General features: G+C 42.9%; 1 protein-coding gene across 2 annotated transcripts; it reads right to left on the bottom strand.

The window, feature by feature from the left end:
• Window positions 1-37,100: 37,100 nt before the first annotated feature.
• vps72a (vacuolar protein sorting 72 homolog a) lies at window positions 37,101-65,087 on the bottom strand. 2 transcript variants are annotated; one of them, XM_038966696.1, is made up of 6 exons: window positions 64,819-65,087; window positions 47,580-47,732; window positions 45,957-46,071; window positions 42,853-43,029; window positions 42,116-42,260; window positions 37,101-37,771 (listed from the first exon to the last, which is right to left on the bottom strand). In XM_038966696.1, the coding sequence occupies exons 1-6, from the start codon at window positions 64,933-64,935 to the stop codon at window positions 37,378-37,380; spliced, it is 1,101 nt and encodes a 366-aa protein (XP_038822624.1). In that variant the 5' UTR covers window positions 64,936-65,087; the 3' UTR covers window positions 37,101-37,377. The 2 variants fall into 2 exon arrangements, with proteins under 2 accessions (XP_038822624.1, XP_038822625.1); XM_038966697.1 differs by lacking the exon at window positions 64,819-65,087 and adding an exon at window positions 61,399-61,613.
• Window positions 65,088-71,763: the final 6,676 nt, after the last annotated feature.

Here is a 71,763-nt window from a genome sequence, read left to right as displayed (position 1 = left end):
ATTTCGGCCCAATGGTTTTGCCCAAATTTGAATCAGCACGTGAAACAGTTCATTTATTATTGCACAACATGTTTATTATATAACATAGACAAGGGAACTCCACTGCAACCAGGGAAGTTCCCCACTCCAAAAGGACGTTTTGTCCACCTTGTTATGGATTTCATAGACATGATAGAGCGAAAAGAAAGAAAGATATACTGCCTGGTGATAATTGACAGGTTCAACAGGTGGGTGGAAGCATTTCCCACCACCAACTGTGATGCACGAACAGTTGCAAAATTGCTAGTCAGGGAAATTATACCCATGTTCGGAGTGCCTGAGGTTTTGTCTGCAGACAATGGGACCCATCTCATAGGGGATGTGATTGCCCAAGTGGCCAAAATGATGGGTGTTGACCAGAAGTTTGTGTCCGTCTATCACCCGTGGAGTAACGGGATTACAGAGAGGGCTAATTAAATGATCAAAGGGAGGCTTGCAAAAGCCTGCCATTCCACAAAAATGAGCTGGGTGGAATGCGTTCCCCTTGTCCTCATGAAAATGCGCAGCAGCCTTAACAAAGATATTGGGTGTACACCTTATGAGATGTTAACAAGATGACCAATGAACACCCCAGGGGGGAGACCTATTACTGACCGACAGATAGAAATAACTGAGACACAGTGTGACCATCTTGAGTACATGAAGGAACTAAGCTCTGTTGTAAAGTTTTCTCCACTCTCACACTAGGAAAGCAAACGAGGTTCCCCCAGGTGAAGACTTTGACGAGCTTCCCATAAACGTTAGAGACTGGGTGAAACTACGAGTCCATAAAATAAAATGGAACCAGCCAAGATGGATGGGACCCTTCCAGGTGACCATGGCAACAAAAGAGGCTGAGATCCACCGATGAGGAGGGGCCAGAGGAGAAACTGGGAAGACCACAGCCAGAGGGCCGAGACCAAAGGCCAGAAGAACCAACAGAGGCTTCAGCCACAGAACCTGAAGAGTCATTAGATGTCACCATCATACACACACACACTATGGTTGTGAAACAAGAAAATCACAACCATGGAAACACACATGCAGGGTATTTATTGCTCTCCAAATCCTACTAGTTTCCTTTGTGGATGGGGATGTGGAGAATAATAAATGGGTGAAAGCAGTGACATACATAGGATTACAGGGGAAGGGGAACACATCTGGCACACGGGTAAAGATTTTCCAGAAACCCACCTCCACAACCTCTCTGTGGGGAACCCAAGCAGTACCAATTGGAAGTAATGATTTTGGATGTGGATTGTTCCACTTTATGCAAAGGAACAATACCAGGGTTCAACAAAGTAACAGTAATTATACTATTCTGACGTTGGTCACTAGGGGGAAGGAAGCAGCATGGGAAGGTGGATTATCCAATAAGACAACAGGTAATAGTTCAGATGCAGCTAAATAATTTAATGAGGGTGAGCCCATTGAGACTAAATGGCCAAGGTGGAAGAAGGTTCCTAGCGTACAACCAGGTAACATTTCCAAGCTGATTAAATGCATAGGACCTCCAAAAGTACAATGGAGGGAGTATCTGACAGGTAGTAGATGTTGTGTTGGCACGATTAAAACCCACAATAACTCCCCCTGCTTGTATCTGCAACTCAGGGAATGTGGATGTAGGAAACCCCACTAATTGCCTGTCTTACACAGGCCTAAAAACGGATTCCAGTAGTTTTGATGTGCTTTGTGGGCAACAATTGATAACCAGAGTGAACATGTCCAACATAGGAGAAGGCATGGGGACACCTCCGGATCATCTCTTGATCTGTGGGGTTAAGGGCTACATTTCCCTCCCCCTGGGATGGAAAGGGTGTTGATATCTGGGGAAAACTGAACTGACAACAGCAATATTACCTGCTTCTGTGCTGCTGAAGAGTTCTTTGCAAATTAGTTTCAGATCGAATGGCAGAGCTAAAAGAGCAGAGGCTCAAAATAATGAGGCTTATGGACATGGTAGGTAGAGATGTCTCAGGTAGAGATGGCAGCCCTAGTAATCTTTCCAGGTGCAGGAGTTGTAGTAATGGGTAAGTGGATTAACAATTTGACATACTCCATGCAGGCCCTTACTAATTTGACCGTACAGGGTTTTACTCAGTTGTCACTAGATGTGCAGAATTTGAAGGCATTAGTGACCAGACATGAAATGGCTCTTGATTACATATTGGCGGAAGAGGGTGGTGCCTGCAGGGCCCTTGGAATAGACAATGATGATTACTGTGTCATGCTGCGCCCTGACTCCTCTGATAATATGACAAACATAATTAGTAACCTGGTTAAATTAGGAGGTACTCTGTGTAAAGCTGACAACACCATATTTGACCAAATTGGAAACTGGTTCAATGGTGCATTTGCAAACGTGCTGGGTAAGGTAATGATGTTCCTGTCTGCCATGTTTGTTCCGCTTCTAGTAGGGTTATTGTGTTTTGCTGTTGCCTTCTGTATAATAATGTGCTTGGCTAAAAAGACATTTGAGGATCTTGGTACTGCAAACTCAGAATGTTGATTTGAGTCACTATGTCGTAAATGATTGGAATGACCCAGGTTTTGATATTGTACCTGCTTATCTGGAAGATGACTCTGAGGGTGAGGGATATACTTTTGTCTGAGACTCTGGGTGAGTCTCAAAGGGGGGGAATGAAGGGTTAAAGTTGATTTTCGGGGTCTTCTAAAGAAGACCTCTCTCTGTGTCTAGCTCTCTGCCAAAACCCGCAGCACGGTGTCTGAGAGAAAACGTGAGAAAAGGGACTGAGGGTGATAGCGAGACACAGAGAGACAGCTTCTGTTTTTCTCTGAAACAAGGGCAGATTTGCATACCGCTGAGACAGGTTCTCAGAAACCTTGTGTTTAGAATAACTTGTTCTTTTAGCTGCAGATGTAGGGTTTGAGGTGTGATCTCGGGTATATAAGATGCTGTCTTTCTTTTGTTCGGGGGCAGAACTCAGGAGAGACATAAGCTGTATGTTGATCTTTGACCTCTGTCTACTGCTGTATTCTAATTAAAACATCTTCATTTTATATATGCACATTAGGTATTCCTTATTTGTTAAGTAAATAACGGAGCCCAGAAAAGTGGAACCAACAAGTGCTTATCACCTTTGTATCATGTGAAAGGTCCTCGATTCTCAACAGAGAACTCCACTTTTCATGAACGTCTCATTATGAGAATTCAAATAGATGAAAGGAATATCAGTAAAATACAGTTGACTCAATGGAGATGCTTCAACCAGCGGTTCCTTTAAGTTAGTGGCTATCCAGTTTGCCTCACAAAGTCCCTGATTCGTCACAGAGAAGTCCACTTTTCATAAATGCCTCATTATGGAAATTCAAATGCATGCAAAGAATATCAGTGAAATAAAGTTGACTCCTTGTAGATGCTTCAACCAGCGGTTTCTGTAGTGCAGTGGCTATCACATTTGCCTAATAGGCGAAAGTTCCCCGGTTCGAAACAAGAGTTCTCTGAGTTTCATAAGTGCCTCGTTATGGGAATTCAAATAAATGAAAAGAATAGCAGTAAAATTCAGTTTACTCCTTGTACATTCTTCAACCAGCAGTTGCTGTAGGGTACTGGTTATCCAGTTCACCTCACATGTGAAAGGTTCCCTGTTCAAATGCTTACACATGGCCATTCCCTTGATCTGTAGATAGAGCTGTCACTCACCCACAACATCTTCCAGTTCAATGGCGACACCTAACAACCACAGGAGTTCCTCGTCCGGTCGCCTGGCTTGAAGGTGCCGCTCGAGGCAGGTCGGATCGCGGCGAGGACCAGTGTAACCTCGATGTTGGTGTAGAGGCTGTCCACATCCATGGTGAACAGCAGGTTGTCTGCTCCCAGCCTTGTGGCCCTTACCTTGGCCAGAAAGTCGCCTGTGTCCCTGATGTAGCTGTTGTGTCATGATGCCAGCAGCCGTAGGTGGGCATCGATACACTCTGAAAATCTGTAGGGTGCGGTGCCGCCTAAGTCGCCGGGTCCTTGTCGATCTTGGGCAGGAGGTAGAGTGGGGTGTGGTGGAAAATTACTAATTAGACATACTATGCTGTTTTTGACTTAGAGAATTGTTTGTAATATGCTAGTGTTTTTTTTACTGATACAAACTTGTCTTGTGTGAATAAGTCTGGGCATAAGTCTGGGCATACAGATAAGAGCCATTTCGGGGCGACCGCAGTATGTGACATCCCATTTTCACTATCTGCAGGAATTGAGCTGTGTGTAAACTTGCAGGAAACGACAATAGTGTGAGCTGTGGCAACATCAGCTGTCTTAATCTGCACAGACAAGCTAATCACCTTTTACGCACTATGTTCCCCGCCCCTGTTTCCACACATCTGCTAAATGCCACGTACACAGAGGTTGTTCTTCTCTATAAAAGCTGAGGCCCAACTCTGTTTGTTGGGTTTTTAACTCTGCAATATTGATTGATTGTTAAAACCTCTTTGGGATAGGGGGCAGCATGGTGAAGTTTGGATGAAAAGCGTGCCCAGAGTAAACTGCCTGTTACTCAGGCCCAGAAGCTAGAATATGCATATAATTAGTGGATTTGGATAGAAAACACTCTGAAGTTTCTAAAACTGTTACAATAATTTCTGTGAGAATAACAGAACTCATATGGCAGGCAAAAAAATGAGAAAAATCCAACCAGGAAGTGGGAATTCTGAGGTTTGTAGTTTTCAAGTGAATGCCTATCGAATATCCAGTGTCTGTGGGGTCAGATTGCACTTCATAAGGCTTCCAGTAGATGTCAACAGTCTTTAGAAGTTGTTTCAGGCTTCTATTGTGAAAGCGGAGAGAATAAGACCACTCAAAGCAGGTGGCTCAGCTGAAAGCCTTAAGTTTAGTCTCGTGCGTGGCCGTGAGCGCGAGTTCCGTTCCCTTTCCTTTCTAATGAAAACAGTATTGTCCGGTTGAAACATTATTGAATATTTATGATAAAAACACCCTAAGGATTGATTAGAAACATCGTTTGACATGTTTCTACGAACTCTAATGGAACTTTTTTTACTTTTCGTCTGGACTTTGTGCCCGCGCTTAGTGCATTTGGATTACTGGACTAAACGCGCGAACAAAAAGGAGGTATTTGGACATAAAGATGAACTTTATCGAACAAAACAAACATTTATTGTCTAACATGGAGACCTGGGAGTGCCATCAGATGAAGATCATCAAAGGTAAGTGATTAATTTTAACGCTATTTCTGACTTTTGTGACACCTCTCCTTGGCTGGAAAATGGCTGTATGGTTTTCTGTGGCTAGGCGCTGACCTAACATAATCGCATGGTGTGCTTTTGCCGTAAAGCCTTTTTGAAATCGGACACAGCGGCTGGATTAACAAGACGTTTATTTTTAATCCTATGTATAACACTTGTATCTTTCATCAATGTTTATGATGAGTATTTCTGTAATTTGATGTGGCTCCCTGGAATTTCACCGGATGTTTGTTTGAGACAATGCATTTCTGAACATAACGCGCCAATTTCGAATGAGGTTTTTGGACATAAAGATTCACTTTATCGAACAAAACAAATATTTATTGTATAACATGGAGTCCTGGGAGTGCCACCAGATGAAGATCATCAAAGGTTAGTGATTCATTTTAACGCTATTTCTGACTTTTGTGACACCTCTCCTTGGCTGGAAAATGTCTGTATGGTTTTTGTGGCTAGGCGCTGTCGTAACATAATCGCATGGTGTGCTTTCGCCGTAAAGTATTTTTGAAATCGGACACTGTGGTTGAATTAACAAGAAGTTTATCTTTAAAATGGTGTATAATACTTGTATGTTTGAGGAATTTTAATTATGAGATTTCTGTTGTTTGAATTTGGCGCCCTGCAATTTCACTGGCTGTTGGCCAGGTGTTCGGCTAGCGGAACTCCCTTCCCAGAAAGATTAACTGCTCCAGATTCGCAAATATTATAATAAAGTTGCTGTTTGATCCATAACAAATTACTATGGGAATAAATATCACTGATTTACAGAAATATTGGAACAAAGTTGTCTAACGAAGGCAAACAATTTAGAATCCTCCAATCCTGCGCAATATTTTCCATTCTATCCTAACGGAAACACTTTCGTTTCTCATGGAATAGAAAGACCATAATATTATTCTAATGAATTAAGCAAGTACCAGTCAAAAGTTTGGACACACCTACTCATTCCAGGATTTTTCTATGTTTTTACTGTTTTTAACATTGTAGAATAATAGTGAAGACATCACAACTATGAAAAAGTTAAGAACAAATTCTTATTTACAAGGACAGCCTACTACTTCCTCCCCATCGGGGGATTGAATCCCGGTCTCCCGTCTGCACAACACAGGGATTCTTTAGCTAAATAGCCCAGTACTGTACTGCCGACCATCACGTTGTACAGCACCATATTTTCTGTTCCATTCTAACATGAACCAAGAGGGTTTTTAGTTTTTCATGGAATAGAAACAGCATAATATTAATCAAATTAATTAAGCAAGTACCAGTCAAAAGTTTGGACACACCTACTCATTCCAGGATTTTTCTATATATTTACTATGTTCTACATTGTAGAAGAATAGTGAAAACATCACAACTATGAAATAACACCGGTCTCCCGCATGCCCTGCCTTCTGTAGCACAGACATGGCCTGCTCTCCCTTATGAAAGGAATTAGGAACTTTCCCATATTTACTACAGTATGTATTGTAAACTGCACAGTAGCCTAATAAAAAAATGAACACATTTCAAATTTTTTAACTCTGCAATATTGAGTGATTGTTAAAACCTCTTTGAGATAGGGGGCAGCATGGGGAAGTTTGGATGAAAAGCGTGCCCAGAGTAAACTGCCTGCTACTCAGGTCGAGAACCTAGGATATGCATATAATTGGTAGATTTGGATAGAAAACACTCTAAAGTTTCCAAAACTGTTAAAATAATGTCTGTGAGTATAACAGAACTGATATGCCAGGTGAAAACATGAGGAAAATCCATCCAGGAAGTGCTATTATTTTGAAATGCCTGTTTTTCCATTGAAAGCCTATCCACCATACAAAGACTTATGACCTAGTTCACGATCCCTATGGCTTCCACAACATGTGGCCAGTCTTTAGGCATTGTTTCAGGCTTTTACTCTGAAAAATGAGGGAGAAACCCCACTTTCAATGAGAGGACAGTGGAAATTTCCAGACATGAGTCCTGCGCATGCCCGGGAGCGTGCCTTTCTTGTTTTTCATTTTCTATTGACGAAGCTATTGTCCGGTTGAAATATGATCGATTATTTATGACAAAAACAACCTGAGGATTGATTATAAACATCGTTTGACATGTTTCTACGAACATTTATGGTACTTTTTGGATTTTTCGTCTGTCTGTTGTGACCTCGCTTTGTTCCAATGGATTACTGAACAAAACGCACCAACAAAATTAGATTTTTTAATGTAAAGAGGGACTTTATCGAACAAAACGAACATTTATTGTGTAACATGGAGTCGTGGGAGTGCAACCATATGAAGATCATCAAAGGTAAGTGATACATTTTATCGCTATTTCTGACTTTTGTTACTCCTCTTCTTGGCTGCTAACTGTTTGTAATGATTTGTCTGCTGGGCGCTGTTCTCAGATAATCGCATGGTTTGCTTTCGCCGTAAAGTATTTTTGAAATCTGACACCGTGGTTGGATTAACAAGAAGTTAATATTTAAACCGATGTATAACACTTGTATGTTTCATGAATTTTTATAATGAGTATTTCTGTTTTTGAATTTGGTGCTCTGCAATTTCACTGGATGTTGGCCAGGTGGGACGATCCCACACCCCCTAGAGAAGTTAAGTCTCCCCTTTTGTCCAGTCTTGTCTTGACTATCATTAAAGTGAAGACTGTTATATTATCAAATCAATTCTCTATGTGTAATTATTACGTGATTAAACTAATCATGTAAACATTAACTAGGAAGTCGGGGCACCACGGGAAAATTGTTTAAAGAGTTACTATTTCCCAAATTTAAATATTTAGATATTTTCATATCTTATCGATTACAGTCACTTAATGTATTATTACCTCATAAGTCATATTCTGAATGTCGCAAACTCTTGGTTATCTGCACGAAGCCTAGCACAAATGATGAATCAGCGATATACAAATTGTCTTAAATATTTATTTGCTAACTAACTAAATAATCACACAGAATTACTACATAAACACAAACAGAATAGTTGTTGTTTACTAACACCATGCAAAGAAAAGTCCCTAGTGGACTAAGCTCGATATAACGGCTTGGTAGACAATGGAAAGGGGTGGGGATAGATGAAGAGCAGGAAAGACAGAATGGACCCACTACACACAGTTGATAACTATGCTCATTGAAATACGAATACCTTGCACATGAACAGCCGCTCATTCGAAAGGAATTGCAATTTATATATTTACGCCTGTATGTCTTGTTGTCTCTCTGTTCAAAACGCCGGTCCGTCTGCTGGAGAGTCAATCGGCAGAAAGTCTCTGGTTTGTCCACCAGAGATCAAAGTCTTTTGTCTGTTATAATGGATACGTCAGATGTACCAATGGTCGTTCGATAGGGAAATGTTCTCCAGAATGGATTTTCAGAGTACCATTCGGTCGTTCGATAGGGAAGTGTTCTCCTCTTGTCTTTGGTGGAGTTTACTAGACTATTTTACATATACAGCTGAAGACTGTGAATGTATAGTCTTGTTGATTTCTTAACCATTTCATTACAGCTCCATGCTCTCTGGTCTATAGAGTAGTAGCCATTTCAACGTGGGGACTCCCGTCCCTGCGTTTTCTTGACTAAATGTCAATTTTGTCACGAGTGCCATTTAAGCACTCAGGGGAAAAAGGGACATTCCCTCCTTTTGCTGTAATGTCTGTGCTCACGTGGGCGTGGCCACTGACATATGAAAAACAATTCTCTCATTTAGAAGGCTAACATTACATTTTATCTTCTCACAAATAGTTTCATATTTAATCATATAATTTCCCCAACATTTGGATGTGAATCTGATCACTGAGAATTATACACATTCAGAGATACAGTTATGTTGTTCTACTGTCCTTCATGAGATCCCAAAACACAACTGATCTGACATAATTGTTCTTCGTGTACCCACAGACTACTCCAACCACTTGGATTTACAGAAATATTGTTTCATTCCCCACTTTTGGATGATGGAGTTTTGGCGGGAAGAATGTCTTTGTTCTCAATAGGTTCTCTTTCCCCTCAATTTTTCATGGCAGTGAAGAGTTTCTGCAAGGACTCCACTCAGTGGGCTCTCATTCTATTCACTTTTGTGTGTGTATTGTGACCAGCCCCCTTATCGATACGTTTTTAATAAAGTTAATATCCTGATTGGTGATTTAGCCTACGTTAGCTCAACCGTCCCGTGGTTAATAAATAGTGATAGAGAGGTAAAAGGTGTTGGAATACCAGGCGGTGGTGGCAGTGTTATACATCAGTGCACTGATGACACTACTGCGAGGTATGTAGGAAGAATTGGAAACATTTTGAAATTCATAGACATGTATGGTAAGGCCCCGGGTGCTAAAGTTAATATAGAGAAGACTGAAAAAAGGTAAAGTGATTGTAGCAAATTCTTTGGTATTATCTAACTGTGTGTATGTTTTGAGGGTGCTGGACGTGCCTGAGTGGGTTCTAAACTAATTGAATAATGTGGTGTCTGGGATGATAAAGGATATCTCAGAAAACTTTGATAGCAGACTGTTGATGGAGGTTTAAAACTTTTAGATTTAGATGTCAAAAGACAAGCTATTAGGATAAAAACAGTAAAGAAATATTTGTATGACAGTGAGGATTATGGCTGGAAACACTTCTTTAAGAGCTACTTAGTGGTGGATGTAAAGATAATGGTTTATTGATGGGTCTTAAAAGGACAATGTTTGAAAAGGTACCCGGTTTTACAAAGAGGTGTTAAATGCATGGGCAGAGTTGTTACCTAACGTATATTAAGAATGTGGTTATATTGATCAGATAATGAATCAACCTGTATTTCTGAATAAGAAAATGAAGAACAATGAACACATTTTGTAAAACAAGGTATTTATGGGTGCAGGTCTCAGACAGATTAAAGATTACACAAGGTAATTCCAGGGGTTTAACCTGAGCAAGCAATATTTGACAGTATACATGACTGGTATGAAGAGTTTTAAAAATTTAACTAGGCAAGTCTGAACCTTTTAGGGCTAGGCGTCCCTCTAGCGGGACAACTTCCGGTGAAACTGGAGGGCGCGCAATTCAAATAAATAATCATAAAAATGATGGATATTAAACATTTAGTACACAGTCAGTTAGGAAAGCTAAGGCTAGCTTTTTCAAAAAGAAATTTGCATCCTCTAGCACAAACTCCCAAAAGTTCTAGGACAGTGTAAAGTCCATGGAGAACAAGAGCACCTCCTCCCAGCTGCCCACTGCACTGAGGCTAGGAAACACTGTCACCACTGATAAATCTACGATAATCGATCTTTTCAGGAAGCATTTTTCTATAGCTGGCCATGCTTTCCACCTGGCTACCCCTACCCCGGCCAACAGCTCTGCACCCCCTGCAGCAACTTGCCCAAGCCCACCCCGCTTCTCCTTCACCCAAATCCAGACAGCTGATGTTCTGAAAGAGCTGCAAAATCTGGATCCCTACAAATCAGCTGGGCTAGACAATCTGGACCCTCTCTTTCTAAAATGATCCGCTGAAATTGTTGCAAGATCTATTACCTAGCCTGTTCAACCTCTCTTTCGTATTGTCTAAGATCCCTAAGATTGGAAAGCTGCCACGGTCATCCCCCTCTTCAAAGGGGGAGACACTCTAGACCTGTCACGATCGTCAAAGGGAGAGAGAGAGGACCAAGGCGCAGCGCGTGAAAAATACATCTTCTCTTTATTATAAGAAGAAAAAACGAAACAAAACAACAAACAGACGACCGTGAAGCTATAAATCCAGATAGTGCTGACACAAACACTACACATAGACAATTACCCACAAAACAGCTAAAGCCTATGGTTGCCTTAAATATGGCTCCCAATCAGAGACAACCATAACCAGCTGTCTCTAATTGAGACCCAATTCAGGCAACCATAGACTTTCCTAGACACCTACACTGAACACTAAACCATCTACTCTACTAAACCCCCTAAACATTACAACACCCTAGACAATACAAAAACACACAAACTTCCCCATGTCACACCCTGACCTAACTAAAATAATTATGAAAACAAAGATAACTAAGGCCAGGGTGTGACATAACCCCCCCCTTAAGGTGCGAACTCCGGGCGCACCAGCCTAAAGTCTAGGGGAGGGTCTGGGTGGGCGTCTGTCCACGGTGGCGGCTCTGGCACTGGTCGTGGTCCCCACCCCACCATAGTCACTACCCGCTTTCTTAACCCCACTGGAATAAGGGACAGCACCGGACTAAGTGGCAGCACCGGACTAAGGGGCAGCACCGTACTAAGGGGCAGTACCGGACTAAGGGGCAGCACCAGGATAAGGGGCAGCACCAGGATAAGGGGCAGTACCAGGATAAGGGGCAGCACCAGGATAAGGGGCAGCACCAGGATAAGGGGCAGCTCCGGACTGAGGGACGGCAGCTCCGGACTGAGGGACAGCACCGGACTGAAGGGCAGCACCGGACTGAATGGCGGATCCTGGCTGGCTGGCTCTGGCGGATCCTGGCTGGCTGGCTCTGGCGGATCCTGGCTGGACGGCTCTGGCGGATCCTGGCTGGACGGCTCTGGCGGATCCTGGCTGGACGGCTCTGGCGGATCCTGGCTGGACGGCTCTGGCGGATCCTGGCTGGACGGCTCATGGCTGGCTGACGGATCTGGCTGCTCATGGCTGGCTGACGGATCTGGCTGCTCATGGCTGGCTGACGGATCTGGCTGCTCATGGCTGGCTGACGGATCTGGCTGCTCATGGCTGGCTGACGGATCTGGCTGCTCATGGCTGGCTGACGGATCTGGCTGCTCATGGCTGGCTGACGGATCTGGCTGCTCATGGCTGGCTGACGGCTCTGGCAGATCCTGTCTGGTTGGCGGCTCTGGCGGATCCTGTCTGGTTGGCGGCTCTGGCGGATCCTGTCTGGTTGGCGGCTCTGGCGGATCCTGTCTGGTTGGCGGCTCTGGCAGATCCTGTCTGGTTGGCGGCTCTGGCAGATCCTGTCTGGTTGGCGGCTCTGGTAGATCCTGTCTGGTTGGCGGCTCTGGCAGATCCTGACTGACGAATGGCTCTAGCGGCTCCTGACTGACTAACGGCTCTGACGGCTCGGGACAGACGGGCGGCTCTAATGGCTCGGGACAGACGGATGGCTCAGACGGCACTGGGCAGACGGATGGCTCAGATGGCGCTGGGGAGACGGATGGCTCAGATGGCGCTGGGGAGACGGATGGCTCAGATGGCGCTGGGGAGACGGATGGCTCAGATGGCGCTGGGGAGACGGATGGCTCAGATGGCACTGGGCAGACGGATGGCTCAGATGGCACTGGGCAGACGGATGGCTCTGGCCGGATGAGGCGCACTGTAGGCCTGGTGCGTGGTGCCGGAACTGGAGTCACCGGGCTAAGGACACGCACCTTCAGGCTAGTGCGGGGAGAAGGAACAGGGCATACTGGACCCTGGGAGCGCACATTAGGCCTAGTGCGTGGTGCCGGAACTGGTTGTACCGGACTGGGGACACGCATCTCAGGGCTAGTGCGGGGAGCAGCAACAGGACGCACAGGACTCTGGGGACACACAGGAGGCTTGGTGCGTGGTTTAGGCACTGGTGGTAAAGGGCTGGAGACACGCACCATAGGGCTAGTGCGTGGAGGAGGCACTGGTGGTACTGGACTGGGGCGGGGAGGTGGCGCCGGAAATACCGGACCGTGCAGGCGTACTGGTTCCCTTGAACACCGAGCCTGCCCAACCTTACCTGGTTGAATGCTCCCCGTCGCCCGACCAGTGCGGGGAGGTGGAATAACCCGCACCGGGCTATGTAGGCGAACCGGGGACACCATGCGTAAGGCTGGTGCCCTGTATGCCGGCCCGAGGAGACGCACTGGAGACCAGACGCGTTGAGCCGGCATCATGGCACCTGGCTCAATGCCCAATCTAGCCCTACCAGTGCGGGGAGGTGGAATAACCCGCACCGGGCTATGAACACGTACAGGAGACACCGTGCGCTCTATTGCGTAACACGGTGTCCGCCCGTACTCCCGCTCTCCACGGTTAGCCTGGGAAGTGGGCGCAGGTCTCCTACCTGCCCTCGGCCCACTACCTCTTAGCCCCCCCCCAAGAAATTTTTGGGTAGTACTCGCGGGCTTCCAGCCTTGCCTCCGTGCTGCCTCCTCATATCGCCTCCTCTCGGTTTTCGCTGCCTCCAGCTCTTCACGAGGGAGGCGATATTCTCCTGGTTGTGCCCAAGGTCCCTTTCCATCTAATATCTCCTCCCATGTCCATGAATCCTTGATGCCTTGATCCTGTTGCCGCTTGTCACGCTGCTTGATCCGGGTTTGGTGGGTAATTCTGTCACGATCGTCAAAGGGAGAGAGAGAGGACCAAGGCGCAGCGCGTGAAAAATACATCTTCTCTTTATTATAAGAAGAAAAAACGAAACAAAACAACAAACAGACGACCGTGAAGCTATAAATCCAGATAGTGCTGACACAAACACTACACATAGACAATTACCCACAAAACAGCTAAAGCCTATGGTTGCCTTAAATATGGCTCCCAATCAGAGACAACCATAACCAGCTGTCTCTAATTGAGACCCAATTCAGGCAACCATAGACTTTCCTAGACACCTACACTGAACACTAAACCATCTACTCTACTAAACCCCCTAAACATTACAACACCCTAGACAATACAAAAACACACAAACTTCCCCATGTCACACCCTGACCTAACTAAAATAATTATGAAAACAAAGATAACTAAGGCCAGGGTGTGACAAGACCCAAACTGCTATAGACCTACTGTATATCCATCCATCCTTTCTAAAATCTTCGAAAGCCAAGTTAATTAAATAAAGGTGAAATAAATAAATATTCTACTACATTCCTTTCACATTTCCATAAACTTTAAAGTGTTTCCTTTCAAATGGTACCAAGAATATGCATATCGTTGCTTCAGGGCCTGAGCTGCAGGCAGTTATATTTGGGTGTCATTTTAGGCGAAAATTGAAAAAGAGGCTAATCCTTGAGGTTACAGTATACACATAGTATAAATCCTCTTTGGGCTAGGTGTTCCGCTAGCGTGATCACATCCGGTGAAATTGCAGGGTTAGAATAAATAAATATAAATATTCGTAATATTAAACATTCATGACCATACAAGTGTCTTATATCATTTAAAAGCTTAACTTCTTGTTAATCCAACTGCGTTGTCAGATTTCAAAAAGGCTTTACGGCGAAAGCATACCATGCGATTATCTGAGGACAGCGCCCCACATCAACATATTTTTCAACCAGCACAGGCTTCACAAAATCACAAATAGCGATGAAATAAATGACTTACCTTTGAAGATCTTTCTCTGTTTGCAATCCCAGGGTCCCAGCTACAACATAAATGGTCATTTTGTTCAATAAAATCCTTCTTTATATCCCCAAAAAGTCTGTTAAGTTGGAGCCATTGATTTCAGTAATCCACTCGTTCAACATGCAGACAAAGGAGTCCAAAAAGCTACCGGTACACTTCGTCCAAACAAGTCAAACAATGTTTCTATTTAATCCTCAGGTACCCTAAAATGTAATTAAACTATAATATGTCATACAGAAAGAAGTATGTTCAATAGAAAAGTGATATTAGCAGGTGCACCTCCTCTTCATCCCGCGTGCACAGACTGATTTCCAACTGTGGGTTCCTGTTTCCAAAGAAACAAGCCTGAAACCTTGAACAAAGACTGTTGACATCTAGTGGAAGCCATAGGAATTGCAATCTGGGAGCTGGATTTAACATTGTCCCTATACGTTCTAATGGAAAAGTATGGGATCTCAGAAAAAATTATTCCGGTTGGTTTTTCTTTTGATTTTCTACTACCATATCTATTGTGTTATAGTCTCATACATTATTTTAACATTTCTACAAACTTCAGTGTTTTCTATCCAATGATACCAATTATATGCATATCCTGGCTCCTGGGCAGTTTACTTTGGGTACGTCAGTCAGACAGGAAGTGGAGAAAATAGGAGCCTTATGAAGATAACCAGTATGTTGATATTGTCGTCATTCAGCCACAACTCCGTGAAGCATAAGATGTTACAGTTTTGAATGTCCCGTTGGTAGTTTAATCTTTCCCGTAACTCAATTTTGTTGTCCAAAGATTGCACGTTTGCTAGCAGAATTGAGGGAAGTGGGGGTTTATTCAATCGCCTTCGAATTCTCAGCAGGCAGCCCGCTCTCCAGCCTCTTTTTCTCTACCTTCTCTTCACGCAGATCACGGGGCTCAAGGCCTGTTCCTGAGGGAGCCATATATCCTCCGCCTTGGGCTCGCCAGAGTGGTGAAAGAAGAAAAAGGATTCTGCTAGTCTGTGGTGAGTAATCTCAGACCTAATGTCTAGAAGTTATTTTCGGTCATAAGAGACGGTAGGGGCAACATTATGTACAAAATGAGTAAAAAATTAATTGACAAACAATGCAGGTAAACAAAAAAAAAAACACAATCGGTTGTTGGAATGTAAAACGTCTGCCTTCTGCTCCGGCGCCATTTTATCATCCCCTGTACAGTATATGTGTGATGTATGCCTGTGGTGGGAGGAAATGAGCATGGCCTTCAGCTAGCAAATACAGTCCGCTAAGGGGCAGGAGGGAGCAGGCCTCCGAGGGCAGATGAGGCGGTAGCTGGAGAGGGCAGCCATTGATCCCGACTACACAGTGGATGAGGAGGAACTAAATGTGTTTGAACAGAGTGACTGTATTGGAGCGATTGTAAGAACCCGGGTCCAGTATGCCATGGAAGTTGAAAGGGATACTGCCTTTTTCTTGGGCCTGAAGATGGAGAGGCAGGCCCGATGCTACATCGAGGCTGTACAGGACGAGAGTGGTGTGCTTGTGTGGGACTATGTACAGGTCTTGCAGGTGGTGGAAGAGTTTGGATCCGGAGACGGTGGACCAGGTCCTGGAGGGAGTAGGTGCCAGGTTGTCGGTAGTGGACGTGGCTTTCTGCGACGATGACATTCCGGAGGAGGAGGTAGGAGCGGCCATCGCTGGCCTCGATGCCTAGAAGAGTTCTGGCGTGGACAGCGTGACGTGGGAGTTCAAGGAGTTTGTGGAGCTGCTGACGCCGTTGTTTCTTCATGTGTTCCAGTACATGGAGGAACATGCGGTGGTGCCAGACTCGACGGGGGAGGTGACGCTGCTGTACAAACAGCGTGGCTACCCGCAGAATCTTTTAAACACTGACTACAAGGTGCTGAAAAACGTGTTGGCGAACCGGGTGGTCGGCAGTGTGATGGGGATGGGGGGGGTGGTCCTTAGCCTTGACCTTAAAGTTTTTGACAGGGTGGAGCATGGGTTCCTCATGCAGGTGTTAAAGCGATTCGGCTTTGGGCCACGGATCATGGTGTGGGTGGACTTCCTGTACAGTTCGGCCAGGAGCAAGTGTGCGGACCAACTCTTCCCCATTGGGGCGGTCGGTGCTCCAGGGGTGTCCACTGTCTTCTTTGTTGTATTCACTGTTTGTCGAGCCACTGGCAGTGTTGCTGAAGGGTGATCCTGGAATAAAGGGTGTTGTCCTGCCGGGCGGGGGTGTCTGCACCATTCAGCAGTTTTCTGATGACACAACATGCACTGTGTGGGACGTAGACAGTGTTAAGCATGTGATGGAATATATGGAACTGTATGGAAGAGTTTCTGGGGCATGAGTGAATGTGGAGAAGTCTGAGGTCATGTATGTTGGGGAAGTGACCTCTGATGTGTGTGCCTTCCCTTTTAAGACCTCTGATGGAATCATTAAAATGTTGGGTTACACCTGGGAGTGAGAGCGTTGGAGGCAAGGGATGTCACGTGGACAGATATTTTAAATAGGATAAAAATAACAACTTTTGGAGGCTGAGGGGTCTGAAGTTGAGAGGGAAAGTGGTGGTGGTAAACAGCTTAATAATGTCTCATTTTGTGTTTGCCCTGGGTTCCTTGGACTTGCCAGACTGGGTCCTGACTGAGGTCACGCTGCCGTGGCCTCCTTCCTGTGGTGCGGATTACGACGCAGGGGAGAAGGTGAACCTCGGAGCCAAAAAAGATGTGATCCGAGTTGAGATAGTGAAGAGGTACGACTGGAAGGCCTTTTTCAAGATCTTCCTGGAGGCCATGAAGCCTGGTTTGATGGTTTGGCTACCGTCCTTCTATGGGGAGGTCTTCACCGCCTGGGCCAAGTTCCTGTTGCATGTGCGGTGGGACTGCGACAGGGCTGTGGATCCAGTCCGTGTTCTTGGATCCGAGAATCACGAACGGGGGGGACCGTCCTGTTCCACAAAACATTCATGTGGGCAGGACTGCACCTGGTAGACATAGATTTTAAGATGCGGCACAACCGGGTGTTCACTAATGTGGGATACACCAGATCAATCATGCGGTGAGCATGGACTGCGATGTGTGCAAACAGGCAGTGGAGGACTTCATCCACCTGTTCTCGCAGTGTGTCTGCCTGCGGGAGTTCTTTGCGCACTGGTAGTTAAGCAATGGGTGGCAGACACATTCGCAGGGTGGATATGGCAGAGTATCTTCCTGTTTGGGGAGGTGGGGAAGCTGCTGGGGGTATTTTTGGCCTGCCATTGGGTAAGTTGATTTTCCAACAAAAATGAACTGTGTTTGAACTGATATTCTAATGAAAATGAACTGTATTTAAAGTATTTGATAAAGCAATAAAAACATATATTCTGATGCAGACTCATGCAGACACAAGGAAGACGATCAAAGGCAATATGGACAATGGTTCTTGGACTAGACAGACGCGAAATTACGAAAATACTTTAAGTGGCTATGGAAATTTTGGGTGAGGAGAAAATTACTATGATGGAGTTTTTGAGAGGGATTAAGGAAGTGTGGACTGGTGTGCGGCAACCGGTTCAAAGCGGACAAACGATACGAAGTGACCTTGTCAAGTCCACAAGGAAAAGAAAAGCTGATGGATGGCTTTAACATTTGGGGGCCTGTTGCATCATGGCTAAGGACCTATTACTAGATGAGAGGGTTGTCTCTTTCTTAAACCTTCCGGTGTACATCACAGAGGAGGCCATCCTGGATCGGCTTAGAGCGTGGGGTGTGTCTGCAATGTCACCGGTGAAGCAGCACTTTTGGCCTGGGACAGATGTTGCAGATTGCACAGATGGCGCTCACTGCCGTATTCGACCACATTCAAGACGTTGGAAGGGACCGAGTATTTCCGTGTGATACATGACCGTCAGGTCAAGGTCTGCAGGTTGTGTATTCAGCCAGGACACATGCTGTGTGAGTGCCCTGATTTTTGTCTGCCATAAGTGTGGTGAGCAGGGGCATTTGCTGGACCACAGGAAGAGTATGGGGATCCTTAATAAATGGGGATTCTTAATAAATACAAATAAACACAAAGATTACGCAAGAGTGTACTGGGAGATGCGAACGTGGCTGTGCTGGCTGCGGGAGGAATGTTGTGCTCCTGGAGGGAAGAGATGGAGTATATCCACTCTGTACAGAGGGATAATAGAAGGAACCTGCTAGCCAAGAAGAAGAAAAAAGGATAACACAATGGACTGGATTTAGCTCTTCCTCTGTGTCCAATGTGGTGTGAGTTGTCTCTATCAACAACAATGGACTATGTAGCACAGGAAAGCTAGAGCTGGTGTTGGAAGCCTTCTCTGCGGATATATTATGTCTACAAGAGACTAACTGGACTGAGCCTTGTATGGACAATGTAAGTCAGCGCTGGAATGGACACATTTATCTGAGTAATGGTACTGTGCGTAAATGTGGAGTAGCTGTTTTGGTCAAAGACGTCTAAGTTTGTTATATACTGATAATGTGAGTTGACTGGTGGGAGTGGGTTTCACTTTTCAAGATGTGGAGTATTCATTGTACAATGTGTATTCTCCTAATACTGAAATTGAGCGAAGGGTTTTGTTTGTGTAAGGAACTGTCTGCTTGTTGGGGATTTTAATGTGTGGATGGATTTGCTCGGACTCCTCTCGTGGCATGCTGTTAAGGCTCTTGCGGGGTGAGTATTTGGTGGATATGTGGAGGGAGAGCAATCCTGATAAGCGGGTGTTCTCTCGCAGACAGGTGGTGATGGGTGAGCTCAGGCAGTCACACATATTTGTGTCTCGCTCATAGAGGGGTTGCGCACCTGGTTGGGTGAGCAGAGTATACCCTCATGATGCTCTGTTCTTCCAGCTGGGGCCATTCCCGGGTGAGGTGGGTTGTGGTGTTTTAATGCCAGTCTGCTGAAGGACGAGGGGTTTCGAGTAGCAGTGAAAGACTGTGTGATGCCATGTCAGATCCTCTGTTTGAGTCTGTGTGGTGGGAAGGTTTAAAAGGGGAGTTCAAGTGGCTGGCAATGTCTTTTGCTCGACCGGCTAGTGTGTTGAGGAGGGAGGAGAGGACCCTTAATGACCACCTGCTATTTGAGTTAGAAAAGGTAGAGAATATTCCAGGCTGATGCTGCTGCAGAATACCTGAGGGTGTGGGAGGAGTTGAGGGTCTTTGAGGCACAGGTGTATGGGGGCAGTGGTGAGGAGTAGATTGCAGTATGTAGTGGAGGGGGAGAGGAGCACTGGAAAATGAGTGGGGGGAGAGGGTGACAGATCTGGAGGGTATTTGGAATACAGTGCAGTCTTTTAGGGTTTATTTACTTCGGGCAGGGTGGATGAGGTGTGTATGGGGAGTGTGCTTGACGCAGTGGAAGATAGGGTGTTGACTGATGTGGTGATGTGCGACGCTGACATTACGTTGGCAGAGGTTAATAATATTTTGGACTAGGCATCCCACTAGCGGGACAACTTCCGGTGAAACTGGATTCAAATAAATAATCAAAAAATTATGGATAATAAACATTTAGGTACATACAAGTGTCTTATATTGGTTGAAAGCTTAAATTCTTGTTAATCTAACTGCACTGTCCGATTTAGAGTAGCCATTACAGCGAAAGCATGCCATGCGATTGTTTGAGGACGGCGCCCCACATCAAAATATTTTTCCACCGGCACAGGTTTCATAAATTCACAAATAGCGATTAAATATTAACTTTTTGAAAATCTTCCTCTGATTTATCATCCAAAGGTTCCCAGCTAAAACATGTAGTGTCGTTTTGTTAAATAAAATCCGTCTTTATATCCCAAAAAGTCAGTTTAGTTGGCGCCATCGATTTGAGTAATCCACTCGTTCAACCTGCAGAGAAAGGAATCCGAAAATCTACCCCTAAACTTTGTATAAAACAAGTCAAAATATGTTTCTATTGACTCCTCTGACACCCTAAAATGTAATCAAACTATAATATTTCATATTGAAAGAAGTATGTTCAATAGGAAACCGATTTTAGCAGGTGCGTTCTGTCTTCATCGCGCACGCATACACGAATTTCCAAGACCGTGTCGCTGTACTAAAACTGTTCTTTCTCATTCGTTTGGAAAGTTACAAGCCTGAAACCTTGAACATAGACTGCTGACACCCTGTGGAAGCCATATGAATTGCATCCTGGGAGCTAGAATTCATTATTTCCCTATACGTTCCATTGTAAGAGCATGGGCTCTCAAAAACAAATAATTTCCGGTTGGTTTTTCTTTGGATTTTCTCCTACCATACCTATTGTGTTTTAGTCTCCTACATTATTTTAACGTTTCTACAAACTTCAAAGTGTTTTCTTTCCAATGGTACCAATTATATGCATAGCCTGGCTTCAGGGCCTGAGCAACAGGCAGTTTACTTTGGGAACGTCAGTCAGGCGGAAATTGAGAAAAAAGGACCCTAGCCCTAATTAACCAAGGTTGTGCACGGTCTACTTTGCTGTACAGCATCTTAGTTGAGCATTTGGCTGCAAACGGTTCTTTGTCAAGCGTGATAAAGGTGTGCATGGAGTGGACCTGCCGAGGGGTGGCGTCAGTGTGCTGCACCATTACTCCGATGATACTACCTGTACTGTGCGGGATGTAGGGACTGTCTGATGTGTTTTGATGTGTGTGGGAGGGCTTTGAATGGGCTTTGAATTTCTGGAAACAAAGGAAATTAAAACCAAGGGGGAAAGTGGTGGGGGTGAATGCTCTGTTGATGTCAAAATATGTGTATACTTTAGGGGTTCTGGACATGACTGTATGGGCTCTGAAGGATATTAACAACATATTGTCTGGCTTCCTGTGGGGTGGAAAGGGAGTTAAGATTTCTCATGATGTGATGATAGTAGATTATGATAGGGGTGGGTTGAGATTAGTAGATCTGGAGGTCAAGTTGAGAGTGCAAAGATTTTTGTATGGGGTGGAGGGTCATGGGTGGAAGGAGTTTCAGGCACTGGTTGCATAGGAGTGGGGGTTGCGGAGACTACGGGTTGTTAATGTGTCCAAAGTCTAGCATGTATGCAATGGCCTATTTGACCTAGATAGTTTGTGTGTATGCAACGATATGTAGGCTATGTGTGCCTTTCATTTTTGTATGTAGTTCTGTCCTTGAGCTGTATTATGTCATTCTGTATTATGTTTTGTGTGGACCCCAGGAAGAGTAGCTGCTGCTTTTGCAACAGCTAATTGGGATCCTAATAAAATACTACCAAATGGCACCTGAGTTTTATCGGGGGCCTGGGGGGAGTTTTTACCACAGGTTACCTATGAGTGTGACTCTGTTGGGGTGATTTTGAATCTACCGTTTTTGTCTGAACTTAGTGCTGAAATCTGAGGCTAAGGTGCTTATGAGGGTGGGTATGATAAGAGTGAGGTTCCTGCCCGATCAGACGATCCTGGGTGCTTTCTGGGGTGTAGATGAGGATGTCAGGAGAGGGACGGTGTTTCGAATGTTTGAGAGGATAAGGGAGTGTTTTTCAGGGGAGTGGGTGAGGCTGCTGGACTATGCCACGAGTAATGGTGGTTTAGAGACCTTGCCTGAGCTGCAGGTGGTGCTTGGGGAGTCTGCGCAGGCCTTATCCACTACCCGGGCGAGGGCCATCTACTGGGTTCTTCTTACCAGGAAGGTCAAGGAGCCTGTGTCTGAGAAAGTGTGGAGACAAGTGTTTCCAGGCTTAGATGTGGAGCAGTTGTGGGAGATTATGGTAGTGTTCGGATTTTTATGCTTATCCACAATTGGGTTTTTACCAAGGTGGTGTTTCACCAGGTATTACAAGTCGGTATCCTGTGTGTGTGTGATTTATATGGAGTATTGGATAAGAATCTGATGCACATGATGTTTGACAGTGTGGCTGTAGCTGGGTTCTATGTGAGGAGGGACTTGTTAGAGAGGTACTGGGGAGTAGAAATGATAGGTAGGTTTATTGGAGGTGTAATATAATGGCCATTTTAACACGACAATAGCCATGGAATGGCTATTGTCGTGCCTCGACTATATCGGTTTACATGACCTTTAAATAGTCTATCCAACTCTAGCCTGAATACACTTGATCTCGGAAACTAAGCAGGGTCGGGCCTGGTTAGTACTTAGATGGGAGATTGCCTGGGAATACCAGGTGTTGTCAGCTTTTTGCCCAGTAGAATGTACTGTTTTAAACACTCTTTTAATTATAACATGAATAATATAAAGACTATTTTAAAATGGAATGGCTATTCAAGTCCCTCAACTTTTATGAGCTACACGAACTTTAAATAGTCTATCCAAGGTACCCCCAGCGGTACGCGCAATGCTATTGGGGGTACGCCAAATAAAAAATGGATATATTTGTAATTTTAGTTTTTTTTTAAATCACATTTTCAAACAGTCTATTTTCCAACGGGGCTATACATTTGGGTGAGATTTTCCTCCTCGCCTGAGTAGCCTCATTTCACTGCCAAAAATAAAACCATCTTGTGTTCAATCACATTAAATCCAATCATATTGACCGCTACTCTCTCGCAGGAATTCCACTAACGGTCCGTATGTAGCCAAATGTAGCTGCTGCTCATTATGTTTGCTCTAAAATTGTAAATGGTTAAAAAAGTAAGGCCAGCGCCCATAGAGACACATACCAGCTCTACTGGTAGTACTGCTACTACCAGCAGGTACTACACCTGCACCTGTCGACGACACACGTTGTTCTGCTTCCACGACCACATCCAATGCTAGCATCAGTAATTCTACGTTTGTTGACAGTTGAATCTGATGCAGCTGAAGAGCTACTACCCCCTTACCCGGGAAAGCACCGGACAGACAGGGACGTTGGACCATCGAAGAGGCGCAAATATGATGAGAAATAAATTGATTTGGGGTTCACTTATATTGGGAGTAGTGCCTTTCCTCAGCCAGTGTGTTATATGTGCAAAAGTACTATCTCACAACTGGATGAAACCTTCACTCTTACACAGACATTTAGAAACAAAACATGGCAATTTCAAAAATAAGCCACAGGAGTTTTTTGAGCAAGAATTAAGACGACTTTCGAGTAGTAAGACATGTATAAAAGCAAAAGATACCATTAATAAGAAGGGGCTAGAAGCGTCTTATATGGTGAGCCACCGAGTGGCTAGGGGCGTCAATTAAGGGAAGACATCCTCTTCTGCAAACCACTGGAAACCAGGGCAAAAGGAGAGGATCTTTTTTAAGTACTGGACAGCTTTGTGACATCAAATGGACTTTGGTGGTCAAGATGTGTTGGTATCTTTACTGATGGTGCATAAGCCATGACAGGGAGACATAGTGGAGTGGTAACGCGCGTGCAAGCAGTTGCTCCCGACGCCACTTGGGTGCACTGCAGCATCCACCGAGAGGCTCTTGCTGCCAAGGGAATGCCTGACAGCTTGAAAGACTCTTTGGACACAACGGTGAAAATGGTTAACTTTATTAAAGCAAGGCCCCTAAACGCTCGTGTATTTTCTGCACTATGCAATGATATGGGCAGCGACCATGTAAAGCCTTAACAACATACAGAAGTGCGCTGGTTATCAAGGGGCAAAGTATTGACAATTTTTTTTGAATTGAGAGACAAGCTTAAAGTTTACTTTACTGACCATCATTTTCGCCTGTCTGACCGCTTGCATGATGAGTTTCTCACGCCTGAATGATCTGAATCTCGGATTACAGGGACTCTCCGCAACTATATTCAATGTGCGGGAAAAAATTGAGGCTATGATTAAGAAGTTGGAGTTCTTCTCTGTCGGCATTAACAAGGACAACACACAGGTCTTTCCATCATTGCATGATTTTTTGTGTACAAATGAACTCAAGCTTACGGACAAATGTCAAATGTGATATAGTGAAGCACCGGAGTGAGTTGGGTGCTCAATTACGCAGGTACTTTCCCGAAACGGATGACACAAACAACTGAATTCGTTATCCCTTTCATTCCCTGCCTCCAGTCCACTTACCGATATCTGACCAAGAGAGCCTCATCAAAATTGCAACAAGCGGTTCTGTGAAAATAGAATTTAATCAGAAGCTACTGCCAGATTTCTGGATTGGGCTGCGCTCAGAGTATCCTTCCTTGGCAAATCGCGCTGTTAAGACACTGATGCCCTTTGCAACCACATACCTATATGAGAGTGGATTCTCGGCCCTCACTAGCATGAAAACTAAATACAGGCACAGACTGTGTGTGGAAAAAGACACTCTCTCCAATACAACCCACATTTGCAGAGTTATGTGCATCCTTCCAAGCGCACCCTTCTTATTCACAATTTTTGATGAACAAATAAGGTTATATTTTAGATTATTTAATTTATTTAACTAGGCAATATGTAAGTTAACATCTTAAATGTAATATGGCTAAATAAAGAGCAAAATTGATTATTATATTACAGCTCATTTTGAAGAACTTTCCAGTCATTTGTGCTTTACATTCCAACTTTTGAATGGGTCTTTATTGGACATATATAGTGTCTAATAAAAAAGAGCAATGTATGTGAAGCATCCATCTGTTTTAAGGTTATTTTGTGTGTGTGTGTGTGCGCGAGCGCAGGTGTGTGTGGTGTAGATCATCTTGATGTCCACTAGGGGTCAGCACAGGTTCAATATTGTTTCACATGAAAACGTTGTGAAACTGGTGTAACAAGTCCAGTGGTGTAAATTACTTAACTAAATATTATTTAAAGTACTCCACTACATTCCATGTGTGTGTGTGTGTGTATATATATATATATATATATATATACACAATTTTTCTGCAGTTTTCATTTCAAACATTCCATGGTTTACAATAAATAATTTCATACAGTGTATATAAACTCAGCAAAAAAAGAAACGTCCTCTCACTGTCAACTGCGTTTATTTTTAGCAAACTTAACATGTGTAAATATTTGTATGAACATAACAAGATTCAACAACTGAGACATAAACTGAACAAGTTCCACAGACATGTGACTAACAGAAATTGAATAATGTGTCCCTGAACAAAGGGGGGGGGGGGGTTCAAAATCAAAAGTAACAGTCAGTATCTGGTGTGGCCACCAGCTGCATTAAGTACTGCAGTGCATCTCTTCCTCATGGAGTGCACCAGATTTGCCATTTCCTGCTGTGAGATGTTACCCCACTCTTCCACCAAGGCACCTGCAAGTTCCCGGACATTTCTGGGGGGAATGGCCCTAGCCCTCACCCTCCAATCCAACAGGTCCCAGACGTGCTCAATGGGATTGAGATCCGGGCTCTTCGCTGGCCATGGCAGAACACTGACATTCCTGACTTGCAGGACGTCAAGCACAGAACGAGCAGTATGGCTGGTGGAATTGTCATGCTGGAAGGTCATGTCAGGATGAGGATGACACCACATGAGGAAGGAGGATGTCTTCCCTGTAACGCACAGCGTTGAGATTGCTAGCAATGGCAACAAGCTCAGTCCGATGATGCTGTGACACACTGCCCCAGACCATGACGGACCCTCCACCTCCAAATAGATCCCGCTCCAGAGTACAGGCCTCGGTGTAATGCTCATTCCTTCGATGATAAACGTGAATCCAACCATCACCCCTGTTGAAACAAAACCATGACTCGTCAGTGAAGAGCACTTTTGCCAGTCCTGTCTGGTCCAGCGACGGTGGGTTTGTGCCCATAGGCGTTGTTGCCGGTGATGTCTGGTGAAGACCTGCCTTACAACAGGCCTACAAGCCCTCATTCCAGCCTCTCTCAGCCTATTGTGGACAGTCTGAGCACTGATGGAGGGATTGTGCGTTCCTGGTGTAACTCAGGCAGTTGTTGCCATCCTGTACCTGTCCCGCAGGTGTGATGTTCCGATGTACCGATCCTGTGCAGGTGTTGCTACACGTGGTCTGCCACTGCGAGGACGATCAACTGTCCATCCTGTCAAACTATAATCCCCATATCTGTGCAACCAGTCCCTGAAATAGCCCGTCCACCCATTACCTTCCTAGAGGAACCTTTGTAATGCTTTAATTCTCATAGCTCATCTTAACCTCAAGGTCTATCAACCTCAGCCCACCCCTGTCATCTGCTATAAACACATCACGAGCTATCCTGTGGCATGTCTTGTGGTGTATGCATGGGTGTCCGAGCTGTGTGCCAGTAGTCCAACGGACCTCTCACAAATACAAGTAGTGAAGAGGTAATTCTTTCCTCCACTTTGAGCCAGGAGAGATTGACATGCATATTATAAATGTTAGATCTTTGTGTACATCCATGCTGCCCTGTTCTGAGCCCTCTTTGTGGCACCTGACCACACGACTGAACAGTAGTCCAGGTGCAAGGACCTGCCTTGTTGTTAGTGCTGTTATGGCAGAGCAGCACTTTATGGACATACTTCTCCCCATCTAAGCTACTGTGTATGTTTTGACCATGACAGTTTACAATCCAGGGTTACTCCAAGCAGTTTAGTCACCTCAACTTCCCCATTATTCGTTACGAGACTTAATTGAGGTTTAGGGTTAAGTGAATGATTTGTCCCAAATACAATGCTTAGTGTTGAGTCATCCGCATACATAGAGTGGTTCAATCTTTACAAGTTGCATCATACTGCAGCAGAATGGTATGGCATGTATTTAACCTTTATTCAACTAGGCAAGTCAGTTAAGAACAAATTCTTATTTACAATGACGGCCTACCCCGGCCAACCCCTGGATATGAACCAGGTACTGTAGTGATGCCTCTGGCACTGAGATGCAGTGCATTAAACCGCTGCGCCACTCGGGAGCCCCTGTGTCTTTAAATACAGTCAAGCATTTTAGTTATAAAACAAAGTAACAAAAAGGGTAGTACTGCTACTACCAGCAGTACTACACCTGTCGATGACACAAGATGTTCTGCTTCCTCGACCACATCCAATGCTAGCATCAGTAATTCTACATTTGTTGACAGTTGAATCTGATGCAGCCGAAGAGCTACTACCCCCTTACCCGGGAAAGCCCCGAACAGACAGGGACGTTGGACCATCGAAGAGGCGCAAATATGATGAGAAATACATTGATTTGGGGTTCACCTATATTGGGAGTAGTGCCTTTCCTCAGCCAGTGTGTTATATGTGCAAGTACGATCTCACAATTCGACGAAACCTTCACTCTTGCGCAGACATTTAGAAACAAAACATGGAAAATTACTAGGCTTAAATTGAAAATATGGCAAATAGGAAAGGCAATATCGTCTGCTATTATCCTCAGTAATTTTCAATCCAAGTTGTCAGACCCCGGTGGCTTGTCATTGTTTAAAGACAATACGTTTTTCACCTCTTCCACACTCACTTTACGGAATTCAAAAGTACAATTCTTGTCTTTCATAATTTGGTCAGATATACTTGGATGTGTAGTGTCAGTGTTTCTTGCTGGCATTGCCTAAGTTTGCTAATCGTTAAAGTAGTTGGCAATATCAGTTGGTTTTGTGATGAGCCGTCTGATTTAATGAATGATGGAGCTGAGTTTGCCTTTTTCCCGCCAAAATTTCATTTACGGTGCTCCAAATCTTTTTACTGTCATTCTTTGTCACTTATATTTGTTCCATAGTGTAGTTTCATTATTCATTTTAGTCACATGATTTCTCAATTTGCAATAGGTTTGCCAATCGGATGTGCAGCCAGACGTATTTGCCATTCCTTGTGCCTCATCCCTCAACCACACAATTGATCAATTCCTCAATCCATGGGAATTTAACAGTTTATACATTAATTTTATTAATGGGTGCATGCTTATTAGTAACTGGAATAAGCAATTTCATAAATGTGTCAAATGCAGCGTCTGGTTGCTCTTCATTACACACCACAGACCAGCAAATATTCTTTACATCACAACAAAACATATTGTATGACCTCTTACACACAATATTAGGCCAGGCCTTTGGAACTTTGCTTTTCCTAGATATGGCTACTACATTGTGATCACTAAATCCGATGGATCTGGATACAGCTAATTTCTGCAGAATTAGTAAAGATGTGATCAATACATGTTGATGATTTCATTCCTATGCTGTTTGTAACTACCCTGATAGGTTGACTAATAACCTGAACCAGGTTACAGGCACTGGCTACAGTTTGAAGCTTTTTCTTGAGGGCAGCTTGATGAAAGCCAGTCAATATTTAAAATCACCCAGAAAATATACCTCTGTTGATATCACATACATTACCAAGCATTTCACACGTTATCCAGCTACTGACTGTTAGCACTTGGTCTATAGCAGTTTCCCATAAGAATGGGCTTTAGGTGAGGCAGATGAACCTGTAGCCATATTACATTATGAACCTGTAGCCATATTATAAACAGTATTTAACATGTGATCCTCTCTCTACAGGAATGTGGTTTTAAATAAAATCAGCAACACCTCCACTATTGGCATTTCTGTCTTTTCTGTAAGTGTTGTAACCTTGTATTGCTACCACTGTATCAAAAGGTATTATCTAAGTGAGTTTCAGAGATAGTCAGAATATGAAAGTAATCTGTTACTAGCAAATTAATGATTTCATGAACCTTGTTTCTGTAGCTACATATGATAACGTGGGCTATTTTGAGCTGCACACAGTGGACTTCCTCCTAGGGCACACCGCCTCAGTGCTAACAGTATAAATCTGGTTCATAGGCACATGATTACTCCATACAATAGCAGTAGGATCAACAGAGTCATTCAGGGCAGTTAGAGGGACATAAATTAGGTTACTTACATTGTGTCTACCAATGCCCCAGGTTTAATGTACATTTTCTGAAGCATGACAACTCTTAACCTCCTGACAACTCTTCATCACAGTAGTAGTGATGAGCTGGGCTTGGCTCATAGATAAGTCATGGTCAGCCTTATAATGCTGTGAAAGGATCCAGGAATCCAAATGATTTGGGTGGATCCCATCCTCCTTTTAAAATGTGTTTTGTTTCCAAAAGGTATCGAAATTGTCAACAAATGTTACACCCATTGAGCTGCAATTTTCACGTAGCCAGTTGTGAAGAGAAAGAATTCTGCTAAAGCGTTCAATGCCACGATTCAGAGAGGGCACAGGGCCAGATGCGATGGGTCTTTTGTTAGTGTCTAGCAGAGAGTCAATCAGCTCTTTAAAATCCAGTTTCAACTGTTCAGAGCTGCCCTTCATAATGTCATTAAATCCCACATGGACTACAGTAGAATCGATCTCCATGTCCTGAAGTAGTACATTCGGGAGCAGCATAGTAACGTCATTTACGTGAGCTCCAGGATAGGATGTTGTTTTTGCACCGGGAACGGTCACATTTCTTACTATGGAGCTGCCCAAAATCATGGCTGGTGAGAAAGATGAGGAAATGCGCCCACTCCAACGCTTCACAGGATTCGGAGAACTTTCAGCTTTAATTTGAGGGTATTTACATCCAAATTGGGTGAACGGTGTAGGAATTACAGCACTTACGTGGTCCCCCCAATTTTAGGGGCTCAAAAGTAATTGGACAAACAAACAATCATAAATTAAATTGTGAACTTTAATACTTGGTTGCAAATCCTTTGCAGTCAATGACTGCCTGAAGTCTGGAACCCATAGACATCACCAGATGCTGGGTTTCTTCCCTGGTGACGCTCTGCCAGGCCTTTACTGCAGCTGTCTTCAGTTCCTGCTGGTTCTTGGGGCGTGTTGCCTTCAGCAAGTGAAATGCATGCTCAATTGGATTCAGGTGATTGACTTGGCCATTGCAGACCATTTCACTTCTTTGCCTTAAACAAGTATTGGGTTGCTTTCGCAGTATGCTTCAGGTCATTGTCCATCTGCACTGTGAAGCGCTGTCCAATGAGTTTTGAAACATTTGGCTGAATCTGGGCAGATAATATAGCCCTAAACACTTCAGAATTCATCCTGCTGCTTTTGTCCGCAGTCACATTAATACATACAAGGGAACCAGTTCCCACACCATAACACTACCTCCACCATGAAGTGGTATGCTTCAGATCATGAGCAGTTCCTTCCTTTTGTCATACTCTTCTCTTCCCATCATTCTGGTACAAGTTTGTCTCATCTGTCCATAGGATGTTGTTCCAGAACTGTACAGGCTTTTGTTTAGCAAACTAATCTGGTCTTCCTGTTTTTGAGGCTTACCAATGGTTTACGTCTTGTGGTAAACCGTCTGTATTTACTCTGGTGAAGTCTTCTCTTGAATGTTGACTTTGACAGAGTAGCGCCTACCTCCTGGAGGGTGTTCTTGATCAGGCCAACTGTTGTGAAGGGGTTTTTCTTCACAAGGGAAAGAATTCTTATGTCATCCACCACAGTTGTTTTCCGTGGTCTTCCGGGCCTTTTGGTGTTCCTGAACTCACCCGTGCGTTCTTTCTTTTTAAGACTGTACCAAATAGTTGACTTGGCCACACCTAATGTTTTTGCTATCTCTGATGGGTTTGTTTTGATTTCAGCCTAATGATGGATTGCTTCACTGGCAGTAACTAATAAGGGAATAACACAGACCTGGCCATGGAACAGCTGAGCAGCCTATTGTCCAATTACTTTTGGTCCCTTAAAAACCACATAAAAAGTGCAGTAATTCCTACACCGCTCACCTGATTTGGATGTAAATACCCTTAAATTGCACGTTCAGCTCATATTCATTATTTAATTTATATGCTGTGGTAGACAGCTAAAATAATATTAACTTGGTCAATGTCCAAATATCGGCAAAAAATACATATGGGGACTGGAAATGATGCAGACAATTACATTGATGGAAGCTACAATCTGCAATATTAAAGCTGATCTACCCCCTAAAAATATATATTCACACCTACATTCTTGAACTGCTTGAACAATATGAGCGTCTTTAAATCCTCAAGGTCCTTGACCTCTTGAGACCCACACAACCGATCAAAATACATGCTTGTTCTCTTGCGAACTCAACATGGCTTTGTGATTGTTTTGTAATTTTCGTAATTGTCTGGATGGCTCTAGGACCAACTCGTAAGCTTGAAGGATAGCAGCCATATAAGTGTCAACCTGAACTCATCAAAAGAAAAAGCAGCATACGCTTTGAGCCTTTCCCACAAGAACATTTTGAAGAAGCAGTGACTAAATATCTTAGCAATTTTAGGAATGTGGCAATCCGCTCAGTAAAATATACATCCACCTCCTTTACGTTGAAAGGCGGTACAAGTCGGCTGTTCCAAAAAAGTTCAAACTCTACTCTTGTTGTTTGGCTGCACGCTCATCGTCTATCCCTGTGCTCCAACTAATTTCTGTTGGAGCACATTCTCTTTCTTTATACTCAAGCTCTAATTTCTGTTCCCATTTCACCTTTTGTTCTACTTATCTCTGTTGCACAACTATGGGGCGTACTCTACCACCCGTAGGACCCTTTTCATTATCCTCCCTCTCTGGAAGGATTTCCTCCTCCACCAAAGCAGTACCAATCAACTCTGACTACTGCTTTTGGGTCGCCAGATGCCACCTTGAAGTCCCAGTGCTTTGAAATGATGAGCAGATTCGCCTTTGTAAATCTATCTAGCATTTCTCACGTAGGGTTTTCCACTAATGCATCAAACTTAGGCCTTGACCTCATTTTTATTTTATTAGCATGTTTATGAACATTTCTAAATCATTTCACCAATCTTAACCCCTCAAGGTGGATGTCAGTGACAGAAGCTCTACACAACAGAGCATTTTGAACTCTCAAATATCTGGGCAGAGCTTCAGAGTAGGTGACTATAGCGACTATAATACTCATGTGGAAACAATAGCCCAGACGAGCCCCCATTTTGTTAGAAAACCAAAAATGTCACTCCAACAGAAGCATGAACAAACAGAGCCACTGACCAAGAACCAAAACAGGGATTTTAGGAGGTGTTCTGAAAGACACTCATGGTGGTGTTCACTGAAAGTTGACTACCAACACAACTGGAACATTTAAGAGACCTACCATAAGCACCCACAAAATTTGCCCAAGAAGAGACAAACAAAAGAAAAATCCACACTTAAAGACAGGAAGTAAACAAATTGTGGACCAAAACTAAATCAGACAAAGGAAAGTTTTTCTAGAAATCAAATAGGGAGCGCAAACTAAAGGTGTTGACCATCCACATCCCTCAAAACAACTGGATCACTGGGCCAGCCACTCTTAAAACTTCTTAGGGCCAGGGGGCAGTTTCCTGAATTTCCACCTGACTGACGTGCCCAAAGTAAACTGCCTGTTACTCAGGCCCAGACGCTAGGATATGCATATAATTGGTAGAATTTGATAGAAAACACGTTTAAGTTTCTAAAACTGTTAAAATACTGTCTGTGAGTATAACATAATTGATATGGCAGACGAAAACTAGAGGAAAATCCATCCAGAAAGTTTTTTTTTTGGAGGTCACAGGCCTTTCCAATGCAAGTCTATGGGTCTATATATAAAAATTCCTCCCAGATTGCAGTACCTATGGCTTCCACTAGATGTCAACAGTCTTTATACAGGGTTTCTGGCTTGTTTCTAGAAAACGAACAAGTAATAGTAGTCTTTCCAAAGGGAGCTCAACAGGAAAAGTAGTCTTTTGAGGGGCGTAAATGAGGGCGCGCTCTTCGTTATTTTCCTTTCCTATTGAACACCGTTCTTTCCGTATGAAATATTAACGTTTATTTACATATTAGGGTACCTGAGGATTGGTTAGAAACGTTATTTGACTTTTTGGATGAAGTTTACCGGTAGCTTTTTGGATTCCTTTGTCTGCATGTTGAAGGAGTGGATTACTGAAATCAATGGCGCCAACTTAAAATACTTTTTCGGATATGAAGAAAGATTTTAGTGAACAAAACGACCATTCATGTTGTAGCTGGGACCCTTGGGATTGCAAACAGAGGAAGATCTTCAAAGGTAAGTGATTTATTTCATCGCTATTTGTGATTTTATGAAGCCTGTGGTGGTTGAAAAAATATGTTGATGTGGGGCTCTGTTCTCAGATAATCGCATGGTATGCTTTCGCCGTAAAGCCTTTTTGAAATCTGACAACGCAGTTGGATTAACAAGAAGTAAAGATGTTAAATGTATGTTCATGAATGTTTAATATTACGATTTTGAAATTAGAATTTGGCGCTCTCCAATTTCACCGTATGTTGTTAAAATTAACAGCTGTGCCATATAGATTGCAAAATAGTTGGGAAGAGATTTTCGATGTACCGATTCCATGGCACATGGTTTATGAATTAGACACGCAAAACGATGCCAGATTCAAAACTTAAACATTTTCAATTTAAATTATACAAAATTCTTGCAACCAATATAATGTTATATATATGGGGGATACAATCTTCCCAGCTCTGCAGATTTTGCTGTGAGGATGCAGAGTAATTAGATACTTTTTTTGGTACTGTACATATATAGCTCGTTTTTGGTCACAGGTCCAGCCACGGCTGAAGAATTGCAACATTTACCTAGAGCTGACGCTGCAGATAGCAATACTGGGTGATTTGAAGTCATAATCAATCGATCAATAATATAATAATTATTTTAGCAAACATTTATCTTTAATTTACAATCTGTAGAAACTATGAGAATAGAAAGGTTCAGTACTTTTGTGAAGCATCACAGCACAGTTGAAAAATATATGGCAAATAGAAATCCAAAATGGATTGTGTTAAGAGATAGATGGGAGGGGTGGAATGGAGCTGAAGGGTGGGACTAAAAACAACAAGATAGCAAATGTAAAACATACACAATGGGGTCGGTAATAAAGTTGCATCATACTGCAGAACACCTTGCTGCTGCAGCATCCTGTGGGACGTTATCTAATTGTCAGCCATTTTTTCTGTTAATGCAAGTTAATGCTAGTTTGCCCAACAGAGGGCATCTTTGAGAAGCATTTGATAGTCTTCCATATTGGCATTACCAGATAATTTAAAACCATTTTTGTAATAACATAGCATATGGGATTGATTTTAAGAAATTTGGCTTTATTAATATGATTAATATTATGGTGTTTCTATTCCTGGAATAACGAAACCCTCAGGGTTTCCGTTAGGATAGAATGGAAAATATGGCGCTGTACAACGTCACAGTCGGGAGTAGGCTACACCATAAGAGGATTGGAGGATTCTAAATTGTTTGTCTTCATTAGACAACTTTGTTCCAATATTTCTGTAAATCAGTGAAATTTATTCCCATAGGATTCGTTATGGATCCATAACTAAATCAACATCTGGAAATTCTCCAGGTCACTTGTCTACGTTAGATTATGAGGACATTATCTATATGCATGCAGCAACATCTACACTTAAACCACTAGATGCTGTTGTACATTGTTCCCTTAGGTTTATTACTGGTGATGGTTATAGAACTCACCATTGTGTTTTGTATGCAAAAACACAATGCAAGCAGCATTTTCTTGGGTTGATCTACAAAGCACTCATGCAGAAACTTCCTATGATCATCATTAATTCAATTTAGAGTTACAAATTACCAAACCCGGTCTCAGGGTTGTATTTATTATGGATCCCCATTAGCACTCTTCCTGGGGTCCAGCAACAGAAGACAGTTACATACAGTTAAAAATACTACATGCCATTCCATTTCATAACACCTTACTCAACACATTCAGTGTGTTCCCTTAGACCACCACCACATATCTACAATACAAAATCCATGTGTATGTGTGTAAAGAGTGCGTGGGGCAGCAGGTAGCCTAGTGGTTAGAGCATTGTGCCAGTAACCGAAAGGTTGCTGGATTGAATCCCCGAGCTGACAAGGTACAAATCTGTCGTTCTGCCCCTGAGCAAGGCAGTTAACCCACTGTTCCCTGGGGGATGTGGATGTCGATTATGGCAGCCCCCACGCCTCTCGGATCCAGAGGGGTTGGGTTAAATGCGGAAGACACATTTCAGTTGAAGGCATTCAGTTGTATAACTGAAAAGGTATCCTACTTTCCCTAATCATGGGTCTCTTCGCTGTTCCATAAGGGGTATTTTCATGTTTTATTAAATCTGATTCTACTGCTTTCATCAGTTACCTGATGTGGAATAGAGTTCCGTGTGCGCCTAGTCTGTTCTGGACTTGGGGATTGTGAAGAGACCTCTGGTGGCATGTCTTGTAGGGTATGCATGGCTGTCTGAGCTGTGTGCTAGTAGTTTAAACAGACACCTAGGTGCATTCAGCATGTCAACACTTCTTACGAAAAACAAGTAATGAAGTCAATCTCTCCTCCACTTTGAGCCATGAGAGATGTACATGCATAGTATTAATGTTAGCTCTCCGTGTACATTTAAGGGCCAGCCATGCTGAGCTGTTCTGTGACAATTGTAGTTTTCCGAGGTCCCTCTTAACTCTCCGGCAACTGAGTTAGGAAGGACACCTGTATCTTTGTAACTTTACCATGCTCAATGGGATATTCACCGTCTGGTTTTATTTTTTTAACACATCTACCAATCGGTGCCCTTCTTTGCGAGGCATTGAAAAAGCGCCCTGGTCTTTGTGGTTGAATCTGTGCTTGAAACTCACTACTCCATGCAACTCATGTGATTTGTTAAGCACATTGTTACCCTTGAACTTATTTAGGCTTCCCGTAACAAAGAGGTTGAATACTTATTGACTAAAGACATTTCAGATTTTCATTTTGTATTCATTTGTAAAATGTTCTACAAACACATTTCCACTGACATTACGGGGTAGTGTGTGTAGATCAGTGACACAACCTCTAATCCATTTTACATTCAGGCTGTAACAAAATGTTGAAAAAGTAAAGGGTTGGGAATACTTTCAGAAGGCGCTGTATGCGTTTGCTTCAAGTTGTGTATTTACAGTCTTATGTATTGCGTTGTCATCAAGTCCAATTCTACTGCTAGTCCGTTATAGCCTAGTTCGTTAAATAGTCTGCCCATATTTGCTAAATATGTTGAACATGTTTGCAGTCCACATAATTCTAATTGCGTTGCTTCGATATGGAGATATTGTTAAACATAGGCTATAGCATTCACACTGATATAGGGGCTAGGCCAACTGTAAATTGTAGATCCTCAAAAGAAATCAGCAGTTGATATGGAGGACTGAATAGTTTGGAGGAGCATGTCTTTGAAAATGGGGATGGATAACCTACTTGAACAAGTGAAATGCAGCTATGTGAATTGTGAAGAATGAAAAAGCACGAGGGCAAAAACCTCCAAAATACTTCAAAGCAATCTCAGTAGACCATTTAAAACTCCCTTTATTCATAGGCTACTTGGCTAAAGGCCAGCATAAAAATACACACCTATGAGATTCTGCTATTAAGGAGAGGGTAGGCTGTGCTTGGTTTTTAATCAAGTTCAATGAAATGCGGGGAGGAAACCGAGTGCTTTTTTATGTTTCTAAATATGAGATCTCTCCTTCCATGAGAACTGTGCGTCATGACTGGATAGGCTGTGCTCCCGCTCTCAAAATCCATGCCATTATCAACTGCGTTTACCGTTAAGACCTGCTTTTTGTGGGTCTTAAAACTTCCCATTAGCACTGCATGAAATTGTCACCATTTTACTCGTTTTAAGGACACACTTCAAATATTGCCACTGGTCCCACAGGTAAATTGCCAAACCTGGTGTTAGGTCTGTAAAATGCCAGTGCGCCTGTTTTTCCATGACGAAATTGCAAACTAACCTGCGTTTGACACTTACGCCTCCTTAGCTCCAGGCAAAAAAAAGGGACCAGGATGTTAAAGGAAATTTTTTGAACATTTTATTCACATACCTACAGGACAGTAGCTCTGCAGGAACAGGGTTGGAAAGCACCGCTTTATCCCAAATGTAAATTCTATTATTCCAATGTTTACAAACAAGAATTTCCATAGCCCTATGCTTCAGCTGTACACCAAAACAAGTACTGGGGCTGCCATTTCGGTGAAAGATGAATCCCACTGTAGATTTAAATCTTTGAACAGATGTTGGGCTCTAAATTGAAGGAGGACATGACTTCTGAGAGAATAGAAGCCTCTACCTTGCAACTGTGCTCTGCTTGACCATTTTCTGGCGTGCACTCCTGGAACCTGAGGCATCAACCACAGAGAAACCCCCAGCAGAGTTGGGGAATCCATGAGCTGCCACATATTTGCGGTAGGCTTCGCGAATAATGCGAAAGGCTCGTGTGTTGGCATAGGGGATGTCTGTAACTGGGTCTCTGTATAATGCAGCCTTGTGGGTGACAGGACATACTTCCTGGGTGGGGGGCTGGGAGCCGGTCCGCACAGCCTGGGGGAAGGCAGCCTCAAAGGCCTCCTCGTCGCTAAAGGTGATGTAAGTGCGGGAGCAAAGACCTCCCAAGGGTTGCTGGGAAGGCACTGGACTTGGTGCCACAGAAGCAACGAGCAGCGGTGTGTCCTGGTCTAACCTTTAAATAAACAAATACAAACACTTTAGTTAGTGGTACATAGACTCCCTGGCTAAATAAAGGTTAAATATGTAATGAAACAGACTACCGACAGAGGGCAATAATAGCTTTATTGTAAACAATGCTGTACTCTACTCCAGGTCTACACTGTGGCCATTGCCAAGTAGCGTAGACTAGTGGCTACTTGGGCTTAAACAACGAGACAAAAACGATACAGAAGATGCATCCAATATTACTTTCACATTCAAATAGTACTTGATTTCAGCAAGACGGCTGCTGCATCCTGTCTGCTGTTTTTATTTGACCTTTATTTAACTAGGCAAGTCAGTTAAGAACAAATTCTTATTATATATATATATATATATTAAAACCAACAACGTAGTTAAGAAAAATAAGTTCAAGTATTTACTAAAATAAACTGAAGTAAAAAATAAATGAATAGAATAAAAAATGTAAATTAAGAAAAATAACTAGGGATGCACGATATAAATCGGTGAACATATCGGAATCGGTCAATATTAGCTAAAAATGCCACCATCGGTATTGGCCGATGTCTAGTTTGACGCTGATGGTAAAAACTGTAAAATGTTGAACTACACGTGCAACACAGCATTCCTAACCTAGCTCACAATGTCTGCTGTGTTGATCGAGCAGTCAACAAGTCGAGCAGTAATTTGAAAGAGTAAGAACATTTCAGTGAGACAACTCAAAGGCGAAATCCATTAACGCCAAGATAATGGAATTCATTGCCCTTGACAATCAACCGCTCTCTGTCATGGGTGATGTTGGCTTTCGCCGACTGGTTGAGGACTGGTACACACTACCAAGTGCGCTATTTTTCAGATGTTGTCCTACCAGAGTTACACAGTAATAGCATCACTGCAACATATACTATGGAACGCCATTTGGGTCTTTGCGTGTCAAAAAAGATACAGTAGCACTGTCAAAGCTGTACAAAAAAGTCTGCAAACAAGTAAACACCGGCCACGAACGATGTGTTCACAATAAAGATTTGGTAATAAAGCATAATTTGTTCAACCGCAACTTCTGGGGTAGCTAGCTTTAGCTTGCTACCTAGCTAGCACCAATACAACCAGCCTGAAAACAACAACCAGTAGAAGCTGCAGTCAGTCATTTTCATTATTCTTAGCAATGATTTAGGAATTCTTGTGAGTAAGTATTAGCTAGGTTGCCACTTGTTCGCCTATTGAAATTGAACTTCATGAAAACTAAATAGCTTGCCAGCCACTTCACCCTGTTGCCCAAAGCTCACGTTATAAGCAGCCAGCTAGCTTCATCTGGCTAGTGAGGCCCGATCGGACCGGGTTATGTGTTGTGAAGTTAGCCACAATAGTGGAATTCGCTGTTTGCCTTCAAAATAAAAGTATGCCATTGACATTGATGCAAATGAATACAAATAGAATTATGCCATACTTTTATTTTGAAATGTCCACTATTCTGGCTAAACCTTATTGCGGCTAGCTTCACATAGATGGGTCTGACCACCATTAATCAAATAAGAACTGTGTTATAAATTAGGGTTATTTTAGATGATGAAACCTAGATTGTCAGTTTGCTATGTTTTTGTTTGCATCCATGAGCTAGCTAGCCTTTTTTTATGACCAGCACTGTAGGTGCGCGAGACAACTTTACCAGCATCATAGCATATGTATCGATGAATTGATGTGATAGTAATAACCACGTAAAAAAATTATGAACATGTTCAATTGTGTGAGGTGCAGTCATATTCAGGTCCTGATTGGTCAAATAGTGTTATTTGACATGTTTCTTTCTTGACACCCAAACGGCATTCCATAGAAATCTTGGTTGAGAATGAAACGTCTGAACAAATTAACAACGAAACAGCACAGCAAGTAAGTGAAAGAAATAGGTTTTGATTATGTTTTACTGGTAATGGGGACATATGGACTACAGGAAAAGGAGGACCGAGCACGCCCCCACAAGCATTTCGCTACACTCGCATTAACATCTGCATGTGACAAATAAAATTTGATTTGATTCTCATCGACGGGGCTGTAGTGGAGCAGGTTGAGAGCTTCAAGTTCCTTGGTGTCCACATCAACAACAAACTAGAATGGTCCAAACACACCAAGACAGTCGTGAAGAGGGCACGACAAAGCCTATTCCCCCTCAGGAAACTAAAAAGATTTGGCATGGGTCCTGAGATACTCAAAAGGTTCTACAGCTGCAACATCGAGAGCATCCTGACTGGTTGCATCACTGCCTGGTATGGCAATTGCTCGGCCTCTGACCGCAAGGCACTACAGAGGGTAGTGCGTACGGCCCAGTACATCACTGGGGCTAAGCTGCCTGCCTTCCAGGACCTCTACACCAGGCGGTGTCAGAGGAAGGCCCTAAAAATAGTCAAAGACCCCAGCAGCCCAGTCATAGACTGTTCTCTCTACTACCGCATGACAAGCGGGGCCGGATTGCCAAGTCTAGGACAAAAAGGCATTTAACAGTTTTTACAGGTAATCAAATGGCTACCTGGACTATTTGCATTGTGTGCTCTCCCCCAAACCCTCTTTTTACGCTGCTGCTACTCTCCGTTTATCATGTATGCATAGTCACTAACTATACATTAATGTACATACTACCTCAATTGGGCCGACCAACCTGTGCTCCCGCACACTGGCTAACCGGGCTATCTGCATTGTGTCCCGCCACCCAACACCCCCTTATTTACGCTTCTGCTACTCTCTGTTCTTCATATATGCAGTCACTTTAACCATATCTACATACTACCTCAATCCACCTGACTAACCTGTGTCTGTATGTAGCCTCGCTACTTTTATAGCCTCGCTACTGTATATAGCCTGTCTTTTTACTGTTGTTTTATTTCTTTACTTACCCATTGCTCACCTAACACCTTTTTTGCACTTTTGGTCAGAGCCTGTAACATTTCACTTGTTGTATTTGGCGCACGTGACAAATAAACTTTGATTTAACATTTTCACCGCCTCTCCTTCCAGTTCTCTGCTGCCAATGACTGGAACGAACTACAAAAATCTCTGAAACTGGAAACACTTATCTCCCTCACTAGCTTTAAGCACCAGATGTCAGAGCAGCTCATAGATTACTGCACCTGTACATAGCCCATCTATAATTTAGCCCAAACAACTACCTCTTTACCTACTGTATTTATCTATTTATTTTGCTCCTTTGCACCCCATTATTTCTATCTCTACTTTGCACATTCTTCCACTGCAAACCAACCATGCCAGTGTTTTTACTTGCTATATTGTATTTACTTCGCCACCATGGCCTTTTTTATATTTTTATTTATATATTTTGTTTGCCTTCACCTCCCTTATCTCACCTCACTTGCTCACATTGTATATAGACTTATTTTTCACTGTATTATTGACTGTATGTTTGTTTTACTCCATGTGTAACTATGTGTTGTTGTATGTGTCGAACTGCTTTGCTTTATCTTGGCCAGGTCGCAATTGTAAATGAGAACGTGTTCTCAATTTGCCTACCTGGTTAAATAAAGGTGAAATAAAATAAATAAAAAATTTGAGGGCACTATGGTGTTGAACACTGAGCTGTAGTCAATGAATAGCAGTCTCACGTAGGTGTTCCTTTTGTCCAGGTGGGAAAGGGCAGTGTGGAGTGCAATAGAGATTGCATCATCTGTGGATCTGTTGGGGCGGTACGCGAATTGGAGTCGGTCTCGGGATTCTGGGATGATGGCGTTGATGCGAGCCATGACCAGCCTTTCAAAGCACTTCATGGCTACAGACGTGAGTGCTACAGGCCGATAGTCATTTCGGGAGGCTACCTTAGTGTTCTTGGGCACAGGGACTATGGTGGTCTGCTTGAAACATGTTATTGGAACATTTTCACCAGGTTGTGTTTTTATTTGTCGGCTTTAGGCATATGCATTTTTATTTAGTTGAAGACTGCTGCATTGGCTATCTCGGAGTTCCATGAGCAGATTTCTTTAGCCGCCAATGGATCACAGTGTAGGCTATCAATGTGTCCATATGGCAGAGGCTGGTGCTCTCGCCTTAGTTGAATTCGAATTTTCAGATTTGTATCATTTTCAATTCTGATTTTTATGATTAACCACATGACAATGACTGCCTGTCTTTAGGACAACACCTTTGAAAAAAAAACATGCCGGTCTAAAGGAAATCAAATGCCTGTCCAACCGATTCATTTTGCCGCCGGCCCTGCATTTATCCAGAAACGAGAAGGCTTTTAACGATCTGTTTCCAATAGCATTGCTACATTCTTGTAAAAAAAAAAATCTGAAACTCAAATGCAGATATTCAGCAAAACAACATGTTCCCAACCCCTAAAAATGTGTCTCCTTACCCTTCTACATCCACGTTCTCCTCTTTTAAGATGGAGTGGGGCACCAGGGGCATGAGGACAGAGTGGTAGCGGATGGTGGGGCCCTCAAATCGCCGCTTCTTATGGACCTGTTTTTTCTTGTCAGCCTCAAGACGCTCGTAGTTCTCTTTAAAATAAGAACATACAGAAATGGTCAAATTAACACAACCCTGGCCAAGCTCTGGACATATTTTCTCACATTGTTCAGTATGCACTGCCATGTGTCATATCTTTTAGCGCTAGGTATTTTTTCTGTCAATTATTCTGGATGGGCAAGAGACCCATTCACGGCTTTGTGTGTGGACAAATCTCCGCTCCGTCTCATTCTGAGACATCCATTTTTCCCTTCCCTGCTTTTGTCCTTAAACCTCCATTTTAAATATATTTTTAGAGAGTTTATTTCCCACCAACGTCATTAATATCAAACCATGTAATAGGGATTCATAGGAACCCATTGTAATCCATTCAGGTAACATGAGCTGTTAACTTGTATATTCAAGTTCCACTATATGTCTAATTACTATTCAGGTAGTTTAAACACCTGCAATTATGGTGTGCACTCCCTTGTATTTTTGCACAATTTCTTGTTACTGTTTCACTGTGCCTATGTGGACGGTGATGTTATGAATCAGTAAACTTAATTGAACTTGAACCACGTCGTCGTTATTGGGAATTAACAGGGCAACTCTTGACCATTTAGATTCCCCCTTTAGTCTTACCTAGGGATCGGAGGTTGAGCTCAGCAGTTATTTTGGCCTCAGCCAGCAACTCTTCCTGGGTCAGGGGCCGGTCGTGGTGGGCTCCCCTCCGCCGTCGTGGGGCATCCTGTCTTTCTTGCAGTCGCAGGTTGGTCTTCCGCGTATGCTCGCTGGTCGACTGGCGCACAGACTTCCGAGCTGGGGAAGTTGCCAGTCAGTGACAAGGCTTACAGGGATGTTCCACTCAAAATACAATTTAACATTATTAAATTAGTCAATTACCCAATACGTGTCTGCATTAGATTTGACACTATTGGCTAAATCAGAGTCAAAAAAAGGTAGAGTACGCACCTCCTATCTTTGCCATAAATCGCTTCTGTGACAGCATGTGTAACCTTGTGGGTCGGTGTCTCCCTTTTAACGTAGTCAAATGGCTTATTCTTTTGGGGTTTCAGTGGGCATTAAGCCAACGTTAATGATTTACTGCCCACAGCAGTGCTGGACTGTTGCTCAGGCATATAATTAATTGGTAGTTCCCTCCTGGATGGAATTCTGTGATCCCCATAACCCTGTTGCAAGTTCCACCAAGTTATGTTCCATTCTATGAGTCATTTGTACCGAGTGTGCCCTGTACCTTTTCATACTATGTGTTCTTACATATTTGACTATTTTCACAAAATGTAATGTTGGCACATTTTTCAGAAAGGGATACTTTTGTAATACGAGTTGGACTGGACTGTTTGTAAGGCGTTGGGCCATATGGTAATACTGCCAACAATTAAAAACTGGTTTTTAGACATTTTTGCTAATGTGTAATTTAAAAAAAAATGGAAATATCACATTTATATAAGTATTCAGACCCTTTTACTTAGTACTTTGTTGAAGCACCTTTGGCAGCGATTACAGCCTTGAGTCTTCTTGGGTAGGACGCTACAAGTTTGGCACATCTGTATTTGGGGAGTTTCTGCCATTCTTCTCTGCAAATCCTCTCCGGCTCTGTCAGGTTGGATGGGGAGCGTCGTTGCACAGCTATTTTCAGGTCTCTCCAGAGATATTCAATCAGGTTCAAGTCCGGGCTCTGGCTGGGCCATTCTAGGACATTGAGGCTTGTCCCGAAGCCACTCCTGCGTTGTCGTGACTGTGTGCTTAGGGTTGTTGTCCTGATGGAAGGTGAACCGTCGCCCCAGTCAGGTCCTGAGCGCTCTGGAGCAAGTATTCATCAAGAATCTATCAGTACTTTGTCCCGTTCATCTTTCCCCACGATCCTAACTAGTCTCCCAGTCCCTGCCGCTGAAAAACATCCCCACAGCATGATGCTACCACTACCATGCTTCACCATAGGGATGGTGCCAGGTTTCCTCCAGACGTGACGCTTGGCATTCAGGTCAACAAGTTCAATTGTGGTTTCATCAGACCAGAGAATATTGTTTCTCATGGTCAGAGTCCTTTATGTGCCTTTTGGCAAACTCCAAGCGGGCTGTCATGTGCCTTTTACTGAGGAGTGGCTTCTGTCTGGCCACTCTACCATAAAGGCCTGATTGGTGGAGTGCTGCAGAGATGGTTGTCCTTCTGGAAGGTTCTCCCATCTCCACAGAGGAACTCTGGAGATCTGTCAGTGACCATCAGGTTCTTGGTCACCTCCCTGACCAAGGCCGTTCTCCCATGATTGCTCACTTTTTCCGGGCGGCCAGCTCTAGGAAGAGTGTTGGCGGTTCCAAACTTCTTTCAATTTCTTCAACATCATGGCTTGGATTATGCTCTGACATGCACTGTCAACTGTGGGACCTTATATAGACAGGTGTGTGCCTTTCCAAATCATGTCCAATCAATTGGATTAACCACAGGTGGACTCCAATCAAGTCGTAGAAACATCAAGGTTGATCAATGGAAAAAGGATGCACCGGAGCTCAATTTCGAGTCTCATAGCAAAGGGACTGAATTTTTATTTGAATACATTTGCAAAAATTAGAAAAAAAAAACTGTTTTTGCTTTGTGATTATGGTGTATTGTGTGTAGATTGATGAAGAAAATATTAAATTTAATCAATTTTATAATAAGGCATTAATGTAATAAAATTTGGAAAAAGTCAAGGGGTCTGAATACTTTCCGAATGCACTGAGATAAAGATATATACACACACACTACCGTTCAAAAGTTTGGGGTCACTTAGAAATGTCCTTGTTTTTGAAAGAAAAGTTTTTATTATTATTTTTTAAATCCATTAAAATAACATCAAATTGATCAGAAATACAGTGTAGACGTGGCTAATGTTATAAATGACTATTGTTGCTGGTAACTACTTAATTATTTACTTAAAAATCATACAATGTGATTTTCTGGATTTTTGTTTTAGATTCCGTCTCTCACAGTTGAAGTGTACCTATGATAAAAATGACAGACCTCTACATGCTTTGTAAGTAGGAAAACCTGCAAAAAAACTGGCAGTGTATCAAATACTTGTTCTCCCCACTGTATATATATATATATATAAAACGATACCATATATAAATATCTCTGAGACATCGGTTGTGTAGATCCAGCTATGGTGCAGGTGGTGACACCAGAATTTGACTCCAGTTATGAGGAAGGCTGCGCGTGTGTGTATCAGCACTAGGAGTTGACGACTACTTTAGCTCACTAAGTAACTTCTGACAGTAAAAACTAAATTGTGATTGTTGCTGGTATTTGAGAAATGACATCGTTACTGTGTCCCAAAATGTTTGCTCAAAATGATTCATAATTTGGTCTCAAAATTACATTCCTACCATGCTGTCATCAGAAACAGGCTTTTCAACAAGAGAGATAGCCTAGACGTAGCTATTTTAATTGACTCTTTCCACCATGCATATCTGCAACGCCCATGTTTGTTACAGAGAATTCCGTTTAAACATGAGATATTCAATGAAATGTGCAATTTTCCTTGGGCATATGGGCATTTTAAAGGACACATCTCAGATAATGCCACCCCTCCCACCTCAGTGTAAGCTTGCTAATGTTATATTGATAAATTGCCAATCCTTACGTTATGGTAGGAAAATACCACAGCCAATACTGTAAACCCACTTGCGTTTGGGCAGTAAGTTGCTTTGCTGAAAATAGAGCCCGTATAGATAGAGGCCTCTTACTCTCTCCAAAGTCCTGAAACTCCAGCGGCACCCTCCTCTCCGTTTTGACTTTCTCCGTCTTCTTCAGCTCCTCCGAGGGCCTCTTTGGTTTAGGCTTGGTCACCTTCAGAGGTTCCTTGGAATAAAACAATGTGCGTGGAAAATTTGCATACAGTATGAAAAAAACATGCAAAACCCACATGATTTATTAAAGTTCATATACCTCGGAAGTTCATACTTTGATACATTTTCATAAATGGCATTATCTAAAACGATTAGGGCTGTCTCCGACAAAGAAAAAAAACTTGGTCGACCAAGAGTCTGTTCTTTTGGACCAAATAGTAAAACGTGTATTTTTCCATATACAGTGCATTCGGAAAATATTCAGACCCTTTCACTTTTTCCACATTTTGTTACGTTACAGCCTTATTCTAAAATTGATTAAATAAAACATTTCTCTCATCAATCTACTTCCCTATAATGACAACGTGAAAACAGGTTTTTAGAGTTCTTTCTAAACTAGCGCTCAGGACCTCAGACTGGGGCGAAGGTTACCTTTACAACAACGACCCTAAGCAAACAGCGAAGACAACGAAGGTGTGGCTTCGGGACAAATCTCAATGTCCTTGAGTGGCCCAGCCAGAGCCCGGACTTGAACCCGATCGAACATCTCTGGAGAGACCTGAAAATAGTTGTGCAGCGACAACCTGACAGAGCTTGAGAGGATCTGCAAATAAGAAATGGGAGAAACTCCCCAAATACAGGTGCGCCAAGCTTGTAGCGCCATACTCAAGAAGACTCGAGGCTGTAATCACGGCCAAAGGTGCTTCAACAAATTACTGAGTAAAGGGTCTGAATACTTCTGTAAATGTGATACTTTTTAAAATGTATTAATACATTTGCTAAAATAAAAACCTGTTTTCGCCATGTCATTATTGTGTGTAGATTGATGAGGAAAACATTTAATACATTTTAGAATAAGGCTCTAACATAACAAAATGTGTAAAAAGTGAAGAGGTCTGAATACCTTCCGAATGCTCTGTATGTAATATAACCATATATCATTTCAATGTCTTAGACTGATGGACTGTGACATCCCCACAATGGATCAGTCCACACAGTCAGGCGCGCATCAGACAGGTGTCTTGTACACAATGATATTTAGTTTTTCTTTTGCTACTGCTCAACTAAAATAATTCTCGGTCGACCAATAGCCTATCGACCAAACAATCGACCAGTCGACTAAGTGAGGTCGGCTCTAAAAACGATACCAAAATCAAATGATGCATATCAATGAGGATATCAATGTCGCATGGTAGGGGGTCCAATATGGGTTAACTTTGAGCATCTTCTGCTCTTGAATGGATGGTCATACGCGAGTTGTGCCAAGACGATGTTCTATCAATGTGTTTGCCACGGTCTGTTAGGCATACACGTGGCCCTGATTATAACCATTTCTCTCATGGGTAAATGTGCATGGGAATTTTTGTTAAAATCAAAAAGGGTGATTAATTCAATATGGAATGACCCGGTATTAACTTTTAGTTGTAGTCTAGTGGTTGATCGCCTATGTTCGCGGTCCCCCAGGGGTGCACATTGTGGTTGTTGGGTAGAAGTAGTGAGGATGCAAGTGCATTAAGTTACCTTATAAGCTTTGGTGACAACTCGACTCTTCCTGCGAGGCGCATCATCCTCCTGGTCACTATCGGGCTCGTCACCCTCATCTATGTCAAAGTCACTGTCGACCTCGTCCTCTGTGTCCGAGTGCTCCCCTCTGTACTCATCATCTCCTGATTCCTTGAGGGAGAGTCCAAATCAAACATACATATTAATAATGGTCGATAGCGAATGGCCAAATAAATGTTTTATTTACATGGACCAAATAAACCCATAAAGCAATACAGTCTACTTTATAAAAATTGCCGGTGTCCAGGAGTTATAATTGGGACCATGCATACTCTGCTAATGCAGATACAAAAACAGAGATATCCAAAGGGCAAGCTACAATACGGCAAAGTTAGCAAACAAGTAACTGCATTGAAGCCGCCATCTTTATGCACGCCAGCTAGTAGAAAAAAGCTCAAGAGAGAAATATATCACTCACTCAATGCTAGTAGCCCCTACAACACCGTCCCCACAGAACACTGACTTGAATGGGAATGTCTGTTCTAATAATACTTTTAGTGTGGTGTGAAAATGTGAGCCAGCGATGTACCTACTCATAAGACTACACAGCGAAGAGTCCAAGATACAGGCCAATTTGATTTTAAAACTGATCCATTATTTTTTATTTTTTTAATAATTGGGCGAACTCAATATACTTTAAAATGGTGGGGGGGACACAAACTCAATATAATTTAAAACGACTAAAACCAAATCGAAACAATAATGGACCTATATTCATATATTTTCTTGACTGTCCAGGCTGCTAACAATCATTACACAGTCAGGGAGCATCACAAATGTAAAAAAAATTATGGATAGAGGACTCTTTTTTTTTTTTGCACATATTGACAGCAAGGACATCTAACACATTTTCAGTGCGACCTTCCGGACATCGTTGAAGACCGAATGCAGCCCCCAGCGCAAAATTAGTTTGACACCCCTGCATTTGGCCTAAGTGCTTTAAATCATTCTGTAGTCTAAGGAAAGTCAATTTTGAAGTTTGCTGTATACTCACATCTGTCCTTTGTAGCTAAATGTTGCTGTAATTGGTTGCTGTAATCCATACGTTACGATAAATGAATAATGAGGTCTCCACCAAAATTCACATCAGATCTGTATACGGCTGCCTTGCATCACAACCAAACATGAAGCGCCATCTCAACAATTAAACACATTTGATTGGACAAAAGATCTGGTTTGGAACTCAATTAGCCTAATTCTCTGATATGCGTTTTAGCAAAGGTCACCTGTAATGCATTTATCATCAAAAAGTATGGATTCCTGCAATCAATAACATCACAAACACAGGCATATGTAAGCTTCACAAATTAAGGTTTCAAAAAAGAAGCTAGTGATAAAACAAGTAAAATCCGCCAATCTCTTTATTTCTCTACTTCAGCGTTTCCCATATTAGGGTTCACAAACACAAAGTTTCCCGATTTGAAAATGGTGTCACCGCTTAGTTTAAAGAACCACATATACGCGAGTAAGCTTCGATATCCGCTATCCGCGGTGGGGACAAAGAGCGGTTTCTGTTTCGCTCCTACAAATTTGGCTCAAACTTTTGACCGTTTGAAGCTATTAGCTATTCCTAACAGCTAAAACTCCAAGGAACACAAACATAAGGACGCACACAGGACTCGACGGGGGGGGGGGGGGGGGGGGTCAACGAGTTAGTTGGCTAACGTTGATAAAACCAGAAATAATTGGTGATATAAAGGAAACGTCGCCACAGCCCTACCTATTAAGACACTTTGTTGGTCATGGAATTTTGGATGATGTAATTGGCCAGCAAAATGACCCCGGTCACCGTAATAACCTTTCGAATAGCATTTTTATCCCCCCTGACGGCATCTACTGTTATAGAAATAGAATGGGCTTCCCCATTCACGTCAATGATGGTGTGATGGAAAATGTTTGTGCTTTTCTAATAACCAATTTCTGTGTTCATGCAAGTGACTGATTGCAGATACTGATAGTGAGGATTCGTTCAATACGCCCAGACCCTTGATTTGAGAATGAAAGATATCTCAGTTTCAACGTCTCGGCTTAGAGAGAAGAAGCTTCATGAGGTATTGGTCGGTCACATGAATGAAGCAAACGTTAATGATGAATTAATTATGAATGACGAATAAGCTAAATCATGCAAATATAACTTGTCTGCAGTATATAAGAGAACAGGACTGGCCTGGGAGAGCTCCTGATCGACATGTGTACTTGGTGCATTACGTTGGTTGGAACCTCTCCAGCGCACTGATAATATAGAATTATTGAGGTACCCATAGCAGCAAAACAGGAAGTAAAATGTGCTAAGATTTGATTCACATTACAAAAAATATGAGCTAAATCAGTTATCATTTGAATGAACATTCTATATTACCATGGAAATTATTGCATCACAATACCAGTCAGCCATTGAGTGTGTAACCATGAGTTTAGCAGACAAATTGCCAGGGTTAGATGTTCCTGGCCTGTGTGCTGCTGCATTGTGGTCATTCAGTCAGCTGTTCGTTCGACAAAAATAAATACAAATAATCACACACACGGCAGTTTATAAAGGTACACCACCCTGTTCATGAAAATAGATAGCTCCTACAGACAGTGAGTCACATGGGCGTGGCTTGCTATATACACAGCAGGCAGACAGGCATTCAGTTACTGTTCGAATTAACGTTAGAATGGGCAAAAAGAGTGACCTAAGCGACTTTGAGCGTGATATGATTGTCGGTGCCAGGCGCGCCGGATCCAGAATCTCAGAAACGGCTTCCCTCCTGGGCTTTTCTTGCACAACACTGTCTAGGGTTTACCAAGAATGGTGCGACAAACAAAAAACATCCAGTCAGTGGCAGTCTTGTGGGCGAAAACAGATTGTCGAAGGAGGATGGCAAGAGTCGTGCAAGCCAACAGGTGGGCCACAAAAGGCATCTCGGAACGCACTACTCGTCGATCCTTGTCACGGATGGGCTATTGCAGCAGATGACCACACCAGGTTCCACGCCTATCAACTAAAAAAAAAAAAGAAAAGGCTCCATTTGGCACGCGATCACCAACACTGGACAATTGAGAAGACAAACATCGCCTGGTTTGATGAATCCCGGTTCCTGTTGCGTCATAGTGATGGCAGTCAGGATTTGGAATAAGCAGAATGAGCCCATGGACCCATTCTGCCTGTGCTCAACGTTACAGGCTGGTGGCAGCGGTGTACCATCATGTCAGCATGAACCAATATCCCTGTAGAATGTTTCCGACTTGTAGAATCCATGCCCAAAGAATTAAGGCTGTTCTGGAGGCACAGACTACAAGACGGGTGTACCTAAAAAAATCTGTCCGTTGACTTCATAGATTCTACAAGTGTCTGGAACTCTAATGGAGGGTTGAGACACCATTCTTCCACAACAAATTCCATAATTCCAAATTATGGAAGACTGGTTGAGACTGTTGTTTTGCGGGTACTATTTAATGAAGCTGCCAGTTGAGGACTTGTGAGGCGTCTGTTTCTCAAACTAGACACTAATGTACTTGTCCACTTGCTCAGTTGTGCACCGGGGCCTCCCACTCCTCTTTCTGTTCTGGTTAGAGCCAGTTTGCGCTGTTCTGTGAAGGGAGTAGTACACAGCGTTGTACGAGATCTTCAGTTCCTTGGCAATTTCTCACATGGAATAGCCTTCATTTCTCAGAACAAGAATAGACTGACAAGTTTCAGAAGAGTATTCGTTTCTGGCCATTTTGAGCCTGTAATCGAACCCACAAATGCTGATGCTCCTTACACTCAACTAGTCTAAAGAAGGCCAGTTGTATTGCTTTTTTAAATCAGAACAACAGTTTTCAGCTGTGCTAACATAATTGCAAAAGGGTTTTCTAATTATCAATTAACCTTTTAAAATGCTAAACTTGGATTAGCTAACACAACGTGTCATTGGAACACAGGAGTGATGGTTGCTGATAATGGGCCTCTGTACGCCTACGTTGATATTCCATTATTATTTTTTAAATAAAATGAGCTGTTTCCAGCTACAATAGTCATTTACAACAATGTCTACACTGTATTTCGGATCAATTTGATGTTATTTTAAGTGGACAAAAATGTGCTTTTATTTAAAAACAAGGACATTTCTACGTGACCCCAAACTTTTGAACGGTAGTGGTATATACATTCTAAAATATATATTTTTCTAAACTAATGAACAACACTGTCTGTAAAATGTATGTAGAAGCCAATATATTTTACAATAGTTATATTTTGTTTGTTTTTAGTCCTGCCCTTTACTCTACCCACAACCTCTCATCTATGTCTGAGTTTGATTTCTATTTGCCATATATTTTTTATCTGTGCTGTTTCACAAAATTTCTGAACCTATATACATTTTACAGAAACAGTACATATTACATTTCTTATCTCATGCCTTTCATGTAACTTTTTTCAAATCATCATTAGTCACATCATGCAGCCGTAGAATGAATTAAAAATCAAAACATATAGCCCAACTAAAAAGTTACATAAATAACTAAATTAAGCATATAAGAGTACATATTTGTTAAGCGTTCAACACAAATTATTTGGAGAAAATATCCTTTCTATTTTAACCAGCTTAGTTCAATTGTATTCTCCATTCTATAACATAATGCCACGGAATTCTAAGCAAATCTTGTTTGCTAAATGAGTGTAGCATACAGCCATATGGCATCGCCAGATCAGGACCTAAAATAAGGACAACTCAGAGTATGCTATTCTGTTCTTCACGAGACATATGTGGCAGGGACTACGGACAACCCCGGAATACAAAAGGAAAACCAGCCACGTCGTGGACACCGAAATCTTCCTTTCCAGATAAGCTAAACACCTTCGCCTGCTTTGAGGATAACAGTGGGACTGCGGGCTCTTATTCTCTGTGGCCGACGTGAGTAAGACATTTAAACTCGTTAACCCTCGCAAGGCTGCCGGCCCAGATGGCATCCCTAGCTGCGTCCTCAAAGCATGCGCAGACCAGCTGGCTGGTGTGTTTACGGACATATTTATATCCCAGTCTGCTGTCCACACATGCTTTAAGATGGCCACCATTGTTCCTGTACCCAAGAAAGCAAAGGTAACTGAACTAAATGACTATCGCCCCGTAGCACTCACTTCTGTCATTATGAAGTGCTTTGAGAGACCTATTCAAGGATCATATCACCTCCACCTTACCCGTCACCCTAGACCCATTTCAATTTGCTTATCGGCCCAATAGAGCCACAGAAGATGCAATCGTCATCACACTGCCCTATCCTATTTGAACAAGAGGAATACCTATGTAAGAATGCTGTTCATTGACTATAGCTCAGCATTCAACACCATAGTACCCTCCAAGTGTAACGGATGTGAAATGGCTAGCTAGTTAGCGGGTACGCGCTACTAGCGTTTCAGTCAGTTACGTCACTTGCTCTGATACCTAGAAGTAATGTTGCACCTTGCTCTGCAAGGGCCGTGGCCTTTGTGGAGCGATGGGTAACGACGCTTCGTGGGCGACCGTTGTTGATGTGTGCAGAGGGTCCCTGGTTCGCGCCCGTGTCGGGGCGAGGGGACGGTTTAAAGTTATACTGTTACATTGAAGCTGTTGACCCGGATCACTGGTTGCTGCGGAAAAGGAGGAGGTTGAAAGGGGGGTGAGTGTAACGGATGTGAAATGGCTAGCTAGTTAGCGGGTACGCGCTACTAGCGTTTCAATCAGTTACGTCACTTGCTCTGATACCTAGAAGTAATGTTGCACCTTGCTCTGCAAGGGCCGTGGCCTTTGTGGAGCGATGGGTAACGATGCTTCGTGGGTGTCAGTTGTTGTGTGCAGAGGGTCCCTGGTTCGCGCCCGTGTCGGGGCGAGGGGACGGTTTAAAGTTATACTGTTACACAAGCATATCATTAAGCTCGAGGCCCTGGGTCTGAACTAGAGGTCGACCGATTAATCGGAATCGCCGATTAATTAGGGCCGATTTCAAGTTTTCATAACAATCGGTATTTTTGGGCACTGATTTGCCGTTTTATTTTTTTACACCTTTATTTAACTAGGCAAGTCAGTAAAGAACACATTCTTATTTTCAATGGCGGCCTAGGAACGGTGGATTAACTGCCTTGTTCAGGGGCAGAACGACAGATTTTTACCTTGTCAGCTCGGGGATTCATTTTTACAACCTTCCCGTTACTAGTCCTACGCTCTAACCATTGCACTCCACAAGGAGCCTGCGTGGAAGGGTGACTAGCTGTTACGCAAGGGCAGCAAGAAGCCAAGGTAAGTTGCTAGCTAGCATTAAACTTATCTTCTTAAAAAAAACAATCTTAACATAATCATTAGTTAACTACACATGGTTGATGATATTACTAGTTTATCTAGCGTGTCCTGCATTGCATATAATCGATGCGCCTACTTCGACAAACGGTGATGATTTAACAAGCGCATTTGCGAAAAAAGCACTCTCGTTGCACCAATGTAGCTAACCATAAACATCAATGCCTTTCTTTAAAATCAATACACAAGTATATATTTTTAAACCTGCATATTTAGTTAATATTGCCTACTAACATGAATTTCTTATAATTTGGGAAATTGTGTCACTTCTCTTGCGTTCCGTGCAAGCAGTCAGGGTATATGCAGCAGTTTGGGCCGCATGGCTCATTGCGAACTGTGTGAAGTCCAACAGTTCCGTATTTCACTGAAAGAATAAACGTTTTGTTTTCGAAATTATAGTTTCTGGATTCGACCATATTAATGACCAAAAGGCTGGTATTTCTGTGTGTTATTATTAAGTCTATGATTTGATAGAGCAGTCTGAGCGATGGTAGGCAGCAGCATGCTCGTAAGCATTCATTCAAACAGCTGTTTGCCAGCAGCTATTGCGCTGTATATACCTTCAAGCCTATCATCTCCCGAGATTAGGCTGGTGTAACCGATGTGAAATGGCTAGCTAGTTAGTGGGGTGCGCGCTAATAGCGTTTCAAACGTCACTCGCTCAGACTTGGAGTAGTTGTTCCCCTTGCTCTGCATGGGTAACGCTGCTTCGAGGGTGGCTGTTGTCGATGTGTTCCTGGTTCGAGCCCAGGTAGGGGCGAGGAGAGGGACGAAAGCTATACTGTTACACTGGCAATACTAAAGTGCCTATAAGAATATCCAATAGTCAAAGGTATATGAAATACAAATCGTATAGAGAAATAGTCCTATAATTCCTACAACTACAACCTAAAACTTCTTACCTGGGAATATTGAAGACTCATGTTAAAAGGAACCACCAGCTTTCATATGTTCTCATGTTCTGAGCAAGGAACTTAAACGTTAGCTTTTTTAGATGGCACATATTGCACTTTTACTTTCTTCTCCAACTTTTTTTTTTGCATTATTTAAACCAAATTGAACATGTTTCATTATTTATTTGAGGCTAAATTGATTTGATTGATGTATTATATTAAGTTAAAATAAAAGTGTTCATTCAGTATTGTTGTAATTGTCATTATTACCCCAAAAAATATTTAAAAAAATAAAAAAATTGGCCGATTAATCAGTATCGGCATTTTTGGTCCACCAATAATCGGTATCGGCATTGAAAAATCATTGTCGGTCGACCTCTAGTCTGAACCTTGCCCTGTGCAACTGGATCCTGGACTTCCTGACGGGCCGCCCTCATGTGGTGAAGGTAGGAAGCAACACCTCCACTTCACTATTCCTCAACACTGGGGCCCCACAAGGGTGCGTGCTCAGTCCCCTCCAGTACTCCCTGTTCACCCATAACTGCGTGGCCAAGCACGTCACCAACTCAATCATCAAGTTTGCAGACGACACAACAGTAGTAGACTTGATTACCAACAATGACGAGACAGCCTACAGGGAGGAGCTGAGGGATCTGGGAGTGTGGTGACAGGAAAAATAACCTCTCACTCAACGTCAACTAAACAAAGGAGATGATCATGGACTTCAAGAAACAGCAGAGGAAGCACCCCCATCCACATTGACGGGACAGTAGTGGAGAAGGTGGAAAGCTTCAAGTTCCTCAGCGTACACATCACTGACAAACTGAAATGGTCCACCCACACAGTGTGGTGAAGTAGGCGCAACAGTGCCTCTTCAACCTCAGGAGCCTGAAGAAATGTGGCTTGGCACCTAAAACTCACAAACTTTTACAGATGCACAATTGAGAGCATCCACTCGGGCTGTATCACCGCTTGGTACGGCAACTGCACCATCCGCAAACGGAGGGCTCTCCAGAAGGTGGTGCGGTCTGCCCAACGCATCACCGGGGGCAAACTACCTGCCCTCCAGGACACTTACAGCACCCGATGTCACAGGAAGGTCAAAAAGATTGTCAAGGACAACAACCACCCGAGCCACTGCCTGTTCACCCCGCTATCATCCAGAAAGTGAGGTCAGTACAGGTGCATCAAAGCGGTTTTTCTATTTCAAGGCCATCAGACTGTTAAATAGCCATCACTAGCACACAGAGGCTGCTGCCTATATACATAGACTTTAAATCACTGGCCACTTTAATACATGGAACACTAGTCACTTTAATAATATTTACATATCTTGCATTATCCATCTCATATGTATATACTGTATTCTATACTATTCTACTGTATCTTAGTCTATGCCGCTCTGACATTGCTCGTCTATATATATATATATATATATATATATATATACACTGCTCAAAAAAATAAAGGGAACACTTAAACAACACAATGTAACTCCAAGTCAATCACACTTCTGTGAAATCAAACTGTCCACTTAGGAAGCAACAGTGATTGACAATAAATTTCACATGCTGTTGTGCAAATGGAATAGTCAAAAGGTGGAAATTATAGGCAATTAGCAAGACACCCCCAAAAAAGGAGTGATTCTGCAGGTGGTGACCACAGACCACTTCTCAGTTCCTATGCTTCCTGGCTGATGTTTTGGTCACTTTTGAATGCTGGCGGTGCTCTCACTCTAGTGGTAGCATGAGACGGAGTCTACAACCCACACAAGTGGCTCAGGTAGTGCAGTTCATCCAGGATGGCACATCAATGCGAGCTGTGGCAAAAAGGTTTGCTGTGTCTGTCAGCGTAGTGTCCAGAGCATGGAGGCGCTACCAGGAGACAGGCCAGTACATCAGGAGACGTGGAGGCGGCCGTAGGAGGGCAACAACCCAGCAGCAGGACCGCTACCTCCGCCTTTGTGCAAGGAGGTGACCTGCCAGAGCCCTGCAAAATGACCTCCAGCAGGCCACAAATGTGCATGTGTCAGCATATGGTCTCACAAGGGGTCTGAGGATCTCATCTCGGTACCTAATGGCAGTCAGGCTACCTCTGGCGAGCACATGGAGGGCTGTGCGGCCCCACAAAGAAATGCCACCCCACACCATGACTGACCCACCGCCAAACCGGTCATGCTGGAGGATGTTGCAGGCAGCAGAACGTTCTCTACGGCGTCTCCAGACTCTGTCACGTCTGTCACATGTGCTCATGTGCTCAGTGTGAACCTGCTTTCATCTGTGAAGAGCACAGGGCGCCAGTGGCGAATTTGCCAATCTTGGTGTTCTTTGGCAAATGCCAAACGTCCTGCACGGTGTTGGGCTGTAAGCACAACCCCCACCTGTGGACGTCGGGCCCTCATACCACCCTCATGGAGTCTGTTTCTGACCGTTTGAGCAGACACATGCACATTTGTGGCCTGCTGGAGGTCATTTTGCAGGGCTCTGGCAGTGCACCTCCTTGCACAAAGGCGGAGGTAGCGGTCCTGCTGCTGGGTTGTTGCCCTCCTACGGCCTCCTCCACGTCTCCTGATGTACTGGCCTGTCTCCTGGTAGCGCTTCCATGCTCTGGACACTACGCTGACAGACACAGCAAACCTTTTTGCCACAGCTCGCATTGATGTGCCATCCTGGATGAACTGCCCTACCTGAGCCACTTGTGTGGGTTGTAGACTCCGTCTCATGCTACCACTAGAGTGAGAGCACCGCCAGCATTCAAAAGTGACCAAAACATCAGCCAGGAAGCATAGGAACTGAGAAGTGGTCTGTGGTCACCACCTGCAGAATCACTCCTTTTTTGGGGGTGTCTTACTAATTGCCTACAATTTCCACCTTTTGTCTATTCCATTTGCACAACAGCATGTGAAATTTATTGTCAATCAGTGTTGCTTCCTAAGTGGACAGTTTGATTTCACAGAAGTGTGATTGACTTGGAGTTACATTGTGTTGTTTAAGTGTTCCCTTTATTTTTTTGAGCAGTGTATATAATATAAATATTCCTAATTCCATTACCTAGATTTGTGTGTATTGGGTATATGTTGTGAAATTGTTAGATATTACTAGATAAACTCACACATTTATCTCAAAAACACAGGGATGCCGATTCGCACGGGACTAGCATTATCAGAGGACCTTGGAGTTCGCAAAAAACAGAAGGTTATTCTGGCTGGAATAGTTACTCTAACATGTAAAAATTCCTGACATGGTAGATTCGGAAAGGACAAACATTATAGATGTGGCGTTTTGTGCTCGTGCACATAATTACATTACCTGACCTCCCCCAGTAAAACTAATTAATATATTGTTTTAATGTGAAATGAATATGGTTGATTTTTAAGGTTAGGGAGAAGTGCAGTGAATGGTCCCACTTTTTAGGATGTCAATATAAATTTATGTATTCATGGTTGTTTGTAATTTTGTCTTGCCTTTTAATCATTATATGTGTTGTTTTTACCATCGAGGACCACTTTGGAAATAAGTATTTTAATTAATACTTTCAAGTAGGGACGCACGATATATCGGTGAACATATCGGAATCGGACGAATTTAGCAAAAATGCCAACATTGGTATCAGCACGATGTCTAGTTTAACACCAATGTGCAAAACATATGTCAATGCTGACGTGCATACCTATATGACGCCACGTAAAATTGCGCTACACGTGCAACACAGCATTCCTAACCTAGCCCACAATGTCTGCTGTATGGATTGAGCAGTCAACAAGTCGAGCAGTCAATTCAAAGAGTAAGAAAATTTCAGCGATACAACTCAAAAGGCGAAATCCATTAACACCAAGATAATGGAATTCATTGGCCTTGACAATCAACCGTTTCTCTCGTGGGTGATGTTGGCTTTTGCGGCTGGTCGACCACCGGTACACACTAACATTACCAAGTACGCTATTTTTCAGATGTTGCCCTACCGGAGGTACACAGTACTATCGTCACTGCTATTAGCTTCACGACATACTATGGAACAGCGTTTGGGTCTTTGCACGTCAAAAAAGATACGTCAAATAACACTATTTGACACATTAGCTTTTAATTTGACGCGTCAAACACAATTCCATTATAGAATGTTGTGTGTTCTGAATTTGCACATGCAAGCCAAGCACCACCACTACTATCAGTAGCACTGTAAAAGCTGTACAAAAAAGTCTGCAAACAAGCAAACACCGGCCATTACCAACAATACCGCATTGGTAATGAAGCATTATTTGTTCGACCACAACTTCTGGGGTAGCTAGCTAGCTTTAGCTTGGTACCTAGCTAGCACCAATACAACCAGCCTGAAAACAATGACCAGTAGAAACTGCAGTCATTTTCACTATTCTTAGCAATGATTTAGGAGTCCTTGTGAGTAAGTATTAGCTAGGTAGCCACTTGTTGTTCGCTTATTGAAATTGAACTTCAGGGCTAACGTTATAAGCAGCCAGCTAGCTTCATCTGTCTAGTGACGCTAGACCAGACCGGGCTATGTACTGTGAAGCTAGCCACAATAAGGATTAGGCACAATAGCGGAATTTGCGGTTTGCCTTAAAAATAAAAGTACCTCTTTGAAAGTGATGTAGAAGGTTACAATTGGTGGAATCATGCCATATTTAGACTAGATAATGTTAAACAAGGTTGGAATGTGAAGCAATGAAATGGGGTATCAGTTTACTCGGTGACACCCACAGAACACAATTGTTTAGAGTTTACGCAAATATTAGCGTTGTAGCTCTTATCGCGGGACTGTGACTGTGTGAAATCACCTCCCCAGTCAGCCTATTGTGTGTATTGACAATCATATTGCACTGTACAAGCTTTACCTAAGGATTGGGGATCAATGAAATGGGTTATCAGTCCGCTCAATACCAAATATATTTTTTCCCAACGTCCTCCTCAGAGTTAGACTCCAAAACATCCACGCAGTATAGTTTTTACGCTGGAATAATGTTCAATACACATAGGTTGACAAAAAAATGTGGCTCAATTGACAGTTGTTTCAGAGTCCCGCAATAAGAGCTATGACGCTAACGTCCTCTGTGTCACTGAGTAGACTGATACCCCATGTCATTGATAAGGCTGTACAGTGAAATAAGTATGCCCCCAACGCAATTCTAAAGTTTAATACATCCAGTGTGATTTCAACAGATTTTTGTGAAATTAACAAATGATTGTCTTTTGCTGATTTTACATAACATTCCAACAGTCTACTTTAATTCTGAAGGCTAACCGCAAAGTCCACTATTGTGGCTAGCTTCACATAGATGGGTCCGACCACCATTAATCAAATAAGAACTGTGTTATAAATTAGGGTTATTTTAGATGATGACACTTTAGATATGACCAGGCGAATCCAACTGAAAGCTATGATCCATTATTGATATCACTTGGTAAATCCACTTCAAATGGTGTAGATGAAGGGGAGGAGACTGAATTGTTAAGCCTTGAGACAAGGATTGTGTATGTGCCATTCAGAGCAACATAGCACCCTGCATCCCACTGCTGGCTTGCCTCTGAAGCTAAGCAGGGTTGGTCTTGGTCAGTCCCTAGATGGGAGACCAGATGCTGCTGTAAGTGGTGCTGGAGGGCCAGTAGGAGGCACTCTTTCCTCTGGTCTAAAAAATATATATATCCCAATTCCCCAGGGCAGTGATTGGGTACATTTCCCTGTGTAGGGTGCTGTCTTTCAGATGGAATGGTAGACAGGTGTCCTGACTCTCTGTGTTCCCTAAACAGGGCATAAAATTAACGCCAGCCACCCACCCACCAAATGCAGGTTAATTTAGGTACTGGTGGGTAAGAATGTCTATTTCACCAGCCACGTGGTCTACTTGCAAGGCTCTACAGTGCGAGCATTACATTTGCAAATAAAAATACTCCATAAGTCAAGTATTGGCACATGTTAGGAAAATGCTGCAGTATATCATTTTTGCTATTTTGCTTCATAGCTGCGAATTGCACAAAGAAATTACATATCCTACTTAGCGCAGCAACACTGCCCGGCATGGGAGCTGTGTGCAATGAGTAAAGTGCTGATAGATTCATTTTGAGGAACTTGGCACAGGCTTAAAAGTTGGTCAAATTTACTCAAAAGTCTACAAAGTGAGACTGTCCACGTGTTTCTTAGCCATTTACATTGTTGTTTCAACTTTAGTTTGAGTCAACATAGAGATCCTAGTCAGATGCCAAATCTCTCTCACACAAGTTTTGTCCAATCAGAAATGTACAAATAATTCAATCTTAATTTAAGATGATAGTAAATGAAAAAAACTCAGATTTAAATAATCACACATTCCTCACTAAATTGAATCACTTAGAGATGAAAAAAATGATCCTATGCACAATTTAACAAGGGGGTCAGAGCAGCAGCAGGCTGAACGTTTGACGTCCCAACTCTATTATCTGTCCCTTGATATTAAAACACTGCAGCTAAAGTAGAAACCACTGAATTTAGAGAGCTGACCATCACAGGATTTGGAAGAGATCTGGGTACTGTTCGCTAACTACATTTTTACGGTACACTTCGTTTCCCAATCACTACTGCGACGCTAAATTAGCTACTTACGTCGTTGAATCCACCGTATGTTGTTTTGTAGAATTCATCTTCTTCAACATCTAATAACTTAGACATGCGGTTCCCTGCCGTTTTACGGGGCTCTTTGCTAAATGCTAAACTCATGTTGAACTAGCACAGCTAGATTAATAGGGAACGTGCTAGCTGGTTGAAAGCTAACAATCAAGTTCTAGTTAACGTTAGCTACCACAAAAGACTATGCATGCAGCTAATGACGTCGATATGGTGCGACATGCTTTTTCTTCTTCAGGTTTGACGGCACTACAGAACCTTCTTCGGTGAGGTTTAATGGCGGTTGGCATCAAATATGTTGCATTACCGCCACCTACTAGACTGGAGTACAACTCCATTATACTTTGCTTAAAAAAAAAAAAAGTATAAATAAACAAATTCCATTCCATCTAACACTACCCTACAAATAAATAAAATAACCACCTTACTCCACTATTTAAATCTATTTAGTCCTACCTCATGCCAACAACCTGAAAGGATGGGACATCACCACTTAATACACCCTGTAACTCTTCTGATGTCAAGTCTCGCACACCCAAATACCTCTCTGCAGCTCCCAACACAACCTCAATTTCTGCGATTTTACATTCCATCCTTGCAGTACAGTTGATAACCATTGCTACAAATGCTGAAAAATCCAAACTTACTGAAACATATATCACCTTTTGGCCTATCCTTCTGTACTGGTACAGATCTACTACTCACACCACTCCTCTCCAGATCCCTCCCCCATCTTCCTCAGAAAATTACTTCTGCACAACTCTAACCCTGGAAACCTCAACCTGCCTCTCTCGTACGGGACATTTCTGATCCCCAACCCCATGGGCAGCCCGACAACTACTTCCCTGTATGCTACACATTCCTTTGTCTCATGCCCTTCTGCACACTTCTCCCCTCCTACACACTGCTGCCACATGCCCATAAGCTTGACACCTGTAACAACGTAATATATTCGGCACAAAATCTCATACAGGGTAACTTATATATCCTAACATCACTTTGCCGGGCGAAGACTCAACATAAAAACTCAAAAGAACAGACAATGACTTTTGTTTCACCACTCACGCCACCCTGTCTGCGTTGCACCAAACGACGAGCATCACAAACACTGGGAATCTTCTCCTTCAGTTGGTTAACTTTAACATTTACTGCTACCCTAGTAATCACTCCTTTCAATGGCACCCTTTTTTTGAGAGTGAAACAATTCAGATTTCTTGCCCCCATTCGTTTAACGCAGAGCGCCTTCTCCCTCTGACCAGCTGAAGCACAAACAATTATCACAAGACCACTTCTGGTTACCCTCGCCGATTCCACAGTACCCAATTCTGTTTTCACCCAATCTGAAACCACAAATAGATCAGCCAAAAGGCAAGGGTCCACTTTTTCCAAAAACTTCACTCCTGTCAGACTCATCTTTATCCTGACCCTCGGAGCAAGCCTCGGTCTCTGAGAACTTCACCATTCCTACCACCTCCGATACTTCACCTTCAATCACTTAAATTTCTCCTGTCTTCAGCTCACTCTGCTTATACTTTCTACCATGGTTTATTAAGAACAATCTCCCTTTTCCCCGCCATTTTTAACCAACTCAAGGTCACCACATTGGCGGGTGGTCAACCTGCAAGGCTCTACAGTGCGAGCATTACATTTGAGAATAAAAATAGTCATAAGTCAAGTATGAGCACGTGCGAGTTTTGGTTATAAAACTGCAGCAGTAGCTGTTTAAGTATTTCTGCTGTTTTGTTTCATAGCTGCTAATTGCACAAAGAAATACATATCCCACCTAGCGCAGCAACACTGCCTGACATGGGAGCTGTGTGCAATGAGCCAAGTGCTTGACAGATTCATTTTTGGAGGCACTTGGCACAGGCCTAAAATGTGGTCTAATTTACTCGAAAGTCTACAAAGTGAGACTGTCCTCGTGTTTCTTGGCTATTTACATTGTTTTGTTTGAACTTTATAAGTTGAAGCAGCACACTCAAATTAGACATCCTAGTCAGATCCCAAATCTCTCTTTCTCACACTTCCCTGTAAAGGCTACACCTGCTGTATTCGGCACGTGACAAATAGCATTTCATTTGATACATACCACAGGACTCCAGTGGCCCTGTTACCACAGTAAACTTCCACCCTTAAAGGAGCTGCTGAATATTTAGATTAAAAGACTCTGGTCACACATTTTTATGAAATTGAGCAATACACCACATTACTTCTTACTAATACATTTCTTGTTTAAAAAGAATACAAAGCACGGTCATCTGTTTCTGTAATGTCATTTGGGCTCCCGAGTGGCGCAGAGGTCTAAAGCACTGCATCTCAGTGTTCGAGGCGTCACTACAGACACCCTGGTTCAAATCCAGGCTGTATCACAACTGGCTGTGATTGGGAGTCCCATAGGGCGGCGCACAATTGGCCCAGCGTCGTCCGGGTTTGGCCGGTGTAGGCCGTCATTGTAAATAAGAATTTCTTCTTAACTGACTTGCCTAGTTAAAGAAAAATAAAGTTTAACTTTTTTTTTTTTTACGGCAAAACAAGTATTAGATGTTTTTTTATCTACCTGCACAAGTGGCTGGTGGACAAAACTGTTCATTTTAAGCCCTTTCACTAAAGATCCCATGGCAATTATCGTAAGAGCACGGGTGTTAACCCTGGTGTCCTGGCTAAATTCTCAATCCGGCCCTCATACCATCACGGCCACCTAACTACCACCAGCTTCCAATTGTCTCATTCCTCTCCCCTGTAACTATTTCCCAGGTCGTTGCTGTAAATGAGAATGTGTTGTCAGTCAATTTACCTGGTAAAATAAGGGTCAAATAAAATGTTAAAAAAGTAAGTGCCTTGGTTTGAACGGGTATGTAGTAGGTTCCAGGTGCACTGGTTTGGGTCAAGAACTGCAACTGCTCAATAGTTTCCCATGTGTATCAAGAAATGGTCCACCAACCAACTTGACACTACTGTGGAAAGAGAGCATGAGTCAATATGGGCCAGAATCCCTCCTGTGGAACGATTTCCACACATTGTAGTCTATGCTCCAATGAATTGAGGCTGTTCTGATAGCAAAATGGGGGGTGCAACTCAATCTTAGGAAGGTGTCCATAAACCACTTAGAGACGTAAAAAAAGAAAGATCTTAAGCACAATTTAACCAGGGGGTCTTATCCAGACGCAGGCTAAACGTTTGACGTCCTTCCTCTATTCTCTGTCCCTTGAAATGAAAACACTGCAGCTGAAGTAGAACCCCCCTGAATTTAGAGGGCGGGCCATCTCTTCCAAATCCTGTGATCTGGGTACTGTGTAATGTTCGCTAACTACATTATTACTTTAAACTTCGTTTCCCGATCACTACTGCGACGCAATAGCCAGCTATCTGCCAAGACAGCTAGCTAAATTAGCTACTTACGTCGTTGAATCCACCGTATGTGGTCTTGTAGAATTCATCTTCCTCTTCAGCATCTAACAATTTAGACATGCGGTTCCCCGCCGTTTTACGGGGCTCTTTGCTAAATGCTAAACTCATGTTGCTCTAGCTCAGCTAGATTAAATGGGAACGTGCTAGCTAGCCGAAAAATAGAACTTGTTTGTTGTTAGCTACCACAAAAGACTATGCAGCAGCTAATGACGTCGATATCAAAGATGTTCTATTAAAATATAGCACATCCTGTCGTTTCCAATGGGAGGCAAGTGAGCCGAGTAGGTGGGATCAAGTGTCGATATGGGTTTTTCAAAGTCGCGTTTATTGGTCTAGCAGATGTCAGTCAGATGGATTAGTGACGTCAATAAAATACATCGTCATCATATTCAAACTAAGTTCAAAATGAGATGCGGACGGTGATTTGAAACACAGAGAATGACCTCTCGTAGCTAGGCTTGTTCCTAGGCGAATGACTGAGTTCACAGAGAAAGGACGATACGGGACGGGACGCCTCGGCGGAAATGGAGTCCCTAGAGAAAGCAAGAACAAGATGGTTGGAAGTAGTGCAGTATCATCATAAGGAGATGAATACTTGGAAAACGACTGAATGGAGGAGAAAAGAGAGTGGAGGTCTAAGAGAGAGGGAAGAAGAGGTTGAGCCAGATAAAAATGGTGGAAAAAATATGGTTTGTTAAAGAATGGAAGAAAATGTAAGCAGAGGGAGCTGAAGACAGGAGGATAATTGGAAGTGAATGAGGGTGAAGTTATTGGAGACTGAGGTATGCACCGAGGATCAGGAAAAAGATGAGTCTGACAGTAGGAGTGAAGTTTATGGAAAAAGTGAACTCATGCTGTTGTATAGCACACTGTATTACTTATACAACTAATATAAGGACAGGACATGAGACTGGAGTAGAAATTAACTTGGGCAGTGTTTAATGCATTTCACAGGACGAACATTCCAAGCATTTCAACATTAGGTATGTTGCTACCTCAGATTATGAGCCTAGCAAGTGTCACGAATGAGTTATGTAGTACCCATAAACCCATACTGTTTTTTGCTTTAAAAACCCTAACCATTGGTATAACCAATTTTAGCCCTAACAATAGGTATAAACTATTTTAGCCTTAACCCTAAACCCTAATTCTTGGGTAGGGTAGCCTAGAACACTTAACTATTTTTTGTCATAATATTATGTTAGTAAATACCATTATAGTACTAAATAGCATTTTGATGTTTTTTAATCAATCAATCAAGTTTATTTTATATAGCCCTTCGTACATCAGCTAATATCTCGAAGTGCTGTACAGAAACCCAGCCTAAAACCCCAAACAGCTAGTAATGCAGGTGTAGAAGCACGGTGGCTAGGAAAAACTCCCATGAAAGGCCAAAACCTAGGAAGAAACCTAGAGAGGAACCAGGCTATGAGGGGTGGCCAGTCCTCTTCTGGCTGTGCCGGGTGGAGATTATAATAGAACTATGCCAAGATGTTCAAAAATGTTCATAAGTGACAAGCATGGTCAAATAATAATCATGAATAATTTTCAGTTGGCTTTTCATAGCTGATCATTAAGAGTTGAAAAACAACAGGTCTGGGACAGGTGGCGGTTCCATAACCGCAGGCAGAACAGTTGAAACTGGAATAGCAGCAAGGCCAGGCGGACTGGGGACAGCAAGGAGTCACCACGCCCGGTAGTCCCGACGTATGGTCCTAGGGCTCAGGTCCTCCGAGAGAAAGAAAGAGAGAAGGAGAAAATTAGAGAGAGCCAAGATTTTCAAAATGTTCATAAATGACAAGCATGGTCAAATAATAATCAGGAATAAATCTCAGTTGGCTTTTCATAGCCGATCATTAAGAGTTGAAAACAGCAGGTCTGGGACAGGTAGGGGTTCCGTAACCGCAGGCAGAACAGTTGAAACTGGAATAGCAGCAAGGCCAGGCGGACTGGGGACAGCAAGGAGTCATCATGCCCGGTAGTCCTGACGTATGGTCCTAGGGCTCAGGTTCTCAGAGAGAGAGAAAGAAAGAGAGAACGAGAGAATTAGAGAGAGCATACTTAAATTCACACAGGACACTGGATAAGACAGGAGAAGTACTCCAGTTATAACCAACTGACCCTAGCCCCCCGACACATAAACTACTGCAGCATAAATACTGGAGGCTGAGACAGGAGCGGTCAGGAGACACTGTGGCCCCATCCGAAGATACCCCCGGACAGGGCCAAACAGGAAGGATATAACCCCACCCACTTTGCCAAAGCACAGCCCCCGCACCACTAGAGGGATATCTTCAACCACCAACTTACAATCCGGAGACAAGGCCGAGTATAGCCCACAAAGATCTCCACCACAGCACAAACCAAGGGGGGGCGCCAACCCAGACAGGAAGATCACGTCAGTAACTCAACCCACTCAAGTGACGCACCCCTCCTAGGGACGGCATGAAAGAGCACCAGTAAGCCAGTGACTCAGCCCCTGTAATAGGGTTAGAGGCAGAGAATCCCAGTGGAGAGAGGGGAACCGGCCAGGCAGAGACAGCAAGGGCGGTTCGTTGCTCCAGAGCCTTTCCGTTCACCTTCACACTCCTGGGCCAGACTACACTCAATCATATGACCTACTGAAGAGATAAGTCTTCAGTCAAGACTTAAAGGTTGAGACCGAGTCTGCGTCTCTCACATGGGTAGGCAGACTGTTCCATAAAAATGGAGATCTATAGGAGAAAGCCCTGCCTCCCGCTGTTTGCTTAGAAATTCTAGGGACAATTAGGAGGCCTGCGTCTTGTGACCGTAGCGTACGTATTGGTATGTACGGCAGGACCAACTCGGAAAGATAGGTAGGAGCAAGCCCATGTAACGCTTTATAGGTTAACAGTAAAACCTTGAAATCAGCCCTTGCCTTAACAGGAAGCCAGTGTAGGGAAGCTAGCACTGGAGTAATATGATCAAATTTCTTGGTTCTAGTCAGGATTCTAGCAGCCGTATTTAGCACTAACTGAAGTTTATTTAGTGCTTTATCCGGGTAGCCGGAAAGTAGAGCATTGCAGTAGTCTAACCTAGAAGTAACAAATGCATGGATTAATTTTTCTGCATCATTTTTGGACAGAAAATTTCTGATTTTTGCAATGTTACGTAGATGGAAAAAAGCTGTCCTTGAAACAGTCTTGATATGTTCGTCAAAAGAGAGATCAGGGTCAAGAGTAACGCCAAGGTCCTTCACAGTTTTATTTGAGACGACTTTACAACCATCAAGATGAATTGTCAGATTTAACAGAAGATCTCTTTGTTTCTTGGGACCTAGAACAAGCATCTCTGTTTTGTCCGAGTTTAAAAGTAGAAAGTTTTCAGCCATCCACTTCCTTATGTCTGAAACACAGGCTTCTAGCGAGGGCAATTTTGGGGCTTCACCATGTTTCATTGAAATGTACAGCTGTGTGTCATCCGCATAGCAGTGAAAGTTAACATTATGTTTTCGAATAACATCCCCAAGAGGTAAAATATATAGTGAAAACAATAGTGGTCCTAAAACGGAACCTTGAGGAACACCGAAATGTACAGTTGATTTGTCAGAGGACAAACCATTCACAGAGACAAACTGATATCTTTCCGACAGGTAAGATCTAAACCAGGCCAGAACTTGTCCGTGTAGACCAATTTGGGTTTCCAGTCTCTTCAAAAGAATGTGGAATTTCTTAAGAATTTTAATCAAAACCTATGCAAGCATTTTGCTATTTTTGTTGTTGTTATTGCAAGGCAGAACAGTTGTTAAACAAGACACATTTTATTTTTCAAATGTGGTTTGAACTGGGTGTGACTTAGTAACCTATATGTGAAAGTCCAGCAATTGGCTTGGATAGGTGGGGCAGGTTTGAGACTGATCTCAGGAATTAATAAGAAAAATACTATATTTCTCAGCTGCTCTACCAATGTCTTTATGTGAATTAATAACTTTTATTGCTAAATATAATCAATAGATGGCAGCATAAGACCACAAAGCATCAAGTACAGGCTATAGCAGCAGTATGACTGACATAACATAGCATGCAACCATAGACTATGTTGATTTTTTAAAAATGGTCACTCATTACTTTACAGGTAGCCTAGTGGTTAGAGCGTTGGGCCAGTAACTGAAAGGTTGCTAGATCAAATCCCCGAGCTGTTCCTAGGCTGTCATTGTGAATAAGAATTTGTTCTTAACTGACTTGCCTAGTTAAATAAAGCTGAAAATAAAATCTCTTATTAAGCCTGTTTTGCTTTTGGGAGAGCAAAAAAAGGTGGTGTATCCAGGGAGATACACCACTGTGGTCTTATGCTGCCATCTATTGGAATTATTTAGCAACTGAAAAGTTAATAAATTATTGCCACGCTTTCACATAGAGGCCTAGTTTACATTTGAGTAATTTAGCAGACGCTCTTATCCAGAGCGACTAAGGTTAAGTGCCTTGCTCAAGGGTACATAGATTTTTCACCTAGTCCGTTCGGGGATTCGAACTAGACACCTTTTGGTTACTGCCCAACGCTCTTAACCGCTAGATTACAAACCACAAAATGTTAAACACAAAGGCAAATGCTAGTAGATACATGGTAAACTGGTTAAATTAAGGCTGTTCTTAGAACTTTCAGACTGCCATTGTTTTGGGGAAATAGGGGTATGTATTTCTATTTCGCCAAACATCTCGCAATGTGTATATTTAGATTTTTTTCAAGTAGGACACCATTTTATTCAGGATAATCTATTCTTTCTAATTATGTAAGGCTGGGCAGTGTATCTCACTGTCATCAATCGCTAGCCCCGAAATACTTTTTGCCCTTGGAACGCTGAGCTCCCCCCATTGTTTTCCTATGGAGAGGCATGCCGGTATATTTCGCCAAATATCTCGCAATGTGTATATTTAGGTTTTTTCAAGTAGGACACCACTTTAAAATCAGGATAACCTCTTATTTCTAATTATGTACACTACCGTTCAAATGTTTGGGGTCACTTAGAAATGTCCTTGTTTTTTTAAAGGAAAGCATATTTCTTTACCATTAAAAGAACATCAAATTGATCAGAAATACAGTTGTTCATTGTTAATGTTATTGTTGTTAATGTTGTAAATGACTATTGTAGCTGGAAACTGCAGATTCTTTACAGAATATCTACATAGGCATACAGAGGCCCATTATCAGCAACCATCATTCCTGTGTTCCAATGGCACGTTTTGTTAGCTAATCCAAGTTTAAAAATGATAAAGGCTAATTGATCATTAGAAAACCCTTTTGCAATTATGTTAGCACAGCTGAAAACTGTTGTTCTGATTAAAGAAGCAATAAAACTGGCCTTCTTTAGACTAGTTGAGTATCTGGAGCATCAGCATTTGTGGGTTCGATTACAGGCTCAAAATGGCCAGAAACAAAGAACTTTCTTCTGAAACGTGTCAGTCTATTCTTGTTCTGAGAAATGAAGGCTATTCCATGCGAGAAATTGCCAAGGAACTGAAGATCTCATACAACGCTGTGTACTACTCCCTTCACAGAACAGCGCAAACTGGCTCTAACCAGAACAGAAAGAGGAGTGGGAGGCCCCGGTGCACAACTGAGCAAGTGGACAAGTACATTAGTGTCTAGTTTGAGAAACAGACGCCTCACAAGTCCTCAACTGGCAGCTTCATTAAATAGTACCCGCAAAACAACAGTCTCAACGTTAACAGTGAAGAGGCGACTCCGGGATGCTTTATCCTGACCCTCGGTGCAAGCCTCGGGCTCCGAGAACTTCACCACAGACCTCAGATACTTCCCCCTCATTCACTTCCATTTCTCCTCCTGTCTTCAGCTCACTCTGCTTACTTTTTTTAACCGACTCAAGGTCACCATCTTCCTCCCTCTCTCTGACCCCCTCTGCCCCTCTTTTTCCCTCCCTTCCTCCGCCGTATTCCAAGTATACGTCTCCTTATGGTAATACTGCATTCCTCCTGACATATATCTTGTTCTTTCTTTCTCAAGGGACGTCATTTAACCGGCTGTCACAATCTCTGTACAATCAGCATGAACCCCTCGAGATGTAGCGCTCAACAGTGCATCCCACTTAGAATGCAGCTATTTCGTGTTGATGTTTTTCTTTATCAAAAAGCTACCGTGGCATTTTTCAATGTCAAACAAGTGCGCTCTCCGCCTTCCTTCCCCGACGTGCTCCTTCAACGTCCCTCCTAACTTCCGCTCATAGCTGTATTCACTCGGTCATTACTGCACTACAGAACCTTCTTATGTGGGTTTTATGGCGGTTTTGGGTTGAAAAAAATAAGGTAAAAATCAAATCCATACGTGATAGGGAAACTAACTTAATCCACCCAAATAAAAATAGTACATTGACAAAAACAAAACTCCCACTTCTTTCTTTCAAATCTCCATATCTCCCTCCTCAGACTCGAGACTCTAGGGCCTAGTTCAGTTTAAGGAACCGATCCGCCTCATTCACAATAATATCTATTTTCCTGGACCTTCTCTCCACCTTGGCAGTGCCATTAATCACCATAGCTATAAAGGCCACAAAGTCTTAACCTTTAAAATATCAAAGTCGTGCTGGTGAAAGGCAACCCCTTGCAGCCTGCAGTGAAGGCCTATCCACCACCATGGACTCTTCATGAGCACCATTCAAACCCTCAACCCTTTTAACAGCTGCTGCATATGAAATGCTCTGGACAACCCTGACTTGGCCACCTCATTCTCTTTCACTCGTTAGGCATTCCGAAGATGTGGCTTCATGGTTCCCACCACAATCGCAACATGTCACATTTTCATCACTTTTAAAACCCATGAAATTATATTTTCCACAACTTGGACATCTGTTTCTCCCTTCTGCAAACACTTGAAAGATGACCAAAAGCTTTACAGTGATCACTCGGGACCGCTATTTCTTGTCCCGGAATCCTGCTTAACTGACAGGTTAAAGTCTGCTTG

The sequence above is a fragment of the Salvelinus namaycush genome, chromosome 27 (genome assembly GCF_016432855.1).
Source record: "Salvelinus namaycush isolate Seneca chromosome 27, SaNama_1.0, whole genome shotgun sequence".
NCBI classification, from domain to species: domain Eukaryota; kingdom Metazoa; phylum Chordata; class Actinopteri; order Salmoniformes; family Salmonidae; genus Salvelinus; species Salvelinus namaycush.
This window is presented reverse-complemented; position numbering and strand designations above follow the sequence as displayed.

What these genes read in the sequence shown, in the direction of transcription:
- vps72a (XM_038966696.1), bottom strand. Translation starts at nt 64,935, where the DNA reads ATGAGTTTAGCATTTAGCAAAGAGCCCCGTAAAACGGCGGGGAACCGC. An exon ending in TTGTCACCAAAGCTTATAAG is followed by an intron (nt 46,072 to 47,579) that starts GTAACTTAATGC and finishes TTTTATTCCAAG; the next exon opens with GAACCTCTGAAGGTGACCAA. An exon ending in GAGAACGTGGATGTAGAAGG is followed by an intron (nt 37,772 to 42,115) that starts GTAAGGAGACAC and finishes GTTTATTTAAAG; the next exon opens with GTTAGACCAGGACACACCGC.